At 41.7% G+C, this 63,392-nt stretch overlaps 3 protein-coding genes and 1 long non-coding RNA gene across 10 annotated transcripts in view; 1 reads left to right on the forward strand and 3 right to left on the reverse strand.

Annotated features, from left to right (window-relative positions):
- efna2a (ephrin-A2a) overlaps positions 1 to 8,988 on the reverse strand; it is an 85,298-nt gene extending 76,310 nt beyond the window's left edge. Inside the window, exon 1 of the mRNA XM_034857741.1 lies at positions 7,773 to 8,988. Within this exon, the coding sequence (XP_034713632.1) occupies positions 7,773 to 7,915 (143 nt within the window). The 5' untranslated portion in view covers positions 7,916 to 8,988. The remainder of the gene's footprint in view (positions 1 to 7,772) is intronic.
- Positions 8,989 to 12,670: 3,682 nt separating this feature from the next.
- On the reverse strand, positions 12,671 to 27,886 carry ptbp1a (polypyrimidine tract binding protein 1a). 4 transcript variants are annotated; one of them, XM_034857737.1, is made up of 16 exons: positions 27,643 to 27,886; positions 26,812 to 26,865; positions 26,523 to 26,553; positions 22,828 to 22,888; positions 22,496 to 22,668; positions 21,054 to 21,200; positions 20,626 to 20,796; positions 20,144 to 20,254; positions 19,780 to 19,954; positions 19,515 to 19,595; positions 18,952 to 19,100; positions 17,541 to 17,574; positions 16,432 to 16,524; positions 16,031 to 16,247; positions 15,682 to 15,759; positions 12,671 to 15,520 (listed from the first exon to the last, which is right to left on the reverse strand). In XM_034857737.1, the coding sequence occupies exons 1-16, from the start codon at positions 27,648 to 27,650 to the stop codon at positions 15,388 to 15,390; spliced, it is 1,716 nt and encodes a 571-aa protein (XP_034713628.1). In that variant the 5' UTR covers positions 27,651 to 27,886; the 3' UTR covers positions 12,671 to 15,387. The 4 variants fall into 4 exon arrangements, with proteins under 4 accessions (XP_034713628.1, XP_034713627.1, XP_034713631.1 ...); XM_034857736.1 differs by having other exon boundaries at positions 19,494 to 19,595; XM_034857740.1 differs by lacking the exon at positions 27,643 to 27,886 and adding an exon at positions 27,084 to 27,157 and having other exon boundaries at positions 19,494 to 19,595.
- LOC117935550 lies at positions 19,168 to 19,596 on the forward strand. Its single transcript, XR_004654785.1, has 2 exons — positions 19,168 to 19,216; positions 19,406 to 19,596. It is a non-coding gene; the product is annotated as an uncharacterized LOC117935550 (long non-coding RNA).
- A 2,303-nt stretch (positions 27,887 to 30,189) lies between the features above and the next one.
- On the reverse strand, positions 30,190 to 59,867 carry palm1b (paralemmin 1b). Of its 4 annotated transcripts, none has more exons than XM_034858158.1 (7): positions 59,367 to 59,867; positions 40,828 to 40,870; positions 39,834 to 39,914; positions 35,472 to 35,587; positions 34,246 to 34,316; positions 33,612 to 34,002; positions 30,190 to 30,208 (listed from the first exon to the last, which is right to left on the reverse strand). In XM_034858158.1, the coding sequence occupies exons 2-6, from the start codon at positions 40,867 to 40,869 to the stop codon at positions 33,623 to 33,625; spliced, it is 690 nt and encodes a 229-aa protein (XP_034714049.1). In that variant the 5' UTR covers position 40,870; positions 59,367 to 59,867; the 3' UTR covers positions 30,190 to 30,208; positions 33,612 to 33,622. The 4 variants fall into 4 exon arrangements, with proteins under 4 accessions (XP_034714049.1, XP_034714048.1, XP_034714047.1 ...); XM_034858157.1 differs by lacking the exon at positions 30,190 to 30,208 and adding an exon at positions 30,769 to 33,573 and having other exon boundaries at positions 33,610 to 34,002; XM_034858156.1 differs by lacking the exon at positions 30,190 to 30,208 and having other exon boundaries at positions 30,769 to 34,002; positions 59,367 to 59,866.
- Between the last annotated feature and the right edge of the window lie 3,525 nt (positions 59,868 to 63,392).

Raw genomic sequence — 63,392 nt, forward strand, 5'->3', positions numbered from 1 at the left:
CAGCTGTGCACCTTGTTATTTTTGAACCCGGAGAGGTTGAAATATCCGTTAATGAAAATAGCCGGCCACGTGTAAACGTTGTCATAGATACCCTAACGTCAGAACCAACCGGGCATAAAAAACTGGAGGAGGAATGTACGTTAAGTACTGTGCAGTAGTTTCTATAATTTATGACATTAGGCCTTTCAGGGAAGTGCAACATACTCCTTTTTAATGTATTCTATTTATTGATGTGTGTATGGTATGTGTTAGATAAATAGTGCTGTAGATATCTGGTTCAACGTTGGTGTTGTGGATCATGTGTCAATACGCCTGTCCTGTACAACACATTGCCTCTCTGGGACCTCTAAAGTTTTCTAAGTCTAAGTACATGCCGGTGTGCCTCCACTGTTTAAATGTGACGTGTCTTAGCTCTTTTTCAGCACATCCATGTCATTACGCGCTACATTTCCTCTTCACAGAAATGAATACAGAACTTTCTTTGTGGTCACGAATCACCGAAGTGTTTTGTCAAACAACCACGTTTTGACTTTCATGCTTTAAGTGAAGGAATTGGCAGTGCGTTTAACATCAGCAGGCAAACTGTTCCACTCTAATGCCCCTGCATATTTAGATGACCTCCACCTGTCAATCATTGTATTGAATCTGCTGATGACTAAGATCAGCAACACTAGATCTTGTTATATAACGGTCTCTCCTGCTGAGCCAGGAGAAATGATTTGCCCTGACTTTAATTACTCCGAGTATCATTTTTAGCTCGACGTGAAGAGGCTCTGTACTCCACGGATACCTCTCGAGACTTGAACCAGAGCAGTGCTGACATTTTAAACAAACACATACAATGTCCAATCATGTAGGTCATTGCAAGAACATGTGACCTGATGTACAGCTTCTTTCTTTGTGTATGTACAGAAAGAGGTTGCCTGAGGCAGTGTGTGCAGCATCCTGTAGAAGAAAAACATGCAAACCACATCCCGACGGTACGAGAGAGGGAGGGAGAGAAGTCATGAAACACGAGAGAGGGGATAAGATAAGAGCTTGATAGAAAGACACCAAGATAGAAAGGGAAAAAAATGGAAAAAGGATGGAGCGAGAAAGAGAGGTGGAGTGGGTGCTGGTAGTGGTGATGTGGCAACAGTGGAAGATGGATTTAACCCTGGGGCAGGTTTGAGTCTGACAAACTGTCAGTAACTGAACGAGGGTGACTACAAGTCTCCATGTAAATTGGATGCAAATCTGTGTGTGTGTGTGTGTGGTAGGGCTGCTAGTGACTGCTAGCACTGGGCGCCACAGGGGCCGCAGTAGAAAGACAACGTGTGTGTGAGCTTACGTGCAAGGACTTGTGGTGGGCTGATTGTGTGCATGGGCCTCGCACTTGTGTGCACGTACGTGTGCGTGCATATGAAACTTTCTGCGTGACAGTATATGTATGAGTATGTGGGTGATCCATGCATGAGACATTTCTTCCTCAAAGAATGTGTGGGTGCAAGTGTGTGTGTGTGTGTGTGTGTGTGTGTGTGTTTGAGTGTGATACAGTGCATGTGTCTCCAAGGAGATAGATTCTGTCCCATAGAATGAAAGTGTTGTCAACCATCAGCGCCTCTCACTGACACGGAGTTCCTCAAAGACAGAGATGAAGAGAGAGGAGAGCGGAGGAACAAAGAAGAAAAGGAAAAGAAAGTCTTTTGAAGGATAAACCATGGGATTAGATAAGGTGCTCCTTCTGGACTATTGAGCAGTATGTGTGTGTGTGTGTGTCTGAGGGTGTGTGTGTGTGTGTGTGTGTGTGTGTGTGTGTGTTTGTGGAGGAAAGCCCATTGCTCTGAGCACATTAGCTGCTCAGGGTGAACAAAGCCCCTCACCTGCAAGCTTTATAATACAGGCCTGGGAGCCAGAAGAGGGGGGCTCAGTGTGTGTGTGCACGTGCACACTTGTGTACCAGCCAACAAGAGGAAAAAGGATGGGCTTTTACTTTAACGGAGAGCCAGTCTGGGTGTACTGTATGTGTATATGAGTGTGTGCATGTGTCCCATATCTGGCTTTCACTGTGTGTGCAAGTGTACATGACAGCAAGTAAATAGAAAAAAGGAAGCTGCCGAACCTTGTGTTCAATGGACAGTCGTTCTGGTGGAGAGTTTGTAACCTACATCGAGCTCCCACTGGTGTGTGTGTCCTTCTTTTCTTTCCTTCCTGCATTAAGAATAAATCTCTTTATGTCAGTCTGGGAGATTTCCAGATCCTGTTCTAGGGTTGCAGTATTGTTGTGATAATAATGTGTCTTATGGTACTGTGTTTCTCATCACAACACAAGGATGGACAAAACTCTGAGTGTGTGTGTGTGTGTGTGTGTGTGTGTGTGTGTGTGTGTGTGTGTGTGTGTGTGTGTGTGTGTGTGTGAGTGAGAGTGCTGCTCCCTGCCGTGACCAAAAGTGTCCGGAGCTGTTTGAATTGGATTATCTTATACATTTTCTATTATCCAGCAAGCCCTTGAAAGAGATAGACCAGCTGAGAGCCAGGGCCCTTGATATAAAGGGTTTGGCCAATTTGTAGCATGCCTCCTCTCTCATGTACGAACATATGCTTAACTCATTTCATGTATCTTGACTTATCCAGGTTAGTCTTGTTGAGATCAAGGCACTCCACCAGACCAGGCAGCACAATTAATTAGCAAGTAAAAAACAATTAAAACAGTCAGCATTGGCGATGGTGATTAATGCCAAGCAAGTAGGAGGTTGCCAGAGAGGAAGTAGACAAATCTTATCAGGAGTAAGTGAAAAAGCATCCGTGACATTGGGAAACATGTAGCACCAGTGCCACATATACTTCCATTGTGGTGTGATTTGTCACTTCAATCTGTTTTTTCACATTTCCGTCTTTGGAAACCCAAAAAGTTTATGCTGGGGGTGCAAAACAGAGCGCCATTATCAATTCTAAAGATTTCAAGTCAGTACTTGTTGTAACCTTGCGGAGAACGTCCTTCTCAAGCTGTTTATGGGTTGGCGCAAACTTTTGATGAACACAAGAAGAGACAACACATCCTGATGGCTCAATACAAGCTGTGTGCTTGATGTTGTGTGATCAATTAGGACACACAGCTGTTCATTTCCCCAGCTGTTTGTGTCATTTCGCTGCCTCAGACAATGGCTCCAGTGGATGCTATTCATTATTCTTGCTGAGTCTCAGTCCTCTTTGCCTAAATCACAATCCAGTATATTAATAATACGTAAGAAAGAGCTTTTAGACATGTTTTTCATCCAAAGGGTACTGAGAAACACTTTCTCCTCGAAAATACTGGTCACAGCTTTTAGCAAATCCTAGTTAATGCTACAGCCAGCATTAGTATAAAGTCTGAGTTCAATAAACGGTGTTAGTCCTACCTTGAAGAACAAGCTAGATGAACACAGACATCTTTTCAGCAGCATGTACTGATCCTCCACACTTCCTTCATTCAATAATCCACTTAGGAGTTATGAACAGTAAATGTAAGGAAACCCAACACGGGTACTTTCCGTTGATTGTGACTGTTTTAAATTGGTGGTCCATTATCTAGACTTATATACTGTATATATGTTTGTTTTGTAAAAATTATACTTACTAGTGAAAATGTGCCTGTTTGGAACGGGACGATTGCTTGGCCTGTGGTATTGCTGCTTGTAGAATTCTACAAAACCAAACTGCACCCCCAAATGACTAACAGAAGGACCCCAAACCACTTGATATGCAACTCCCCTGTATACCCTACTACTGACTCACTGATTTACCTGACAGAGAACCTTGCAAATTAAGAAATTAATTGCAAAATATCACAATGAAATTGTGGCGTAGTCAGACATTAGCCTCATAGATTCATGGCAGTGCGGTAACCATTCAGCCTGTTATGAGAGTTAATCAGCAGCACATATCTGTGTTACCAACCACCGGAACCGGACTGTGTGTGTGTGTGTGTGTGTGTGCAGAGACAGAGACAGAGACAGAGACAGAGACAGAGACAGAGAGAGAGAGGATGTTGTCTCACGTCGTATGATCGTTAACTAATTTAACATTTCAGTAGAGTTTATTTCCACAGGCTCCAGATTTAGTGGCTGGACTGTTAACGGTGGAGTAGGGGATCCGAGTCGCGGGGGCATTCCGGTGACGGTAATGTTATTAGTTAGCAGTAGACTTAATTAACCCAGGGTGAGTCTGATGAAAAGTGTTGTGTCTGTCCGGTTCAGCTCTGAGATGTTCTCGCATTGCACAGCGCTGTGAAGGAATAATCTCCGAGACTGTGTTATGATCTGCCTCTGGTTAGGAGTGGTGAATGTAGTCTACAGCTCACAGCAACTTACTACTATATAGTGTCTGGCTTTTGTGAGATATTAAGTGTTTGCAAACATCTTAGTTTTCCTCTTCTTGAAACAGTGTCTGGTAGCCTGCCTGTGAGTAGGCGAGCATCGAGCTCTGTCTGCCACGTCGTCTGTAGTGTAGCTGGTTGGACTTTGCATATCTGTGGGATTTGGAATTGTCCTTAAATTCAGAAATTGTTTGTTAAAAGTCAAAGACAGTCCCACGTAGTGCTACTTTGCACATGTTTTTGGTCAAAGGTGTATTTCACATCTTAGCTGCTAATGCGCCGCTGCTTTCTTCGACTCTCTCTATCTACGTTTTTGTCAATCGAGTTATCTATTGTTTTGGTAAAAAAACTCATGCGAACAAAAATGGTGAAAGTGTGTTTCCATCCTACGGCTTTAAAATTTTAAATAAAAACCTGTTTTGCGATCAAATTGTTATATCGAATTGATTTGAGACAAGTTCTAATAGTGCTTATGTGCCAGCTGAAACCGACATATCAAGCTAAAATAAGAAAACAACGATGCTATCAACACATCGCTATGGTGATGCAGATTGTCTTTTATTTTCCCTCCGGCACCGCTGCAAGACAACTCTTTTGAGACATGTCTCGCTGTGAGTGCCTTCCATTTACTCCGGAGGACGTCCCATGGCTTGTTGTAACCTTCGTTGGCCATTTCCTTCGCGAGTTCCTGATAAATTATGGCATTTCTAAGATTTTTGCTATCTAAAACAGCCGTTATATTTTGCTCATAAATTAACTTGAAAAAGTCCCTTGTCTCCTAGTCCGTCCACTTCCATCTGTCTTTGTTGACACCCGCAATGTGTGCAAACAGAGCGGAAATACTGGGCGGAAATTAACTGAAACTTCTTCTTTGTTTTGTGGCGGGTTGCAACCATAAAATAACCTAAAACTTAATCGCGATTCATTTTTTTATTGGGAAAATAACGTTTCCATCAGCGTTTATCGTGTAAGCCGTATGTCAATCAAGATAATCCACAGGGAGACCAAACGTATTTCTTTTGAGTTGGTATTCTTGAAATTCAATCAAATTTTACTGTTTACGCACGCACACACACACTCCTGCAATTTATAGATAGATGTATATGCAGCTACATTCATTTATTTGAGCATTTGAACAATAATTCTGCTTTATTACAATTTGATCCTTAATTTGTAGCTTTTTGTTTTTGTTGGCCTTTTTGTTGTCATTTATTGGCGACATTGCAACAATAACGTCAGACAGATTTTAAACAATCTAACAGTTGCGCTTTAATTAAACACAATGCCAAAGGGAACTTGTACTTGAGTGTTTTCAAAGTTACAGAAGAAGTTAAACCAGTTGTTTCCAAACGGTTTGGCTTGTAGCCTCATTTTGGGCTCCTTGTAACGTTTCAGCTGTCCCACCAAATATGATTTCCCGTATAAAAATGTTTAAATGGTTTCATAGGCCCATTTTGAGGCCCAACTTAGGTCAAGTAATGTTTTACTTCACAACAAATATTAGACAACAGTCCAGATATTCACACAAGTCTTAGCTGCATATCTTTGCTATTTCCTGTTTTCTGCCTCATTAATCATCTCAGGACCACTCAGATTTATCTCGCGACTCTTTGAAGGACTGGACTGTAGATATAAAGTAGGTAAAACTAGCTCCACCTCGACCCGCTACAACAGTAAAATGCTGCTTACACATTGCTGTATCAGTATAGAATAATGTCACAATGAGCCCCAGTGGCCACGTTTCTGCAGCTCATGTACTTTTACTTTTGAACCTTTCAGCAGTACTAATGTGCTTTTACATTGGTAAGATTTTGAATTTAAGAGTCCAACTTGTAATGTAGCCATTTTAAATTGTTGTGTTGGTAACGGATGTCCCTGGCTCCACCAATGCAATTTGGAAAAATAACTTACTGATATAAGTTAGTAACTTATCACAGCAAATAGCTTGGGTGTATACAATCTTACCATTACGAACCAAACATTGTAAATAAAACCCAAATCTTAATAAACCAGAATTGTCCTGTGGCCTACATTTCACATGAGCTGGGTTGATTGTGGCGTCTGTCTTCTCCTTTCTTTTTGCCGGTGGGCTAGTTTCTCCCCATAAAAAAAACTTGCCGTAATCCTCAAAGTTTAGAGAGAGAAAGAGCTTTAGATGAAAGTTGAGGAATGAATGTTGTCAGTGAAAGGTCCTCACAAGTGCAGCGGCACCGACTTGAGTGTGTGCAGAAAAAGGCACAGCATGAGCAATGACAGTGCCAGGGTCTAACAGGGGGAACCAACTTCACCAGAGCTCCAGAGCCTAGATTCATTGCTTTAGTGGCAATGCATTTTTGATGTGTCCCATTTCTGCTTCAACTTCTCCCTACGACCCTGACGAAATAACAGCGCCCCCAGCCACCGTCGATATAGCTTAAATTTACCCTGTGACGTTTGCAACGTGGAGGTGTTGTGTGTACGTGGAGGGGGAATGGAGGAGCACAGGGAGACGAAAAGAAAGACAGAAAGAGAGAGGGAGACAGGGAGAAAATGTTCCCCCTTGCCTGTTAAATATTTGAGAAGCCTTCTGTAGAAAAGTGATGCAGTCAGAGACAGGCCTGTTAGCTGTGTGTGTGTGTGTGTGTGTATGTTTTAGTTGATACAGAGAGAGAGACAGGGCCGTGAGTTTGGACTAATTCAGCCGTGAGAGAGCAAGAGGGAGCCCTTTCACTGTTTATTTATCTACCTGGGAGAGAGAGAAAGGGTAAAAAAGAAAGGATAGGAGAGAGAAGAGGAAGGGGTGAGAGAGAGAGAGACAGAGAGAGAGGCTGGCTAGGTTGTCACAAACCATTAGACAGACGGACCCAGTGTGCTCTGCCCCATGTCAATGAGAGGCCCTGCAAAAGACAAACACCCGTGTGTATGTGTGTTAATGCGCGTGCATGTGTGTGTCTGCGGCCTCATGCACATGTGGGTGTCTGTGTGTTCCTTTGTGTTTATTTGTCTACGGTTGAGGATTTTGCACAAGTGCTTGCAATTGACAGAGAAATAATGTGTGCTTATGTTTACTGGCCCAAGTCAAAAAAAGGTTAAAGGCTCTGTGTGTGTGTGTGTGTGTGTGTGTGTGTGTGTGTGGAAAGAAAGAGCAGAGGGGACATCTCTAGACATTGGGGAGGCAGGCTGCCCTCATTGTCTGAGACAAAAGGAGCTCCATGTGCCACAGGACAAATATCTAGTGTACCTGCGCGCACACACACACACACACACACACACACACACACACACACACACACACACACACACACACACACACACACACTTCCACTTACGCCTCTGTATGTGTGTGTAGCTTTCTCATTTGTGAAAGACATCAATATTGTCAAATTCCGCCAAAAACACAGCTAAAACAGGAAGTGTACACACACACACAATCCCACACACAACTCGAATTAAAACTCACTTGGGGTTGGAGCTGTTCCAGTAGACAGCGTGTCTGTCAAATATGATCTTCTCCTCTGCCCACACGGACACCCAAGACAAGAGGGTCAGCACCACCACCTCCATCACACACCTCTGCCCGAGCTGGCACAACATCATAGACATCCAGGGGGAATCTCTCTCTCTCTCTCTCTCTCTCTGTCTCACTGGGTTCAGGCTTTTACTGCGCTGCTGCTGCTGCTGCTGCTGCAGAAATCCTCTTCAGATCATTAATGTCCGTCTGCGCGTCTTTGGACAAATCGATTCGGCTGTTCATGGATCGTTAACTGGCTTGATGAGAGTTCCGATAACGCCAGGGCTCTTTCAAGTCATACTGAATGGCTAAAATTCACTTTTAAACTTCGTCTCGCGCGAACGGAACAGAAGGAATTCACATGTTATTTAGAAGCGCGTCGACGGCGGGATGCTGCGAGTGCGTCTCCTCTGCAAGGTCCGAAACTTTTCTCCCATTACGCGCAGCCGGGGAGATAAATGCACCCCCTGGATTAGATCCCCTTATCTCACAAAAATAAAAAAATTAAATTCACAATGAATAACACTCCTGAATTCACTCGTTTGTAATTTTATCACCGGTATTGTTGCTCATCAGCAGACACAAAACAACGTCCAAACCGGCCGTCATTACCCAGATTTGTGTTGGGGATTGAGCCTGGTCCACGCTTTGTTCCGCTCCTCTCACACCGCAAACCCCTCCACGGCTTCAAACTGCGTCCACTTGACCTTTTTTCCCCTTTTTCTCTTATTGCAGTTCAAAACAATTACATCCCAGACAGACGCGCGCGCTCCGCTCCGTTCTTTTCAGTCCAAACTTATCGCACAAAAACAACCGCGAGACTGGAGCATCCTCCTCCTCACACACAAACACCACGAGCCCTCACAGCATTTCAACTTGGTGATCCCTCCGCTGCCACTGGCGCTAATCCAATGAGACTCCAGCCACGGTGCGCCTCCACTTTCTGTGCGTCACGCTGACCGGCGCAGCAGGGAGCCGTTGATGATCACACAGCTTTAATCCGAACACGCTCCCGTGCAACCTCCACCTATGGCGGCAAGAGCACTAACTGGCACCCTGATTCGGTGTAAGCAACCCCCCCCCCCCCAACCCGCTCTCTCCATCTCGCGCTCGCTTTTCTCTCTGCGCGGGCGGGGTCTGTAGCCGTGTTGCGCCGCGCCACGGGGCTGGCTGACTCACTGCGCCCCAGTGAAACACTGAAAACTGTTTTTTTTTCCTTTTTTCTTTCTAATTTGAGAAAGTTACCTGACCGTTTTGGTATGACATGAATTATGAATGAGTCCAAGCAGATGCATTAAGATGATATATTGCAGTTTACAGAGAGAAACTGGAAAATTGTAGTTTAGTTCGTCTCTTGTAGGCTTATTAATCACCACTACAACCATCTGTGTGACTGAAGGCGGTTTAATTGCAGCGCAGCTGGACATGGTAAAGCTGTTCACGAAGTTCATGTGTTTGAAAAGCTACGGCCTGATGGATGGGCTCAGAGAGAGAGAGGGAGAAAGAGGGCTTCGGATGGATCGCTGGAGCACCGGAGTCATTTTCCATCAGTGTCCATTAGGCCCAAAGGGCAAGCGAAGGCAGCACCGAGTCTAAAACCTGTGCGCCATAAACCTCCAGATAGCTCTGTCTGACAGCGCTACCACCCTGCTGCCTGTGTGCAAGACTCCTCTGCAACACATATCCATCTTTAGGTCTTTAGCCTCAGCGCCAATGGAGGGCGATCTGGTAACTACAGTTTCCTCAAAGAGCTCTGTCATTTTTTATTTTATTTTAAACAACATGTGTCGATAACTGGACAGAATGAGTTCCAGTAAGGACCAATCCACTCTCAGCAAGATGGGAATTGATTCAAGAAAATCATTTGCAAAAGGTTAATTGGCATTCTCTAAAAGAGCGAAGACTAAACTAAAAGAAATAGCCCACAATCTATAGACTCGAGAGAAAAGGATGTAATGCAGTCTATAAACACTTTCCCCACATTAAAGTGACCTACTTGTCCCACCCTTCCCACCCATAACAGGCCCTTGTTACATGTTTGAAAGTGAATCTCTCTGCAGCTTCATCCTTCACATCTTATTGTGCCTCTAGGTTAGATCCTTCATGCAAAGTGTCCTACTTTTGCCCTGCCTGCAAAGTAATGTCTATAATTTGGGCTGCATGAATTCAGACAGGGAGAGAACCCGTGCACCCCCATAACCCAAATACAGCTGCATGTTGTCCGCCGCTGGAGGATGAATTATTCAACATCTGTCTGAGGCGTGCATAAGTAAACAGGTGGATCGTCTCCTGATGACTTTTTTTTTTTCCTTTTTTTTTTTTTTTAAGGGAAAGTCACAGACCAAAGACATCCTACGCCTCAGCTTCAGGCTTTTACTCCTCTGCGTTGTCACCCTGAAAGTGAGTTTAAAGCTCGTGTAAGCTGTGCAGGCTACGCACTGTATTGGCTGGATTCAGATATGAAGGCCTCTTAAGTGATCCTAAATCTTAAAGGAATGTGGGTCAGTGAGTAGTGTATGGATACATGCCTCCTTAAAAGGGCGTTAAATCCTGGAATTTATAGCCGGTTAAGTCTGTGATTGCTCTGCAGTTTAACTCTGCTCAAGAGAGACATAAATTATAGAGACATGAGTTATCTCCCAGCTCCAGATCTTAAAACCATGAAAAAGAGGAATATGACTTTTCAATCTGTTGTCTGACAAGCAGCCATTCACATTCAGCCAACTTTCATGTTTCACACATCAGACATGCAGCTTTTTGTTTCTCAGAGACTCCCTGGCTTTTGTGGATATTGAACATGTCACAAATTATTCACAGGACAGTCTCTTGAACCTCTTGAACCCCCCCCCCGTCCCCACCAGGCTTGCATTTGCGTGTGGCCTTGGTCTTTGCCAGTTATGCGCTTGATTAGAGGCCGCAGGACTATTGTAAATAAATGTTGCCAGATGCGGAAGGATCCCTGCCTCACATGGCTTCATTTAGTCCCGTGCACACAGCGATGGAATGAAGCCAGGATCTGGATTCGGCAAAGAAATGGAGAGGTGGCGGGGTACGTTAACATGCGTGACCCGCTGAACTAGTTTCCGGTACAAATGGAGTAACATTTTTGGTGTAACCAAGCATGGCTTCTTTCTTTGCCATTTAGTAACATCTGGAAAATAAATGTGTGCCCTTGTTGCACATGTAGTGCTTGCCAGTTTCAGCTTTTAAACATGGGTCTCGACAGATTCAAATTAGATCAAGGACCATATTTTGTGTGCCAGAGACGCCTGCTATTTGATAAACTAAAAACATCACAAATATATGGTTGGATAGGTTAACTTTGAGTTACCCTTCCAGCCAATTATGCAATCTCTTTGCATTTTAGTATATTCCAAAGAGGGTTCTGTGTAGACTGCTCCTTGCTCTAATTTACTCTGTGCAGTGTGAAATACTAAGATGCTGCAGATAACCAAGGCTCTGAGGTAGCAAAGCTGCAAGTTGCTGCCACAGAGTTCCCCGACTAGTACGGATTTCTTATGTAACAAAATAAGAATGTGCACCCAGATAGCTCAGTTGGTAGAGCCGGTGCCTACATGTGGAGGTTTATTCCTCCGCACAGCAGGCCTGGGGTTTGACTCTGACCTGTGGCCTTTTGCTGCATGTCATTCCCCCTCTCTCTCCTTTCATGTCAGCAGCTGTCCTGTATTATCAAAAAATTATAATCTTGAAAAAAAAATATCGTAAAAAAATGAATATATGTCTGAATATATCTTGGAACAAGTGACTTCGAGTGCTTCAAGTTGGTTATGCCCAGCAAGTATGAGACAGGTCTCAGTCTTTTTTGATGACCTTCAAGCAAGCTTTATAATGCAAAGTACCAAGAGATGTGCCTTTGCTGTGGAATTTAAACTAAATTGGAGCAAACTATATTTAAGACCACACTCCACAAACTGCTGGGATTAAACAACAGAATCCAGCTCCTGGCAGCCACAAATAAAGATCTGCTGGACTCAATTCTCCTCTCATTTGTCCCTCTCTGAAAAGGCAGGGAAGATCTGAGGTTAATCCTCTCTACCGCTCCGTAAGTAAGTAGAAGAAAAGAAGGTATAATGCCAGAATGCCGAAGGAAGCACTTGAGATTAAGCCACTAACTATTGACATTGTGTGAGTGGCAGGTAAAGTCACCTCTGCTCAGCAGCCCTTGGTCCCCAGCAGAGCAAGACCGCCCCCTGGTGGTTCAGGAGGTGTAGGACTAACGGTCAGTTTCCCCCCCACAGACTTAGTGCTAAACATGGATGTCAGATATACGTGATAGCCATGCCTGTAGTTCCTCTGAATTATTCATTTTATGAGATACTTTGACTTTGTTTCCACAGCAACCGGGCTCATCTTTGAGTCAGACTAAGCCGAAAAGGAGGTGGAGTACAGGAGGATGAAGGATTATTCAGAATCATTGAGAATAGCAAGTATCCAGCGCTGCACAGCAAATTAACTCTGCACCCTGCCATCATCGTAGCAGTTTTATCAGTGGTTTGTAATGGGATTGAGCCAAGCCCAGATGAGCAGTCAGTAAAGTTGCAGATGGGATGAGTACGAAATTGGAAATATAGTACAAGATTAAATAACCCACCAGAAGTAAACACGATGGGAAATGTGGGAAATGTTACGAGATGTTAACCGATACAGAGCAGCAGTTCCACAGGAAAGAGAGGAAGAGACAGAAACCAAACGAGGCCAGATGAAAGAAGGAACAAACTAAAGATTTATTGAAGGCAGCAGAAGATGCAAGAGACAAGAACAGAACAGCAAGGGGGTGGGGGGGTGGGGGAAATGGGAGGAGAGCGGGGCACATACGGAGACACTCCTGTGTTCAGATAGATTTAATGTAATTGTGTTACAAAAGTTTTTTTTGTTTTTACAGCTCCGCAGAGCTCAACAGGTGCGTATTGTTTTTAATCAAAATATACATGTTTTGAACGTAAAGTGGATAAAATCCAAATGATTTTGTGGTACAAAAACATGAATATATACAACCAGCAATCCCGCTTCATACAATAACCCCACCCCCATATAAAAAGGAGACAAATAAAAGCTTTAAACTAAAAAATGAAAGGGATTTTACTCTTCTACAAAAACATCATAGCTAGGACTGCAGTTCAATCAAGCATCCCATCTAAAGCAATCTCTACCAAAGTAGGCTCTTTGTAAAGTCAATCCAACAAAAAGGAGATACAATATACAGTATAGGCTGAAAGATATTTTAACTTCATGTGACATTTGTCCAAGGCATCTGAGAAACGGGGGATGGAAACTGAAGCCTTGTGTACATAACGGGGGAAAAAAAACCTTTAGAAGTCACTACAAAACAGCAGGGGTAGAAGATACTTTGGTCCTTAACAGCAATAACCGCCTGTAGCTACATGAAGCTTCGTTAAACCATGCATAATAATCTTTTACAAAAATAGAGACAGAGCGCATCTGTATCTGGTCCAAAACTACAGTGGTCGAGGCTGTGGAAACTGGTGCTTGAGGCACTCAGGAATGTGACAACGTTTAAGACTTGAGCGTGATGATCAATCACTGAGGAAAAGTGCACTACAGGACCCGACTGTGGTGCAAGGGGACACAGACAGGAACAGGCGAGGGCTATCTCACCTTGTAATCCTGTTATCCTGAATTTAAGAAGAAAAAAAAATATGTTTGCTGTTTTTTTTTTTTTTTTTATACACAGTCCAGGACTGTTACTTTCAGCGGAAAATATCTCCAAGATGCCCTCTCAAAAGGTAGAAGTTCCTGAATATAATGGGATACCGGCATCTTTGCAGACTAGAAAGAAAACACCTGACCGAGAGGTAAACAAAGTCAACTGGGCCACCAGGCCAGAATTTGTCTCAGCCTCAGAATGAAAACTCAAGGAGTCAAGGCACTGTGATCAAACCCAGCCACTACATATAGGTCTCAGTAAGCTTAGAAGAGATACACATGTAAATACTAACATTAAAAAGAAGATAAATGAATATATAGTCATCCACGTATAGATGAATAAATGATTAAATGACACCCCGAACACCATTGTCCCTACTGAGAAAGGACTAAATGGAGGTGAGTGGGGACTGTAAGCCAGGAAGGCTGGACGCAGCTCTAAATCCTGCCACAGATACACCTATCAGACCTACGCCACCTAGCAGGGATATTAGGCATCTAACTGACTTACATTCATAGTTTCTACATACATATAATAGGGGATATATGCATACAAATCCAAAGATAAACATTTGGGTTTAAGAATAAACAGAAGATTGGATGAGCCACTCCCCCCACCTATTTTGACAGTGCTGGTACATACCACAAGAAATTAAAAAAGGCATTTTGCGAGCCACTGATCATCCAAATAAAGCCAGAGCAATGCTTAAGGCAATCTGGTTGGGGCAAAGTAAGGCACAAGACCGCAGATACAGAGATTGAAAGAAATATGCATCCTTATTGAAGGACTTTAGACAGTGGTATGGATCCCCCAAAGCAAATAGGCGGGTAGTTACAAGAAGATAAAATCAAAATGGATACTGGGAAATAAATTGCTTGGTGGGCTATTAGCCAAAACAAAATCCTTTGTATTAAACCGTTTCTGACTGGCCAAACAGGTACAAAGTGGCATTTCAAAAAAAGGCACACATATATCCACATGACTATCATAGTAAAAGGAATGCAGAAGTGTGTCTGGTGTGGATAGGATTCATCCACATAAGCATACATCTGTGGTGGAGGGTGTCTTTTTATTAAGCGATTTGGTCTAAAGTGACAGTTCAGCTGCCCCTACCTCACCTCCAATGCAAGAATATGTTTCATAGCAGAATGTTGCCCCTTTCCCAGGGTCCCACTTGAAACTTTAAGATGGAACAAATTAATGATTTGGTTTGAGTACCAAGAACTCTGTACTAAACTGGAACAAGAAATACACTGATTCCATTTACTGATTCTAAAATAAGTTTGTGACCATTAGCTTAGCTTGATGGTTACATTTGCGCCAATGCCCGTGAGTAGTGTCGATCATTACAGGCAGGACCTACCGCTTAAACATGTAGCTAAACTTCACAAAAAGGGAGTAGCAATACCAGAAAACTGTAACCACTAAGCAAAAATTGTATAACATACTGCACCATGGTACAAGAATGCAAGAAAAATCCTGGTCAAAATCACTATGTCCCAGTATCAACTAATGTTGGCAGGACCCATTCATACAAGTGTAAAAGACAAACAATCCATTTATGCGTGGCATATAGACATACCTTGCATTTTATGCTGAATTACTGTTTATCACAGCTTCAATCAAGAAAATAATGCTGCACGTTTAACATATTTTGGTAATTTATGACAAAACTGGAACCAGAACTCGACTGAAAAAACAATTAAAATGTGATGCCCAAACCTAATGATGACGGAATGATTAAGAACAGTGAAGGGAGCAACATTCTGCAAAGAACCACAGCCATATACATGTAATGGTGGCCTGTTCCACTGAAAGCAACCTCGACAAAAGTAGCATTCAGATGGCAATAGACTTGGAGGGAGGAAGCAAAGGCACTCAGATGGTGGACTTTGAAAAGGACACTCGAAGGTGGTGGTTCTCTCCCAGATCGTGGTTGTGGAACTCGATGAGGGACTCAATTGCCTCCTCGACTGAGCCCATCTGGATCAGGGCCATCTTACGGTCCTTTCTGTTAAGTGAAGAGGGAATAATGTGTTTTGAGTGACTTAACATGGTGCCCCTTTATTTGAAGGTTGCTTGCCTTTTGCTACATTCTGACAATTTTTTCCTCTATGCTCTTTTCAGACTCTAAACAATAAAAAGAATGTGTGGGACTGGACTGAGACTCACTGAAAGAACTTGAAGGCCTTGACTGTGGCTCCTGAGCTGGCAAAAAGCCTCCTGAGGTCATCCTCCACCACAGAAGGCCTGAAAGCAGAGGGGGAAACCAAGAAGTTGACATTCCCTTTACTTATTGGTATTTTCGTGTTTATTCAGATGGTGAAACAAAAGGCCTAAATACATCTAAAAATGAAACTCTACAGAGTAGCAAGTTTAGAAAATACTTTCACAACTACTTTGTCCCAAGCATTTGGCAAGGAACACAATGAAAATGAATAGAAATGAAAAAGTTTACAGCACAGAAGTTGCTGGAGAGAGAGAGTGGGAACGAAAAAGAGACTCTTGCAGCAGCACTTACGGTATGTTGGAGAGGTGGAGTGTTGCAGAGGGTGGGAAGATGTTGGAGTAATTTTTGGAGCCAGGCTTCTTGAAACGGTGCAGCGGTGAGTTGCTGTAGTCCTTTGTGAGGCCCTGGTCCTCGTGGCCTTCTCTGGGCAGCTGCACTGTGGTGTGTTTTGATGATGTCACACGCATAGCCCTGCCGTGGAGACGCTGGCCATTCAGGTGGCTCATAGCTGGGTTACAATGAGACAAATTAATTCCTGCCTCATTTGCTCAGTTGAGGCCCACTAGGTAAAGGCTCCAGACAATGTATTTTGAAATAATGAAAGAAGAAAGTAAGATGAAGAAAGTAAGATGAAAGACAATGATACAGCAAAAGAAAGCAAATTTTGTTTTGCAGAGAACAAGTGTAGCTACCTAGCTGAGCCTGTGTGCTATCAGACATCTGGATCAGAGCATTCTCCTTTTTATTAAACAGGATCTTCACTCTCATGACATCGCCGTACACACCTAGGGAGGAAAAAGGAGGGGTCACAACACAAGTGCAACAAAGAACGCAGCCTTAACAGGAGCTACACAACCAATCACAGCAACAAAAAACTATTTAAATCACATCAGGGACATTGATAATCATACTGCTACTAAAAGAACACTGTCTAATTAATAAGTAATTGTCAGGCTATTCTACTAATTTTAATGTTGAATTCTGCATGGGATATCTACAACTAATCCTACATAAGCCCTCTTAGATAACAATTACACAGATGCCGGCAGCTAAAATGGTTATGCTTGAGAAGGGAGAGGTAGTGATCTGAAGGCAAAAATCAAAGTGTAGTAAAATAAGGTGTTCTGATCGGTTTAATTGCTCTACAGTGAAGAAAAAGCGAATTTCTTGACCAACTTATTGGCATTATATAGAGACATGCAGGAATAAACTAAACATGCATATATCTACATTAATGCAACTGAGACAACCGCAAAGAAATATGGTGACATAATCAGAGGGATATGTCAACTCATAACCACTAACAAAGCAGCAGCATTACATCTGATTAGTTACTGTGAGACACAGAAAATCAACCTAACCAAAATTTAAATTTGCTCTGTTGAAATTAGACCAGTCAAAAGCAAAGAGTTTACTGTTACCCTTTTTCTGGGCGTGATGCTTTAGAGTTTAGATCGCCTTCCTGCCTCATTCCCAAACAAAACGATCCCCGCGTTTCTATTTAGTGAAGCAAAAGTTCCACTGAGAGGCTGTGCCCATGGACAGTAAACCACTGTTGTTACAAATGAAATGCTGCAGCTTTGTGTGGTGTTCTCACCTTACTTTGCTCACACAAAACCCACAACAACCAAAACAGGTCATACAAACCCCAAAACAAACAGACACCCCCACCCTTGATAGCCTTGTAGCCTGATGAGCCATCAGTGGTTAAAAAAACAAAGCCAACAACATGAGACAAGACATGCCCACCTTGCCAGGTAACAGTAGTAATAAAAAAGGAGATGAAAGGATGATAACGTACCGAAAAGAATAAAGAGGCAGTGTGGCGTAACGCTCTTTAGAGACAGCAGGGGGAGCAGCGGGGCAGGGGGCCAAAGGGGGATAGGGAACAGGGGACAGGGGAAAAGAGACGGAGCGGAGGACAGTGGAGTGGAGTCAGGACATGTCCGCAGGCCACAGGCAGCGAGGTCCACAGGAAGGCCACAGTACCATGGAGGAAGGAGAGGCATGAGGGACGAAGAGAATGGAGAGGACAAGAGGAGGAGGAGTAGTAGTAGTAGGAGTAGTAGGAGTTGAGGATTTAAAGAGCATGAGAGAGGAGAAAGGAAAGAAAAGAGATGAGGTAGAGGAGCGAAAGATATCAAAGGGACAAATGATGGCAATGAGGAGCCAATGTTGTGTTTTTGTTGCATTTTCAATTTGTGGGTGGTGTCCAAATTGGGGATGATGAAATGGGGAGAAAGAGGGTTGGGTAGTAGTAACAGGAGTGACACAGGGGAGAGGAGGACAGAGGGAACAATTGGTTGTGGGGCGTGCAGTCAGTTGGCAAGTGTTGAGGTGAGGGGGTTTTAAAACAAAGAGGGAGAGGGGAACAGAAGAGAAGAGAGAGAAAAAGGAAGTAAAAAAAAAAACAAGGTCAGTATACACAAAGAAATGTAGTGCTTCAGACAGTAGAACTGGCTAAATTAAAATGCACTGTCACTATGGGAACACTAGGAGAAAAAGAAGAGAAAAAAAGATTAACAATGAAATACAGAAAAAGGCAGAGACAATATGTACTTTTAATTACAGGCTTTGTTCGTTTAAATTTAAAATTACATTAGAAAAAACAGTAATTTTAATATACCTGTTCCATCTTAAAAAGCAGAACTTAATTAACATCTTAAGATAACTACAATAAATGTAATGAGCATGACAGACTACTTATGCATTCTAAACACTATATATTTAAAAAATAAATTTAAAAAAAGACCTAAATCATGTACATGGTTTGTTTCTTTAAAAACATACTAGGAAAAAAGTAATATTGTCTCTCCAACAACTTAAGAATGATTTCAACTAATGGACAAAAATGAAGATATGAAATGGTAAGTTTCAAAAAAAGAAGTTAGTGTTTTGAATAAACTTAAAATTCACAGTGAGCAAAGTGGCAGATCAGAAATGCAGCAGGTTTGGTCAAACACAAAGGTCCTGAAAGAGAAGAGGTTTTGATGACCCCTTTTAATTAAAAACCGTGGTTAGGTGGCCCCAACTCGTCTGATCACATGTTGGTGTTGAGAAATTGGGGGAAAAACACTGGAGCTCTTGCACAAATGGACCCAGGCCCATTAACCATAGTGTAAACAAATGGCAAGGTAACATTTCTATGTTTCTCAGCACTGCACTGACAGAGGCAGGATGTAGAACTGTTTAAACCTAGTAAGTGTACTGACCTCAGGGTTCAGGTTGCTGACCAACAGCACATGGTGGCCCCCAGAGGCCGTAAGCCCTGATAGGCCGAGGCGGCTAGCGGCCGCTGCAGCAGCCGCCATGCCACCATGGCCTAGGGACGCCAGGCCAGGAATACCAGGCATCGACAACCCTGAAGAGGATAAAAGTTTCATTTACTTTTATGCATTGCAAGCTACATAATGAAGCAAAATGGTGTTTAACAAAAGCAGAAAAACTGGGAAATATATGAATAGTGTTAGCATCAAGGTAGGGCTGCACAAATGGCAATTTTATTGAAACCGCAATATGGACTAAAGGGAAAAATTTGTTAAAGGCAAAATAAGTGTCAAATCATTCTCAAAGTATTGTTTGGTTATGTTGTTTGATAATCCCCCAAAAATGTATCATTCCTTCAAAATTTGTCATTTTCTCCATATCGTGCAACCCTACATCAAGGCCAATTACATACTGCAGATAGCAGGTGAATGTTTGGAGAAGAGATATAGGTCACACTCAAAATTGAATAGCTTGTAGAAGAACTGACCTTGTACTGTATAGTACTGACCTGATGCCTGCTGGATGGCAAAGGTTGGGGGAAAGGCATGAGCTCCACCATAAGGAGAGGCTGAGATTAGGCCTGGAGCAGCTAGGACAAGAGGAGAAAAAAAAATAGAAAAGAAAAATAGAACAAAAATAAGACCATAAAACCCTCCATCAAATTTGTGCTTGCGATATGATCAGCCAAACAAGCAAATTAGAAAATGTTTACACATTTGGCCAAGTAAAACGTGTTAGTGATAATTCAAAAGCAACTTGACTATGTATTTTACCAAAAGCAGCCATGGTCTGATGGTCAATGGAGGGCTGTGAATCCGCATTGGGGAGGTCAGGTCGGGTGTAATCCCTGCTCTTGTCATTGTTGTACTTGACATTGAGGCTGGTGAGCTTGGAGAAGCTGATTCTCAGGGTACAGCAGGCATTGTAGATGTTCTGTCCATCCAGAGACTGAGAGATATTGGAGAATTAGATTGCCAGCAATATAAGTGATGTTTTGCAATTATGATTTTATTATATTTAGTCAAACACTGTTTACACTGAAGCTGCAATGTGCAAACTCAACCCTACTGCTAAAGTGGTGGTAACAACGTCAGACTGAAACATCATGACTAAGAGCAACAGTTGTACCAGTCTTACCAGTTTGGAGTGCTGAGCTGTTAAGCCATCAGCATACTGGATCAGAGCCTGGAACTGGTTGTTCTTAGTGAAAGTTATGATTTTCAGCACGGTGCCAAACTTTGAGAAAATCTGGAGGGGGAGACAGCACAATTAGGGGCACATCACAACTACCATTATTAACAACATGCATATTTTGTTTATGCTAGCAGATTAGCAATATATTTAGCTGACAATGTAATACATGTGAGCTACAGAGAAACTTTCTCAGTAACAAGGAATGAAGAAACACAAGCAACAACAAACTATCAACATATATAAGTAGGTTGAGTACACATGGTACAATGCAGTTGTGGGTTACACTGCTTTTACATTTTTTATTGAGTAGAATAGTAGAAAATCAGGTAGGTCTGCTTAAACTATTGCGGTGCTTTAAAAAAAATAAAAATCATTTACAAATTTAGGTAACTAGTTGTTCAAACAAATTGCAAAACTGCGTGTACCTGGTGTAGGACATCCAGGGTGACGGGGTAGAAGAGATTTTCCACTATGACTCTGAGTACAGGGCTTTGCGACCCTGCTCCTCCCATGCTAGCTACATCTGCAGGAATGGCCATGCCTCCCATCCCACCGCCGTGCAGTGCATTGACCGCCTGCAGAGCTGCCTGTGCACGCTAGGGTGAAGAAGAAGAAAAAAAAGAAAAGAGGAATTTCTTAGCATGGTTGGAGAAACATATGCAGTAATAAGTTACAGAGCTGAATGTAGGCAATGCTTTTTTGGTTTAATCCATTTTCATTTCTGTGGTTTACCTATAAAATTCTCTCAAACAATATCTTACCAATAAATCTGAGACTTTTATAAAAGTCTCCATTCAGCACACAGTTGATGTGAATTGCAAATGTGCATGTATGTGTGAGCACAAATTCTTACCACTTGGTTGGGGGAGTTGTCCGTCTTAAGCTCCTTATGGGTTGAGTATTGCATGTAAATGGGGTGGTTTCTGATGACAGGGGTGACAGAGGAGTAGTAGCTCACCATCGTCTGTGCACACTCCTCGCTGTTCAGTTCCAAGAAAGCCTACAGGGGAGGACCAGAGAAACCGTCAATATGTTTCTCCCATCACATATGACGTGCCACTCTTAGGCAATGTTTATTAAGCATTAGAAATAATTTAGCAGGTCCGTTTTAAACCCTGCATTTTTAGTGCCCATCATCCTTTTTTACTTTTAAAACTTTCCAAATTGAATTTTCATCTTTATTGTTTTTGATAGGGAATCAAGACTTCGTTCAGACCAAAGATTCAGACAAGTTGAAACTTTCAAAGAGCTTGTCTGCATTGTTCCGCCATAAAAGTCTTCTGTTGTGTGACTGAGGAGCAGCCCCTACCCTCTCTGTGTGGGCACGTAGAAGGGGGGGAATAGGGTGCGGAGCCGGTGTTGGTACGAGAGACAGCGGGACGCGACGAGAGAAAGACGCCTCTAAGCTGGCCTGGCCTTGGTCAATATATACACCATACAATACTATTAGCACTAGCCAGTCAGGCAACAGCTTTCTGCAGTGAAAATGGCCGGGAGACGTGATAACGTTGCATTAACCAGGTAATTTAGTTCATCTTTGCAGAAAACAGAGCTGCTGTATTTTCAGTTTTATAGCCGATTGGCTTATTTTGTTTACAAGTTACAGATGGAGTCTAGAGACGACGTGGGGCACTTTTTGTTTACATCTTACACGCTTTTTGCAGCTAGCTCAATGGAGAGACTATAACACTAGGTGGTACAGGCAAAGACAAAATAAATATTGCCTTCGGCATATTTTTTTTTCACTTTTCCATCAATCATTTTGAACCACGATGTCTAAACCGAGGTATTAACTGAACCGTGATTTCTGTGTACCGTTCCATCCGTAGAAGACAGCGTGTAGTTCTTTTTAGAATCTCACATCACACTTTCAGTCACTATGATCACTACAGCCAGAAAAACTGTGCCAAAATTTTATTAATAACGTCACTGTCAACGGGCTTATCAGTTAGCTTATCTGCAGGAGTTGTGTAATTACAACCACGTCACTATTATGACTTTTCATAAACCGCTAAAGGAGCGGCAATGGACATAGCGCAAACCCTGTTGTGAATCCGCCCTGTACCATGGCGGCAGAAATTCCTCTATGCTGATGGCGACATGCCACGGTAAAATTTCTACACCCACACAAAAATAATAATAAATGTATTGATTTTAATTTAAACTTTACCGTCTCCAGAGATGTACAAGTCAGAAAACATAGTGACTGAAAGAGGATGGGATAATTGACAACTTAAAATAAAAGACACACACACACACACACACACACACACACACACACACATCTGTCCTTACCTGGTTTTTCCCTTTCAGCATCAGCAGATTAGTGACCTTCCCAAAGGGCAGTCCCAGGCCAATAACTTCAGCCTCATTTATGTCGTTGGGCAGTTTGCGTACATGGACCACTCGTGACGGAACACCAGGGCTGCGGACGTCACCTTTGAATTTTTTGCTGTCGTTGCCATTGGCTGCAGAAAAAAAAAACAAGCAGAAGCAGATACAATCAGGGGTGGAACAGAAGGCTCTGGTTCTCCTTGAATAATGGATTGATTGTCATGGCAACACAAACACAGAAACGACATGCACTTCAATAAAAAGGATTCACCCCTCCATGACAACCCCCTTACCTGCATTCATGATATAGGGCCCGTTGGATATGCAAGAAGAAAAGAGTTCGTCGGATCCCCTCTGCAAAAAGAGAGAAAACAATGGTTCACTTCAGTGTGTTCACCAATGAGGACACAGCATAGCAGGTGGAGAGCCCAGCTCTCATATTACAGAGCCATTGTGTGATAAAGCAGGAAGTAATCTGATAACCAAAGAGGCTTGAGCAAACCCGCTCGAGTAGAACTGCACCTCCCTCACCTGAAGAATTGAATGACCTAGCTTGTCATCAAGGATATCTGACTTCACGTCTTCCCGTCCCAGTTATAATATTCTCCAACAGCATTTCCTAGTTCCAAATCTTAGCCAGAGCCACCTTTATTTTCTGACTTGGGGAAATCACACTCGAGGAGGAACAGTTTCTGCTCAGCTGAAAGCACACAAGTCAGCAGTAACACCTTGGCTAGACAGCAGCGGTCAGTCAGTTCAACCCATCTTCATTATTGAGTATAAAGGAGGAAGGATAACACACAAGTGGTTTAGATTGTAGAGACAAGATGGGTATACTTCCAGCCACACTAGTTTACTGTCTGCTGAAACAGCCCTGTGTCCTCCCGCTCTCTCTCTTGTAGATATAAAGTGCCGTTTCAGGGCTGTCCTTATGGTTGTGTGTGAGTTTGTGGTTGTGCGAGATGAAGTACAGCAGTCACAAGAAGTGGCTCAGCAGCCTAAGCTCTACAATGAAAGTCCTGTTCTGGCTGAGACTAGGGGCATTGTTACACGGCAGCGCACACACATATGGAGCACCAAGGACTCTACGAGTTAAAGAGCCCCGAAGCGCTTTACCAACAACAACCAGTCATGCAGGTTACCTAGCATTTTACTACACCTTGTGAATCTTGGCCTTTACATGTGGAAGGTGGAGGGGCCTGGGGGTGGTGTCCAGTCAGGCACATTAAATGGCAGAAATATAGTGATTCTAAACGCAACATTTGGTGGTTCCTCTTAACAATTTAAAGGGGTGGTGTGTTGCCATGAGAGCACAAAACTAAGCAGTAGTATAAACTACCCTTTGACTTCCAGATGGTTTGGCTGAGTCAGTCACTCTCATTCTAAGGCCCACACAAACTGGGTCTGCTATCTCAATTCATGAATGTAGAGCAACAAGAGACATTCTTATGTCTTTTCACTGTGGCTTCATGACCAGGGGCCTCTCGGTTTGGCAAAAGTTCAAAACTTTATATAAATGGAATGCATACTTGGCAGACTAAGGTAAGATAACTAAGGTGCACAACATAATGCAAGACAAAAGTTAAGGTTTTTAAAATGGGAGGGTCCGCTTAACTATTTAAACACATGGTTAAAGATGATGTCAAAAGACATGCGGTGTAAAAAAGCTGAAAAACCAACAATCCAAAAGGAAGTTGCTCACCCCTCAGTCAATGCTTGTGGGCAGGCAGTGTCACATTATCAGTCAGCAGACCAACTCCAAACAGGAAAAGCAGCAAGATTAGGCCTGCTTCCAGTGTTTCGCTTAACTTCCTCTTGGGACTGATGGTTACCGTTCTATGACAAGACTCTCGCTCTCCCCCTACTTCCTCATTTTAAAAATAACCACAGCGCTAAGACAGTCTTGTGTAATATATGACTGAATAAAATTCCCATCCCTTTGGTAGGGAGTGTGGAAGAGAGGGCAAAGCAGCACTACGTTAAGTTACAAAGTAGGGCTGGGCGTTTAACAGAAAAGTAATCAAAGCCAGAAATTCTAAACTTTTAAGTTCTTTTTGTTTAATCGTGTTAAAAAAGCAGGCAAAAAGTGACTGCCACGTAGCAACAACAGTTATGTTAAGACTCCAAAATGGTGAGGATATTACAAATACCCATTTCCTGTGTGAAAGTCGTGTTAGTTTTTCCTGAACCCCACCCCCTCCTTTAAAGTCCTACGTCTTACTTATAATACAGCAATATTTAAAATTATTATTTACACAAAATACAAGTTGTTGTGTACCTTTAGGAAACTTGATACACATTAAAATGTATCTTTTCCCCGAGACGTCTTAATTTCAAGCAATGTGTACTGTGAAATATTCAGTAAATTACTAAAATATATTTTCCAGTCCTATTACAAGGCCAATAAAAGAAAAAGAGCTTGGGAGAAAAGAAAAAAAGTGTTGATAGACTCCAACACAAACACACTAGATGTGTATCAACTTGTTCACATCATTTGTTTGCTCGCGACGCTGACGGTATAACAGCAACCTTCAGGAGAGAATGACACATATTGGTTTGCAATGCTGAAACTGTTGCGCAGCTTCCTCTAACTTAAAATGGCCCACCTTGAACTTAATTCAATATATATATATATATTTAATTAAACTAAGGGAACATAGACTGGGGGCATTTTCCCTGCTTCTTACAGCACATCACACCTGGTTTGCATTGCACCAAAAAGGATGAGGAAAAGAACGTGTTTTTTTGCGGCAAGGGGGGGGGGGAAACAAACATAAAACTAAGGCTGAGATTATTTATCGTACTTGTATACAAACAACCTCATTTTGGACTCTGTTGGGGGGTTGGTGGGTGGTAATCACTCAGGAAAAGCACAAAGGAGAGCAGCACAGGTACAGACATGTGTGTTAACTGTGATCCGCCTCTTCCAGTGGAGGGGGCAGGGAGCTGTGCCTCACCAGGGGGCTGGAGGGGGGAGATTGGAATGCGACCGCGGAATGCTAGACGCTCTGCCCAGACAGAATAATTACAGATTCTAGCGAGGCAGCTCTCCATAACTCAGCATTTTCATTACCGCAGTACATTGAATCTTAAAAGTCGTTTAAGTTGAGGAAAGAATCACATTGAAAGTAAAACCTTGAGTACCGGTCAACACTAAAACTGTACATTGTTCACGTTAAAAAAAAAAAAAAAAAAAGCCTTACTGAATTGAATGAAGTGGGTGGGGTGTGCCCCTGTTACGGGTCTGTGTATCAGAGTGCTTGTTTAAACAGTATAAAGACCTTTGGCCGGGAGGATGAGGACAGTTACGCCAGGATGGTTACAGCTCTAAGGTTGAGTTCAATTACTCCTCCTACACATAGCTGCCTCAGGCCCTGTTAACAAGGATCACTACTTAGGCAGGCATTTTTACTGGTTATGCAAGTGAACAACCAACAGTTTGCCAAAAACCAATGTGTTCCTCCATTTAAACATAAACCTGTAACAAAGGGCTGCTATTCCAGTTACATAGATGTACAAGACATTTACAAAAAAACTGGTTTCACTGGGGATGTTAAATAGTCTTCTGCCAGAAACAAGGCTGAATAAATATTAAGTGCCGGGCAGGACACAGCTGCTTTCTTAACATTCCGGTAAGGACAACATGCCATTAAAAAGGAACACAAAAAAAAAAACAGGAAGTTTCACTTCCCTACAGCCACAGAAACAGGCCTGAAAATTCCAATATTCCCCCTCAGAATCTATCTATAGAGGAAGCTCATGCAAACCGTGTCTCAAGTCCCCAGTGTCACCACAGTTCTTTTCCATTCTTAATTGTAATAAAACTAAACATGCTACAAACCTACTGCAACCACAGTTTCACAATTTACACCACTCACAATTTCTAAAGAACTACCATTTCTTTAGTAGTCATGAAATGAAGAAAGAAAAAAGAAGAAAAAAAAAATCACAGCTGCAATATGAAGATGATTAAAAAACAATTGCCTACCTTTGTGCCAACTGATATGTCATGGACACCTCTGTGAAAGAGAAATAAAGTTGGTAAGTGTGTGGACAAAATGAAACCAAAGATAATGGTCCAGTAACAACTTCTCACAACAGCACAATAGTTTGCACTCCGCTAACTCTATTCTTTACACAAGGACCGATACTACGATTCTGATAAAAGCATACATGACTTCCTCATTCATTTACGAAGCTTGAAATTCAGAACACATTAGCTACACTTCAATAATTCGAGCTAAAGCCAGTCATGCTAAAATAAACAAAATACTTACTCAATTTCAGGGACGTAGCCGGATCCCAGAGGATACAAGTCAGCGTCTAGGCGGCTGCAAAGGGTTGGCAAAGCAAACTTCAGTGTGGAAACTTAACAGTATACTTGCCAGTAATAATGACACAAATCTCGAATAACAAATTTAGCTACGTCGAGCGAATTGCTGAGCGAGTTCGATGTAACAGTGCATTGGAAGTGCTTTAAACAGTCAAATTCTCTTTATCAAAAGGGTAAAATACGCTTGATGTAACGAGTCCTTATTGTGTAGCAAACCCTGTTAATCGAACCTGGTATGAAAGTCCCTGATTAAATCAACGGGAAATTTTAAAGCCAGACATCTTCAACATGGCACTCCGCAGACAAATGAATGCGGAAATGAGACACGTTGCTTTAGCTAGCGCCCGAGCTCCCTTAACCTAGTTATGTTACGAAGGTAACGTTAAATTAGCCAGTGTTAACTAATGTTTGCGTTCCTGTATGTTCCTGAAATAAAAAAAATGTCTGTTCCAACTCTTATTAAGAAACGTAAACGTATGATTAGCGTCGGTTCCGTTTACATAAAAAGGATAAAACATGTCCGTTCAAACGGTTCCCATAACTAACGTTTGTTAGCAGTAGCGATGGCTAGCAGCTGCTGGTTAGCTTAACGTTACGGTCCAGCTAACTGTTGCATGTTTTGATGAAAAAACGGTTTCAAAACTTCCCAGGTCTAACGGTTAAGTGAAACCGCAATCGGTATCAACTTGTAGTAATAAGCAACTGAAATTTTAAAGTGGAATACACAGCGCTCGGTTTGCCTAATAAAGTCTTAAGTGAGGTTCTTTTCACTTACCCGTCCATTGCACAAGAAAAAACTGGAGGTCTGAAGCGAAGGTAGGGCGGCAGACTTGCTTGATTTTCTTACAAAATGGCTGAACACACGGAGGCGAGCGCTGATTAGTCCAGGCACTTTCAAGAGCCAGAAACAGGCGGGGACAAGCTTCTACTTGAGTCGCGATTGGGCAAGACGGCTATCATTTTTGCGGAAAAAAGGAGGCCGCGGCAAATTTCCAGAACATCATATGGAGTGTTCAGGTTTGTTAGGTTTTTATGTGATGAAAAGCGTACTTTGAGTCATCGTACTTGGTAAATAAAAAAGCCTGTCGAGTTTTTCGGGGCAAGCTAGGTAGCGAGTGTGGGTCTCAGCAGTTAAATATGTGGGCTCTCATAATATCTTATGATTATACAGTACAGCAACATAAACAAACTTTCAAAGCTGAGTAACCTACCAAAGAAGTGTTTTAGTGACGCATTTAAACGAGCACCAGAGTCCACAATGCCGATATAATAGCAGTGGTAGAAGTATTAATTACTAGCCTACTAAAGGTAGCAATGCCCAAGTGTACATTTTGATTCACCAAATGAGTTAAAGTCCTACAGAATTAGCAACATGTAGGCCTACGTGGAGTATTAAAAAAATAAGTGTTACTCATGCAGAAAGATGAGCCTATGTAAGTGTTATGTAGCCTATTTAACGTATTTAATTATTAATGTGCATTAATGTGTAAATAGCATTTATATTTGTATTGACAAGCTGGAAACAATAATGCTACTTCATGTACTATAGGTTACTATTGTACAGATTAATCTACAATAGCTAAATAAAATGCTCACATTTTATGTGCAAAATATAAATGGTAAAGGTAAAAAATGTAGTAGAGTTGAAGTGGCATTACAAGGAAATACTCAAGTAGAGTATACCTCACAATTGTATAGCCTAGTTGAGTTAATGTATAGTTATATTGATTTCACCACTGTGAGAGAGTTCAGGATTAGGAGAGTCAAGTGACAATATTTGCATAGTGATTAACCATTGGTCATCAAGTGTTGGGAGTATCCAGTCACATTGTGACCAAAGCTTTGTGGACCTCATCAAATTTACAGATTGCAGTATTCAGATTAAGAGAACCCGTGTGTTGTAGTTTTCACCACTCAGTCTAATGTGTGAACAACACTACTGGTTTTGGTGGGGGCACAACCCAATCAAGGTGGTCAATGCCCTGATACTGTGGTTTGTCAGCACCAGTATCGACTCAGGAAAAGATCCTGAATGCAAAACATGTAGCTTGAAATTGCACAACAAAAGAGTTCTGGGGTGACAATGAAACAAAGAGACATTTATAATGCAGTGTAGGAGCCAGAAGTAGGTCACCAACATAACCAGTTTAAAAGGTAGGGCGTACAGCTCAGTTACACACTACTTAAATAGTTAAGCACCCAACAGAAGCATGTGCACAATGGTATCATGATTCATCACAGAAGGAAGCTAAACACAAGTTAGAGACAACTTTTACCCACACACTGACCTGCTATTTTTTTTAACAAATAAGAAGAAGGCCTTCATATTAAGAAACACAGACATCTGTAAATCCTACAGTTGTCGGAGTTACCGGTTTGTATCATTGTTTTGGAAAATGAGGTGAAAGAACTGAATGATGGGGTGTCTTAAATATGAATTTGAGAAGTAACAGGAACACAGATAAAGTGGCTAACAACAGCAGTACGAAGTGTCAAGATGCCGCAGTTGCTAATGTGTGTGAATAAGACGTGTGTACAGTAATTTCTTCCTGTAAAATATGAGCCACAAACAACAGCTGGTGCTGAAACACTCCCACTAACACCAAGGTACACTCTCACTAACACCCTTGACTGGTTTCTACACGTATTGAGGAAAAATAGCCTAGCGTTAGTTATTTTATAAGGTCAAATCAGTTTGGATTTTAAAGGAAAACAAGTGTTATTGTTTCTTAACACTTTGTTTATGTGCCATAGCGAAGGACTACATGTAACCAACTACTGACAGAGGAAAGGTAGTTACTGGTATGTTACCATAGCAGCAATTATATTTAGCTTTACCGTCATTAAGATGGTTTCTGTTTTGGGACTTCTTATCCTACCTTTCAAATTCATTTAAAATTTAGATAATCCATCTCATGTTTATATCCCGGACAGACATGTTTTTCTTTGTGTGTCTGTGTCTGTCTCTGTAAAAGCATTGACAAAGGTGTGACCTATGAACAGCACACTATATATTCTCTGTCAGGTGATGTGGAACCCTTCTGCTACTTCTATGAAATGGTATAATCACGGAGAATATATCTGCAAACTCACACTCATCCTGGCCTGACAATACTTAAAAAGTTATATTATTTATCAAAGCCGGAACTGCTGCAGCATATAGCAAAATAATTATCTGTTTTTGTTGTGCATTCCTGACCTCCATCTGATGAATGCCCTGTTAAAACGTCCCTCTGTTTTATTGTCTACCTACCCCCAACTTCTTTTGCTCACACACACACACACACACACACACACACAAACACGCACAAACACACACACGCACGCACACGCACACACCCCTTTGCTAATAATATGTTACAAATAACTATCTGGGGAGCCCCTGTTGAAGATCTTTGCCTTACAGTATATATAACAACATTGTAACAGGATCAACTTTCATAACAGTGGACGTATGCTCTCTAGTGGCATGTTCTAGGCAGTGCACTTTACAGAATAGCCCTGCCAACATGTAGTTTTACCAACTCAGAATCCCATTAATGTATAATAAACAGGTATTTTTGGTAACATTGCTCTCAATAACGCTCTGCTTTGAATGTTTCCATCCGTCTATAATATCTTTCCTCGAACCACAGTTTACTCTTCCATATTATCCATGCTCCATAAATGAGTGGTAGTTCAATTGTGAATTATTTTCAGTGTTATTTGTACCTTCCAATTGCGTAAGTCTCATAACAAATGGATGGTTTATCGGAGTATTATTGTGTGTACATCTCCACAGAAGGGGGTCCATCTGTGACTCCCATCAAGATGCCAAAACCAAACACATCAGTAACCAAGGCTTATGTGTACTATCTACAGCATGTGTACATTTGGGTGATTACATACACACTTTTCTGACTTGCTGTAAACAAACAGTAGTTTTATTCAAGATTAAACATTTAGACGACCACAGAATAGATGAACAGGCATTGGTCTAACACAAGGTTGCTTTTTCTGCTGCTGTCCCAGAGACCCACATTTAGACAAAGCATTAGTTCAACACATTTACATGTATAGACTACATATGTATGTATGCAGACATGTGTACTGTAAATACATACATAGGCTGTCATTTAGGCTCCTGTACAAAGTTTGTATCCCCTTAAAATGTTAAACTTTGGGTGCACGTTTTTTGTATGTGTGGAATAATAAATGTAACCAGTCAGTTACAGTGAACTCAACAGTTCTGTTGATCTGCTGTATCTATTTATAGTTAGGTGAAAATGAGAATAATATTCTTCCATAATGTGTAGTTGTGTAGTAGCCCTCTAGAGTAGAAGGCAGTGTTTCCCATTGGGTCGTCATAACCAGTAGCAGAGCAAGAAAAACCCAGTCTAAAAATGGCGGCAGACGGACAAGTCCAACCAACTAAACCGGACAAAGGCACCAACAATACACAGATGTAGTCATCTTAAAAAAAAAAAAAATACACACATCAATTACAATATACTGCCTTGCAAAGAGGCCATAGGAAAGAAAAAAACATGAGTCAATATCAGAAAGAAATTTGCAAGTTGTACAATTACAGTGGAACTGTACATATGGAAAGCATAGACTATATTTCATCTGTCCATGCCTGTTGACTTCCCTTGGGAATGTTCGAAGGGATCATTTTTTTCTGGTGGTAAATGTAGGCAGGACATGAGAGAATGCATCTGGCACTAAAGGTTGCAAAAGACTCTTATTCTGCAAGTGTATGCAGGAGGCAGATTCCCACAATCCCCCTCGTCAGCAATTTTAGTAAGACGGGGAGAGAGAGAGAGAGAGAGAGAGTTGAAAAGTTGGTGGATGGAGAGTGTTAGACAAGACTGGATTAGCACCAACTTCAGAGGTTTTCAAACTGCGTGTCTCCGAGCATGGAAGGTGGGGCTGTGTGTGTGTGTGACGGTGAATGTGGCGATGATGGGGATGATGTGTGGGTGAATCAGAAATATGGATGAGTCAGGGTGGGGGTGGGTGGGAGCAGAAGCCTTGGTGGCGTAGCATCACCCACCCAGAACGTCAATGGCCTCTTCTGTCTGTCAACCAAAGTAAACTAGGGCCAAAATGTATTTCAATAGGCTTTCAGGGCTTTGAATTGCTATAGTATACATGCACAAGGTATCTTGCTAATATCCTGTGCTGTTTAAACTGGTTAGACTGATTTTTCCTTATAGAATATGACATATTTTTAACACTAGAACTACTGAAAAACTTTTGTACCTGGGCACAACCAAAGTCTTTATATTGTGTTCTTATGGCTAAAAAGGTAGATTCTCATTATTAGTGAAAAAAGTCTATTAAAATTCCCCAAATCCTTTCTGCAAATCTATTCAAGTACTATTGGGCCCGTTCCTACAGACAAAGAGTCAGGGGTTAAAGTGGGAGCAAGCAGGACAGACACCAGCAGCCGACCAACACACAGTGAAATTACAGTATCATTAGATTTTTATTTGGTTCAAAAAGAGACAAAAAGCTTTGTTTTGTTTTAATGGTAAACTGAGCAAGCCCGCCTCTTGTCATTATGGTAGAACTAATCCCAATTTAACCCCTGGAGTTACATTCATGTGAACGTGATAGCGTATAATTAAGACCCAACAAGTGACAAGACGGTCAACACAGTTGCAAGGCTTCATGCAGTGCTACCTTATAAGATTTACATTGATTCTACTGTTGATAGAACAAAATGATTTCCGCATTTGTAATCGTTGCGCAATGGTTTGTCATGACTCTATTGATCATAAAGCGAGTGTATCCATCTTATAAAATAAAAAAATTCAAAAGCTGTGATCTTCGTGTACATGTGTCACATATATTATCTATGAGAAGCTAATGCGGTTTGCAATATGGTCACTGTTCTAATTAGCCGCTTTTTCTCCGTGCTGTTCTTTTTAAACGTAATGCACATCTCTAACACTGGCAATTATATCAACTGTTACTGATAGAAAGACTTGTGTGACTAAAGATATGAGCACATATGAGTCTAAGAAAGCAAAGACACTTGTTATGATTGTAATGCAAATCTGGTAGTGCTTACAAGTTAACATGCAAGTTAATGGTTGGAGATGATATAGAGAACCAAAAACAATAAATACATTGTATAAAACATAATTTCATATCAATATATTAAAATACTATTTAAAATAATATCTTAGACAATATTGCAATATGAAATTGACCGATAAATAGTTGGTAGGCCTACACAGAGAAATATATATATTTAAGTATCGGTATCCTTCATAATTTGCTGTTTTGACTTAAATGATTTATAGATTCCAGATTTCCCCCAGCGGGTAGCAGAACAATCCAGAGAGCTAATACATTTTCTTTTTTCCAACAATGATAACAATGAACTTACAGTACACAGTCCCATAATGAAGACATACTGAATACAATATAAATGTCAAGACAGAAAAATAGAAAAATATCAATAGAAATCAAAAGTCAAATACATATCAGAGAAAGTATACAGAGTAATGTGTACTTATGAGTCTTTGTGGTTCTTGTTGTTGTAGCTGGAGCTCGTATTGGCTCTCATTGTTGTTTTATTGGCTGTGTAACTGGACACACACACTCACACACACACACACAAATACAGACACATGCAATGGCACACATTCCTGCACAGGTGCAGGTTTGTACTTACCCACACACCAATCACACACACACACACACACACACACACGCTCACACATAGACACGCTCACACACAGACACAGACACACACACACACCTCACATGACCGTGCAGCACTTGCAGGTCTGTTTCTTCTCCTTTTCCTTGTCTCCATCCTCTCCGCCTCCGTTGGCCTTTTCTTTCTCCGCCATGCTCCCGTTGGGTGGTGCCTGCTCATCTGTGGCTGCCTCTCCTCCTGCTTTCCCCTCCCCATCCTCGATTACGACAAACTCAGCCTTGACGTTGCCATCCACCCCTTCCATTCCCAAGGCTGTGCGGGTCTCCTGCTCCTCCTCAACGGTTTTGTAGCCCATGAACACCAGGGTGACGGGGTTGTCCTCGCTGGCCTGGTCAGGACTGGGACCCAGCAGCTTGGCCTCAATCCCTGTCACCTCTCTCTTGGGGGTCTGACCAGAGCTCTGCACTACTCCATTCTCACCTATAGGGAGCACCAGAGTACCATTGAGAGGTTAGGAGAGAAAAAAGAGAAAGAAAAGAGGGTGGTCAGGGAAAGTCAGAGAGACAAAGAACGAGGGAAATATTGTTGTAATTACTTCTGGCAGAGAGGAACAACTTAATAGAGCAAATCAAGAGGCTGTTATTAGCTCGCTTTCTCTTTCCGACACAGGTGGCTGCGTTGCCATGGTTTCCTGTGTGATCATATGTTGCCATGGGTACTTACTTCCATTTTCTTTGGCCACACCCTTATTGGCTGGAACATCCGTCTCCAGTTCTTCAATCTCTTGCTCCAGCCTGGCTCAGACACACACACACGCACACACACACACACACACACACACACACACACACACACACACACACACACACACAAACACACACACACACACACACACACACACACACACACACGCACACACACACAGTAATTCATTTACATTACAAAGACTATAATACTACTGGCTGACACTGGCTATGTAAAGGCAAACTTATTACAATCATTTATCTTACTGACCATGTTAGCCACAGTGTCCTTACAATATTTGACAATAACATTTCAAGTAAAAGGCAAAATTAAAAATGTACAAAACAATGCTGACTGGTTATCCATAAGCCATTACTATCACTTGGCACTCAGACATATACAGACAGGTTTCAATGTCCCATATCTTGAGATGTGTATTAGTCTGGATACTTAGTTTGTATTACACCATCTGTAATGCAACGCATAACCCTCACATAACATCAAACGCATCATCAACTAGGGGTGGGAACCAACAGACACCCCTACCCATGATATCATCACGATGCTCACGCCACAATACGATATTGTTGCAATTTTAAACATATTGAAACATTCTGAGATACAATGCAATTTATAACCTGTTTTCCAACTTTTTCCCAATTTCAAATGATGTCCCCAAAAGGAAACTTTGTCAACATATGTTTTATCTAAAAAGGTTCATTTCTCTGTTTGTTCACATCACTTCAGTTTCATTGCTGCAAAAATGGGATTGTCAAGCAGACAAACTGACCAACACATAGAAATCAAAGACTGATACATGGATCCTGGGTATCGATACAGTATTTCCACTAAAAATATCACCATACTATGCTGTATCGATTTTTTCCCCACCCCAATCATCAACGCTGTTAGCTGACAGTGACTGCATTTCAAAACATAGTATAGCTGCACATATCAACCCCTTCTGTCTCTAATGGTGTCTACTGTGACATAAGTATTATATTGCATGATTTAATATAGCTGTGACTTGAAGAATGAGAGGATGCATCCTCATTTGTTCTGCATTAGTTTTGCTTTAGTGTTGGAAAAATTAGAAACAAAACACCACCTGAGCAACCGTTTGCATGCTTACATATTTTACCCATTCACTTTCTGCAAAGATCTGTTTTCAAAGAACGGACATGCAAGGATTTTTAGATGCTGACCTGAGAATGACCTGCTCCAGGAGTTTGGTCTTCACCTCGTCCTCATGCAGACGTTTCTGAGTCTCCTCCTCCGCTGGAGCTCCATCTAACAACCAGCGTTCCCTCAGTGCCTTTGACTGCAAGAGAACATCACAGACAATGCTTTCATTTTTCTATAAATTCTTAATTATTATTACTTCCATTTCCCCCTGTGGTGTTTAAGTGTGCATGTCAGAGAGTAAGCAGGGAAAGGGCTTTTGATCATGCTTCTTTCCTCAGGAGTAGTTGATTAATTCATCACTAGAAACGCAATCACCCAAAATATATCACATTCTCACTTAGACATTAGTGTAATTTCTTTCAGAAGGGATTAGGAGTCCTTTAGCTAATCTACAACACCAATCTAGCAGTCGAGCACTTCTCTGCTGACTGCTGCCACTTCTGTCACATACTTGTGTGTGTGCCAAGTGGACTACGGCACCCAGCTAGGGGCATCAACAGAAACATCCAAACTATGATATGGTAATTCTCCTATTGCATTCAATTGAGCATGATATTGAAAATCTAGATAAGTCACGGACAGATAAAAGCACAATAGGTTCAAATCTTACACCGCATCTAACATTTCCATAGAGGTTAACAATATTGACAAGAAAATCTTCATGGTCAAGATGAAAGCAATGACTGTGACTAAATTATAACAATAACTGTTAGTCTCATCATCGTTACTGTAGATAAAGTTAATTCGAGGACAAGACAATGAAATACTATGTATGAATTGAAATGAAGAACAATTCTGTTCACTTATTCTCTTACTTTCTACTTGTTTATCTTTTTCAGTCTATGTTGATTTCCTCCATCCGTTTCCAAACAGTGCTGTATCATTGTTGACTGGCCTCCTGTAGATAAGCTAATATCAAAGCAAATGCTTGGCATGCCTTGAGGTAAATATACCAGTGTCTTAATCGCAGCTGTCATAACCATGCAGCTATATTCAACCCCGCTTTGCCATATGGAAAAGAGCTAGAAAAAAGCTTGTTTTCACGAGTTAGACTGAAAATCTGGACCTGTGCTTGATGTGAATTCCTCTTTAGTGATGCAAGAAGAATTTCTACAGAAAAAACTCCCCCTGGTTTTTTTCTTCTCCAACTCGACCCCCACCCCTTCCTCTATCTTGTGTGCATCTCTATCCATCTTAGAGTTCACGAACTTTTCTGAATTTTGTGCATGGTATGTATAAGGTTGTAAATGTCAGAATGTATTTCCCTCAATTCCAATCTGTGTTTATCTGTTTTTATCTGTTAAAGTGCCTGTTGTTCTGTTTCAACTCTAACTTTCAATTCAGCTCCAGACATCCAGCTCAACAGAGCTTTAAAGCACACACTCTCACGGTGTAATTCAACACTATTCATACCCCAGCCCCATGGTCTCTTGGGCACTGCATCTAACTATGCTTTTCTCTCTGTCTCTCTGTCTCTCTCTCTCTCTCTCTTTCTCTACTTTCTCAATCTTGCTCACTCTCAGCCTACTACCCCAACGCCTGACATCATTTAATGTACTCACTCATGCATGTACGCGCACGAACACACACACACAAACACACACACACACACACACACACACACACACACCAGCCGGCATGTCGTAAACCTGAAGCGCTGAAGTTACGTCTCTCTCCATTGTTCTTTGGAGTAAAAGCTGCTAACGTGTCAGACAAAGGGCGGAACTGTAACACACACACACAGACACACACACGCACAAACACACACCTCCAAATGTACTGAGCAGCTGTTGTGGTAAGAGCGTTATTTAAACCTTAATTTAGTTTCTCAAAAAATAAAAGTTCAAAGTTGAAAAGTTGATTGAAAGTATAAAGGCCGAGTCTATTTTATCAAATTTTGTTTTTAAGAAACGTTTCAAAATTTTGGAGGAAAAAAGCTTTCTTGCCAGGAACTAGATGGACGATTGATATTTATACCACTTTCATGTCTGTACGGTAAATACTAAACTACAGCCAGAAGGTAGTTAGCTTAGCATAGTAAAACACTGGAAACAGTTGAAACCAGATAGCCTTGCTTTAAGTTTGTGTCCCTGATTACTTTGTAGAAGTTTGTCAATGGCAAGTATACTGGTCATTTCATTTTGGAACATTACTGCTTCCCTATAAACTCTGCATTTTATATATTTAATGGCTAGTATGTTGAATCAGAGGTTTTGATTAAAGAAACTGCTAGCTGCTACATGCCTAATCTTGTCCATGGCTGGCTAATTAAAAACAGAACTCCTAGTAATGCTTTCTGTGTCAACAACATTGTATCACGTTATCTCAGCAATTTGTCTGTGTGATCCTGAAGGCCATTCGTGTGATTTAATGGTGGGGCAGGTACACCCGTATAAAAATGTAGTGTGTAAGCGGAGACATTTATTGGGTTTTCCACATGAAAGCCGCCTCTGGAAAAGCAATACTTGCTGTGGTTTGCACAAAGAGCCTTCTAATGCTCCTGTACAGCATGATTACGCTTCCCCTTGGTGTGTTCGTGTGTGTGTGAGAGACGAAAGCGGGGTGGGGTGGGTGTAAGAGCCCTTTCCTGTTGGTGGGAGTGGGACAAAAATCTGTTTCCTCTGCCAAAGCCCTCTGCATTGTCTGAGGCTTCTGTGTTCTTTCATGACGCCACGCACACAAAGAAGATCACACGCACACACACACACACACACACACACACACACACACACACACACACAGAGGTTTGCTCTGAAAATAGAAAAAGTAGGAGCATGCAAGGGCAATAGCACAGGTCACAGGCACTTTGCCATAAACACACACACGTCCACGCCAACGCGTCCACACAACAACCTTTGCTCATATCTGAAATACCTTTGATAGTGCTGACACATATGCTCTGATATAAAGAGTGTGTGTCCACATGCGTGCACATTTGTATATTTTTTATGGAATGTGTGTGTATATGTGTGTGTGTGTGTGTGTGTGTGTGTGTAAACAGCATGTGGAGGAGCTGCGGCTGCTATCTGCGGTCCATTCTGAACATTCTGTGACAGTGAGGGAGTATCTCACTATGTGTAACAGATAGATTTAAAAGGAATTGCTAAGTTTAATTGTGTTGTGTGAGTGTCTAATTCTACAGAAAACGCAGAACTGACCGGCAGTATTTCCATCAGCTTTGTTTCAACTTCTGGTAAGAGTAAGGGAGAGACATGTAAGTGCTCATTAAAAGCTGAAATTTATTTGATCCATAAACACATTCATTTAACCGTGTGCGGACTCCAGTACATTTCAAACAAAGTGGGATTTAAGTGTTCTCAGAGGATGTCGACTACAGAGCCAGGTGCATATGTAGAAGATGGTGGAAGTTGTGAGTCTAGGTGAAGGTGAAGGGGATGATCAAGGCAAAGGCAAATGTAGCTATGGTGGCATTGAAGTTACAGCTAAGATGCTTTGAAACAAACCTAGTATTGTTTTTCACAGCAACAATGTAAAAAAAAAGAAGACAAAGGGATAGGGTATAGCATCTTAATCCCAAAAGGATTGGATGGACGTATTTTCAGATATTTAGACGGACATATTAAGATTAAATAGAGTTGGGCTATACTAGAGAAGAACAGGTTCTTACATTGTGTAGTCTGTCCATGTTGGATATCAAAACGTTTATATAGATAGACTCAAAGGCGGGTTGAAAAATGTGCCGCCATAGTGAGGGTAAAAGTACAACTGTCACAACTTGAAATGGCACACTGTGCACACTGCCGCAATCAAAGCTCAATGTAGTGCTACATTTAGGTATTACATGCACAATATTGTTATATTATATGGGGGTGGTAGTAGCTCAGTCCGTAGGGAGTCCATACGGACCAAAGTATGGTGGTGGACTGGTAACTGGAGAGGTACCAGTTCACCTCCTGGGCACTGCCAAAGTGCTCTTGAGCAAGGCACAAAACCCCCAACTGCTCGGGTGACTTTCCATGGGCAGCCCCCTCACTCTGACATCTCTCCATTTAATGCATGTACATGTGCTGTGCATGTGTGTGTAATTCAGGCCTGTGTGTAATAACAAGAGTGTAAATTTCCCCTTGCGGGATTAAAAGTATTCATTATAATTATTAATATTATGACCAGCGTGATTCTGTTTGCTCAAATGACAATGTAAAGCTGAAATAAATAAAGAGTATCACGACCCTGCTAACTGTACAGTAGGTCAATGAATTCTAAACATGAGCAAACTCCACCTGTTTGCAGTCAGACATTATTATTGTTTGTTAGTTTTATTTTGAAATAACCAAAAATCAGCAAACATTTTCTCACAAGTACAGTAGAAAAATTAGGGCGTGTGCAAAATGGGATGTATGAGGAAGGGAGGGAGTGTGTACCTTGAGATGCTGGAGTTGTCGTCGGTCATCATCCAGCTGCCTCCTCTTGTTTTCAATCTCTGTCTGCCTCTTCCTTTTCTCCTGTTACAACACACACGCGCGCACACACACACACACACACACACACACACACACACACACACACACACACACACACACACACACACACACACACACACACACACACACACACACACACACATTACAATTACTCTGCACAAAACAATACTAAGAACATTATGAAACCAAATGAACACCACACTGTGTCCTTAATAGGGCTGGGCATCAAATGCATTAAGTATTAGGAACTTAAACTCAAGGATCATATCCATATCAATATCAAAGCACACTCCTTAACGGTAGTGGAGATGATTTAATGGTAACTTTTGCTGACTGAGTACATTATGCGTCAGTCAACAGTCAGAAAAAGAGGGAGAGAGAAGGAGATGGAAGCTGGTGTGCAGGTACTGTATGTACTATACATTTTTAGGCACATATTCTCTCCATATGCCAAGTCTTTTACAGGAAAACGTTTGAAATGTTGATGAGAAACCAAATTTAAACGCACTTCAGTACCTGGGTCTGCCAAACATTCTAAATGTTTTCTGAAAATGTATCTCCCAAAATACATATTTATACTGGGTAGAAACCTAGATATTGTGTGTATGAAAAGACAAAGAGAGAAAAGAAATGAAACAGACCTAAAGGATGAGAGAGAAAAAGAGCTTGGATGGACTCTAATGCATTCTCAGGATCTAAAAATCAAGAGTCAATAGGTCGGGGGGTCAGACCCGGGTAAGTTGCAATGATTTGTTGTTTCCACAGCCATTAGTGTGCCTTGATGAGCACTGTGCGTTCGTGTGTGTGTGTGTGTTTGTGTGTGTGTGTGTGTGTGTGTGTGTGTGTGTGTGTGTGTGTGTGTGTGTGTGTGTGTGTGTTTGCGCAGAAGGAAAGGAACAGACAGACTGTGTGTTTGTGTGCACAAATAACTTACAGCGATGGCCTGGAGTTTCTCCTCTTGTGACACGTCAGCCATCCTGAAGGAAAGAAATAGAGACAGATAGAGACAGAAAGAGAGTGTTTTTTTTAAACCACATATGACCACCAGTGTCAGACACGGCACATGGTGACTAGCATTCCCTTTCAAAGCCTTCCCGGTGACTTAGGTTAAATATCTGTCTGCTCGCACTAAATCAGAGTCTCTGTCCTGTCAGGCAGAGTTGGAGAAGGCATGCTAATGCGCTAGCAGGACGCTGCTGGAGATTCCTGCTTTAATAGCTTCCAGACCAGCGCTCCGGGATGGAGGATGGACGGATGCAGAGCTGAATAAAGAGTAGGACTGCAACTCTATCTCCACTGAGTTGGTACAATATATCAAACATGTTCTCTCAAACATCAAATATATTACATAAAGTGTTTTTCTGTAGTTAATGGCTTCCAAGTAGGAAATTGTTTACGACCTCTCTATTTTTTAAACCTAAATTGAATGAACCAAAATTAAGCTAAAAGCTGAAACAATTAGTTAAGGAACTTATAAATTGAGCAACAATAAGTGTCAACTGATTTGATTATTGATCAATCGTTGAAGCACAAATGTCAAACAAATGTCCTCTTTTCAGCATTTCAATTGTAAAGACTTGGCACTTTTCATTGTTTTTTTTTATCATTGTAAAGTGAATACCTTTGGGTTTTGAATTGTTGGTCAGACATTTGTCATCTTGGACTCTGGGTAACGGTAATGGACATTTTGTATTGCAGTTTGCGGACATTTTATAGACCAAACGATCAATTGAATAGGGAGAGTGGGGACAGTTGCAATATTGCTGATTTCTCCAATCAGGAGTGAGCTTGAGTTATGACACTCACACTGCACATGCTCCGTAGGCCCCTCCTTCCTTCTGGAAATCCACTTCAATAGTTTTTTCAAATGCAATAAAATTGAATCAGACAATAAGAAAATTACTGAAAGTAGAGATTTGTACTTGCCAAAGAGCGTGTGGAATCAACCATGTTATTTTGGGTAATTACAAGTGGGTACTTAAAAAGAACATTGATATAGGAAAAGGGGTCAAATTGACCAGAGGACAACATGATGGTGAAAAGTCAAACTAGGCTGCAGTGTATCCTAAATTTTCTGTTCTGTTTATTTCAGTATACCCCATGACAGGAATAGAACAACAGATAGGGTTATCCCTCTACCTCTACCCCTTCTGTCCTTAGCTGCTGCTGTAGTGAGCAATGGAGGCAGGACAGTGAGGTCTGTGGCAAAACACACAACCCTATACTGCTTTATTAAAGAGAGAGAGAGAGGTCCAGGAGAGGAGAGGAGGACAGGTTACTGGACTCCCAGGAGGGTCTTCTCAGCCCAACAGGAAGATAGCCTGGCAGAATACCTAAAAAGAGCAGCTGATGGTCTCAGCACTAAAGAGGTAAGCATGAGGAAGGTATTTAAGCAGAGATTTAGCCTAAAGGGAGGGCTGGTAGGAAGAATTATGTAAGAATATAACACCGTGACATAATAGCATAAGAGAAATTACCTTTCTACTTCCATTTTCATTTACCATCCATTTTGCAGGTTCGTTGATTGGCCTTCCAACTGGCTGTCTACTTCAAGTGCTCCTTCTCTGAAACCTGGAGTGAGTGCTCCCTGGCTGGCCGGGATTGGTTTATGTGCTATACGGTGCCCTCAAGCTACCAGTCTCACACAGAACACGAGCTTCAACCGTCACAATGCATCCTTGTTTTACCACAATCTTGCCAACGTGCTTGACAAAAACAGAGGACATCTGGAATATGGATGAGACCGAGGCCACAATTGTCCAAGAGCCGGAAAATGTAGCCGGGCGCAGTGTCAGACAGGTGGGGGCAGTAACCTCCTCTATTCTCAAATAAACTAAAAAGAGATTATGAAAAATAATGCCCCTCAGCACTGTAGCAATATTTAAGTACAAATTACTTCCATATTATAATATGTACATATCTTGCAGCAGTATGGGCAGGTAGGTGACATATGTAGGTTTAATATGTATATATATATATATATATATATATATATATATATATATATATATATATATATATATATATATATATATATATATATATATATATATATATATATATATATATATATATATATATATATATATATACACATACATTTTTGTCTTTCTAATACAAACAGTCACTGAGAAACTGAAGAAAATGTAAAAAGTGTTGCCACCGCCCCCACTCTCCCTACTTGACAAATTGCAATGAAAACAATCCATAAGGAATATAGTTTCGTTCCTTATTACGATACCACAAATTGACTTTTAAGACAAATGAATGACGTATGTATGCTTTATCTGAATTTATGTATGGCGGCATTCATTATCTATGAAACCTTTTTATACTTTCAAGCATGACTGAGATTATCTTGGCTACTTAATAAAGCAAATTGAGGGGGACAAATGTTTCGCAAAGAAATTATAGGGAATGACGTGTCAATTTTGTGTATATATAATTATTTTGCTATATTATAAGACCTCTGGAAATGCTATAGTGTGTCTGCAATGTAATAAGCAATGTAGCCCAAAACATTAGCTTTTTACAGATTGGAGGCATGAAGCACACTAAGTGATGACAACATCTTGTGCCTTTTCCAGCCTGAAATGAAACTGTATCACAACACATATGGGATTCTAATTTCTCTCCAATGGTCCAAACTAGACTCTTACAAAACAACTTTGCCACAACAACGCTACAAAACTCCCCACCCACCCCTCTCCAGTGCCAGCAAAATGTGTTAAATCTGCTTATCATGTCACTCCTCCTGATGAGTGGCCAGGACACTCACTGTTAACTTGCTTGCATCATTTGATTCATCATTCCCAACTACATACTCACACAGCTTGAACTGTGAGCATATCAATACAGAAAGCTATTCCTATCTTGCCCTCGGGTTGGCCTAGTTTCACACACAAAGGCATGCAATGCACACTGGCTCCTTTCAAAATATAAAGAAGCACACCTCTTCTGTCAAGTCCACTATCCAATCAGAGAAGTTGCAGGTCTCATGAAAAAGCTTAGGGGTGTATTATGGAAACACACACTTTCAGAATTCCAGGATTCATGAACACACTACATATTGAAACACCACACTGCTCTCTGCTCTTTCACCAAGCCACTTCACCATCACATGGAGACTCTTTGGAGAAAAATGCAAACCATGATCATCTGATCAACCACACACACACACACACACACACACACACACACACACACACACACACACACACATACACACACACACACACACACATACACACACACACACACACACACATACACACACACACACACACACACACACACACACACACACACACACACAGTACTGTCTAGATACATTATTTCGCTTTCTTGATTCAGCACAAATAGGAAGAACACTAAAACACATCTGGGGCTGCACTGAGTGAAATGAGACTGATGAAGCCATCATTAGAAAATGCATTAATCAATATTAAAATAAGGCTTCAAAATCAAAACTACATTAAGTTGTTAAGACCTTCATTCAGGTACTGTTTATGTTGTCTCCATCCCTTCCCAGCCCTCAGGTTACAGTGTAAGCAGGGAAGTTAGCTGACTAGCCATCGTGGAGACACATCTGGATCAGTTCACCAGTGGTATAAAGGAGGCCTGGAAGCACCGGCTGACCATCCTGACCTGGGAAAGGTCACATATGAGCATCAGCAGAGACGAGGCAGAACACACCCACAGCATACTGTAGCTATGAAAGGCACAAACTGCATGGAGACCGGAGGCACTGACAGGAGGAGTGGCATGCTTTTCAATTACTGTAATGTTACTGTAATAACCTATGTTGGATACATCAGCTGTGAAAATGCAGAACACTTCTTCTTGCCAGATATATCAGCTTACAGCGTAAATCCCAATTGGCTCACGCTACTCAACTTGTTATTGGCAACAGCTTGCACACAAAACATCTCAATATAGTAACATGAGAGTTATCTACACCTGACAGAAAATTAGTGTCACACGGCTCTCAACTTTGACAGCACTTTAACCACATCATTTGTGTTTTTTTGAAAACCGAATTCTATGTAAAATTAACAGGGAATACACAGCAAATATTCACTTTTTTGGTTTGACATATTTTTAATTTTCCAGCTACTATTGTATTTTGTCAGTGTTTTTGCTGAAATATTGAAAGTTATATCGACATAATTTGAATATGCAAGTTGAAACTGTAGATTGTATGTCTTAAAGTTCAACCCTTATAGACAATGTTAAACACTTATACCAGAGCCATTTATGAGCATCTAATTAGAGCTGCGTAGTGTTTGGATGATACAAAATCTGAGATTTGGGGGTCAATACCAAACAATACTTTTTTTATTAATTAACTTTGAAGAACATTTGATTTTGGTGCTGTGGAGGTTCCATGCACTTAAAACAATCAATCCTCACCGACAGTGAAAAAATATAGTTTGGAGTTGTGATAAAAACTTTCCGGTCCATGCCAAAGTTAACAACAGATTGAGATTTAAGTGCTCACATTTTCCAAGCTTGTCCCTACATTCAAACCTAAATTGCAGTGCTAGCCCTGCCTTTCTAACCTCTAGGCTACAGCTGTAATGAATCTTTTAAGATATATCGGAGAGAAAAAGAAATGTCCATCTTGTTGGAACATTGTGGGTCGATGTCCAGCTGCCTCTCTCATGAATTATGGACAAACAAGGAGAAAGGAAAGCAGACACAAATGCAGGCATCTTTGCAGAGTGGTTAGAAGAGTAATTACATTTATAGCTGAGAAAGGAAGACATCCTTCCAGAGAGGCCGGCCATCGCTCACAGACAGGCCAGCAAAAACATATTCAGACCGATAAATATATTAGATCAACATTATCAGTCAGACAGGGCTCAGAGAAGAAGTGGTCTTAGCCGGCAGACTTGCATACAAACAGACTAAAACTAGGGATGTTTTTTGTCAATATGTCAAGGCAGGTGCATGACAGAAGAAGTTAGGGAAACGGACTAATGACCAGCTCTATTCCCTGTTGAGTGCACTACTGCTGTAGCATTTCCAGGAACACATTAACTGCCTGCAAAAAGCACCAACATCCTCTTCTAATAGCATCATGGTCCTCTGGCACCAGGAGTCTCTTTACACACTCTCCATCAACAATGAAATGGCCTAAAAGTGATTGCTTTAACGAGCATGGCGCTAAATGAACTATAATCCGGCTCAACATCTGTGTTTAGCGATATCATGGTGGTCTAAAGCCAAACCTGAAGTTAAAACGCTCCATTTTAAGGTGACAAGTTTTGTTTTCTTTCCTCTGAATTTACAGGACGCACCAAACACTCAATCACTTTTCATTTTACAAAATGATTGCCCCTGCTGTATCAGAAACATCCCTTTGGAAACGTTGTTTTTGTAAAGGAACCAAGTTTACCACAGCCAATTGCACTGATTTGTTTGGAAAACTCGGCTAAGAGTCTTTGTATTCATTATTTACGCTACACAGTCTGGGAGTAAAAAGGTCAGCAAGCACACGCTGTACTGAGCCGTACAGTTAGACGAGTCACACTGTGTGACTGTGTCTGCAACTGTGGCCATCCATCTATGTGTCTATCTTTAGGGGGGTGTAAAACAAAATTGCAAAATTTGTCTTGCAAAACATTTGCAAGACAAATACAGCACCACATTAACAAGCCTCCAATCATGTTTCATTTTATTGTTACACGTTACATTAACATGCACTCGTTTGAAATCAGGCAAAGTCCGCATTTTTACGCGGGGGGCAATTTATTTTGCTGCAAAAAATTGCAGATTTCCATGCAAAATAATGCGGGGCTTGCAGGATTTTTGTTGCTAAAAGTCACAAATATCTTAACAGTAAGTTGAAAAATGTTGTGTTTACTTTACACTATGCAGCCATGTCCCCTGTTGCCATGGTAATGTTATGAAATGACGCAATTGCACAACAAGAAAAACACATTCCATTTTTCATTAAACCGCAGTTGTTCCAAGTGCCTGCAATTTCATCGCATAGATATTCCAGATATTCTATTGAATTTTTAAAGAAAATGTGCCGCATAATCAAGGATTTTTGCAACAAATCTTGAGCATGTGCAGGACGGATCGTGCAGTGTCGTGAAGCCTTTTAAAACACAATTAGCATCTGCGCATGCGTGAACATCTTGCGCATGCGCAGAACGGATCGTGTAGGCAGGCGGATTGTGTACCGAAACCTCCCCTAAAATTGGATCATACCAATTCTGCAATGCAGGGGTGGCGCAAGTGACTACACAGTTAAAAAAACTAAAAACAGCCAAAATGAATGTAATATACTAGACATTTACACAATACACAATTCACATTAACAATGCAGAATGGCTAGGTTAACAGGTGCAAATAATATTTTGATCTTTAACATAAAAGTATGAACTTACTAAATAAATATAGGATATATACAGACATTATACCAGGTCTGTCTTTGAGGACTAAAACAGGTAGCGCAGAGCTACCGTGACGGCAGCCATGCACCCCGTCACAGGGGGAGTGACAGATTACAGCAGGTCTCATCACCACTAATCTAGGATTATCGTAAACAAACACCACGGCAACGGGGAATTGGACTGATTCTGATCCTGCCTCGAACGATCACACATAAAGCATGTTGGTGAAGCATCTGTGCTTCAATAGGTAGTAAACACTTCAAAGCACAATGTCTGACTTGAACTAACGCCTACAAAGTTACAACTATATGGGTCAAAATAGAATGAAAAATACATATTCTATATTTTACTTAGTGTCAACAAATCTCACAAAAGAACCGACATTAAAGTAATCCTACTAACAAGCCTGATTTAACTTTCTTCAATTTCTCTGCCAATGACAGTGAATGTCATGTTTGCTTATTACGATGAACCTGGGCACTGTAGTTTATTTTAAGTCAGTCTATTACACACTAGCGCATTAAATCCACCACTGAAAATAGTCCTCTTCAGATCCACACTACTACTCCTGTTTTAGTAACATTTGCAAAAAGAAAAAAAAATTGTTAAAAAAGAAATGAAAAAGTATATTCATGGCATGTTTGATGTTTTTAAATGAATGGGCTTAGGGCTGAGAAAGTATTATTCTTTTTATGGAATTGGTTGATAGAATATCCCAGGCCTTATAATCCTTTATACTAAACCATAACTGAATTTTACACTGATTTGAATACAGATGAAGAACTCTGAAATGTCCCTGCACCACATACTCTACATAAAGTACATTTGAAAGCTCGTTGGCCAATTAGGAACCTTCTCAGTAACCAATCAGAGAATAGAGAGGCACTAATTACAGTCAGAGCAACAGGTATGTTATCAAGCCATACAAGCAGAGGAGACAAGTAGCCTGAAACAAAATGAAAGACACTGAGAGAAATCATTCATTCTCACTAAGTTTACACTATTCATATACAGTAATTTTCCAAAGTACAACAAATAATTTTGAAAATAGCCTCTAATGGTTCCAGTTAGGGACTGTTTGTTTTTTATTTAAGGGGCTACTGGAGGAGTTTGGGGATTTTTAGTCAAATTAGACTCCCCACTCCATTTGCCAGCAATACATTTCTTTGACCCTCCAAAATGAATGGGAAAAGGTTTGACCCTCCCTAACAATTTATTTATACCTTCTGTTCTGGTTTGCACTTGGTGAAGATGTACAGACAGACACTGTTTCTTTACACTTACAACATACATGACTAACCTCTGCTTTCTCATCTTACACATCACACTCCGATGATACGGTGGCCATTTCAGTAGATTAAATCACTAACAAAAACATACATAAACCAAATGTACACTTCCTGTATTACTGCATTACTTCAAATAACAAGTTACTCCTATAGTAAACTAGTATTCACATGAAATAAAACAATAAATCATTGAGACCATTCCACAAAGCACACTGGGTAACAAACTCAACACATGGCTGGTTGCTATGGCCTTGTCCTAGGCTTCCTCAGTCATTGTATATTTTAGCATATAAGTAAAGCTGCTGAAGCTGAATATTATCCAAAACTCCATTTCACAGACAAGCGTCAACTTTGGGAACTTGCATGCTACCACTCCTTGTGTCTTTGTCAAAATGTCTGCTATTTCACTACTAAATTCACTTCTGAGACCATTTTTATGCAAGAAATCAACTACGTAGAGCTCAAACATGGGCCGTTTTACAAAGAATTGATTGCTGATTGCAAATTTGGTCAGACTGTGTTGGAGTTCAGAAGCGCCATAGTCTGATGTGACAGCTGTGAGATGGCTGGCTCTCTCAGGAGACTCGCAGACAGGAGGCGTTTATTTCCCAATCATTTGTTTAAATAACTCAACATATCACACATATCCAGGAATAATGTGGAAGTAATTTGACAAGCTCGCTGACTGGGACTCCAAAACTCAGGTTGCTTTCATGGGTCATTTTGTCGGGTCAGACCTATCTGCTAGCGATGGGGGGCTGAGACTGAGAGCTACATGGAAAAGATATGTACCAACCAACCCACTTTGAAATTTTGCTGTTCCTTCTCTAGACTAAAAGACATTGGGTGACCCTCCCCTTAACAAAGAATAAAAAGACATGACCCTCCCTTATGCAGATTCTAATGACCTATTTCTACAAATCCCTTCTTGCCTTAAGTTAGGTGTTCATTCATAGCAGCAAGAACCTTTTAACTGATATTACGCAGCCATTATGAAACGTCCCAGCATGAAATGGCCTCTAAAGATTTCACACACAAGCACACTCACACAAATAACTCCTGTGTAAATATCAGATGGAATTTGAGAGGCAAGAAAAAAAGAAAAGAAATTATAGGTCAAATAGAAGCACTAATTACTTCATATAACTTAAAATCTGGGAAGATCCCAGATGTGAACAAGATGGTAATATCTGGCTATTCCTGAATGAAAAAGTGTGACAGACCCAGACCCAGACACACACACACACACACACACACACACACACACACACACAAACACACACACACAGCCCAATACACACAGAATAACACTGGGACAACAATGTATTCTCCTCAAAAAGAATGATGACTGTGAAAATGACTCTTCAGCTTAATGACCCAGGCCCTGCATCAGAAAACAGAGAGTCTGTAAAAGGAAACTAATCTCCGATCCCTCTCACAGAGTTGGAGTGGCACTTCTTTCTCCTTCACTCTACTCCCCACTTCCACAGTTTCCTTCCTTCAGTCGAAAGAGCAAAGGGACTCCCATCCTTTCTGCCCTGGCCCCAACCACACACACGCACGGACGCACACACACACACACACACACACACACACACACACACACACACACACACACACACACACACACACACACACTCATCCCAGGCCGATACCCACACCATGACTTCTCCACCACCACACATGCAGCTCTACATCCTTCTCTCTGAGGCGTAATACACACACTGCCAAACGTAAACAGTGCAGTGCCAATAAAAACTTGAGGACGTCCGCTGAGGTCACATGTTAGTATTCCAGGGGTCAGAGGGGAAATCTCCTTTCACCACCAAAGGTCCGCCATAAATCACAAATTACAGCTCTGTCGGTATGGCGGAGAGTGTTTAATAAGACAAATGAGAAGCCGCATGCAGACTGAGGTACATGGGGTGGGATGAGGAGGTCAGAAAGAAATGATGAAATTAAGTTTTTCTGTCAAAGATTTTTTAAGAAATGAATACCTTGATGCAAGTTAACAAAGAGAAACTTTGAAAAAAAAAAGAAGTTATTTTGTGATTGAAAAATGTGTACTGGGTGTCGTAAATGACAGAATAAAGAAGCAGAGGCTATCTTGAGATTTACTGTAGTTCTCAGCACTGGTCACGCTTCTCAGATCCTGCAATACCCATAATTGCCGAAAGAAGCAGCCAGTGGATATGGATCAAGCGGAAAGACCCTAGTTGGGCTCAAAGTGCATCAATATGACCCCCCACCCCATAACCCCACTTGAGAGCGCAGGTCACAACCTTCAAAGAGGAGGGAGAACAAGGTGCGCCTTTTAAAACAACTTCTTTTTTTTCTTTTTCTTTTTTTTTTTTTACAATTGGGCATGGGACACAAGCTCAGGTTTGATCACCCTGTAGCTGGCCACCTTTGATGAGGGTGTCTAGTGTTGAAAGGCCGAAACACCCCCTGATTTAAAGGTACACTACTGATGATGTGTCCCGAAATTAACAACTTTCCACATCTAAAATTCAGCTCTCATGCCACTCTCAACATCAAGGCGAACCTCATGTGCATACCATCTATTGGCACAATGGACAGTTTAAATCATGTCCCGTGTTTGATAATTCCACCTACAGTAAATAGTGTAACAAGCAAGACACCCTGTCTGGTTAATGACCATGTGTTTCAAATTTTAATTCTTTTTCACAGGATGTGTAGTACTGTCCATGACTACTGAAAGGATTTGGATGTGTAAAATCGATGCAAAGACCCATGAAGGCAACACACACAGTGTGTTTCTTCAGTGTTGAGTGGACAGTTTAAAAATGGTAAACTGATCCAGTTTTGCTTTTGGCAAGGGATAGTCTGCATCCCCCGACCTGTGTAACTGTGTGACAAGCAAACAACCATGCCCGCTTTTGACAACCAATGGCCAGGGCCTTTGTGCAAGCAGCAATAGGGAAGCATTTTTTAAATTGCAGTTTCATAGCTGGAAATGTGGTTGCCTTTGTACTGCATACTGTGAATCAGCAATATTGTTTTGTATTATTTTATAGCCTGCAGAGTGCTTCAAAGGATGGTAAAACTAAAACTAGCTTGTTGGTACAGCGTGTCGTCTGAGTACATCTGAAGAAAATTGTATCTGTAGTTCTTCCAGCCACACTTTAAGATGGCATGAAAAGCCTGCCATCACAAGAGGACATTTTTAAATGTGGATCATGGTACACAGTTTTAAACACGCTTCCCTTGCAAGAATTCATAATGTTGCCGTCATTTGTGCACACAAAATGGAAATAGAAGGGTGAAGAATGAAAAAAAAAAGATCTTCAGAGAAAAAAACTAATGCAAATGGACAGTTTTTAAATAGCGCTTTTCTAGTCTTAATGACTACTCAAAGCGCTTTTACACAGTCCAGGAACCACTCAACATTCACACACATTGGCTGAGGCTGCCACCTCCTCATCAGATAAACATTCACACACATTTACACTTCGATGCGCAACATTAGGGGCAACTCAGGGTTCAGTGTCTTGCCCAAGGACACTTTGACATGGGACTGCAGGGCCACGGATCGAACCACCAACCTTCCAATTGGCAGGCAACCTACCACTGAGCCACAGCCCACTTTGTCACCTCTGCACACCTGAGAAATCAATTCATTAGTGGGCCTGATTGTCAGATTATTGGTCTCGATAAGTTAAAAACAAATTGAGTCTATACCCACAATGTCCAGGATTGCGCCGTTGCTGCTGGAAATTCCACAGGATGTCCGTCTCTGGCCGGTAACGGATTAACAGTTAGGTAACGGATGTCTGTTAACTGACACTTTCTTTGTGCTGGAATATAACCAGTGGATTTATGAGGACCTATGAGGACCACCCAGGTATGCTTTGTGGACTAACCAGACCCGCCTCAGCAGCACTGTGGAGTAAGGTCTGGCAATGCAAGACTACAAAAATTAGACCCTGTCTGAACAGTGGGGGGGGAAGGGGATTTCAGATGCTGTTCAACTATTAGATACACTTCTGCCTTAAGTTCCTAACCTGACTAAAAGTGTCTTTCCCAGTTCTTACATGCCTTGCAGAAACATATTTCTTGTTCTGCCTCTTGTAAGTCCCGAGCTGAGACGATGTCCCCACCCTGGGTTTCTTCTCCCTGGATTCTTCATCAGCCCCCGCATTTCTTCACTTGACCACACTCGGCCTTCGTTACTTCCACAACAATAAACCTTTACTCAGCACATCCGTTCAGTCATGGAGCTTGCTTGATAATTTTTTAGAAATCCAGGGAATGCACGTCAAGTCTCCAGCTGTTTTGACACTTTTTTGATTGCTCTGTTTTGATTTCAGCCACTGCATGGAGATCAGAACACAGGTCCAGCTTGTAGACTGTAGAAAGACATCTAGCGTCTTTGATGTTACATATAGGTCTTTGTTGGGTTGTTTCAAAGCCTGGAGTTTGGTTTACTAATCAGAAAATACAACTGTGGGCATAAGGTTGGAGCGACAGCCAAGATGGCAGAGAGTGATATAAAGGCCCTTTAGCTTCCCACCTGGTAAACAATCTGTTCTGATTTCCAAGCTGTGTATTTTTAGAAGGCGTAAGCAAAGTCTCGCCAAAGACAACAGATGCAGACGTTCGTGAGCTTCTGGACACAAGCGCAAGCGTCCATATAAATTGACAGATAATCAAAAAATGCATTCACTAGCCTTAGTGCTATATAGAGCAGAACCAATTGTTATTGATTATTCAAGAAGTTGATGTTCTTGTAATGTGTGATAGGATATGACAAGAGCATCAAAATATTTTTATGGTTTTAGACTGTCAGTTGACTGTCAGTGACTAAGCCACGGCCAAGGCTGTTTGAAAGGATGGTGGATGGGGATTTGTCCACTTGTTTTCAGACATTTAATAGACTAAAAGACAAATCAATTAACCAATGAAATAATTGCAAGACTAATCAATAAACTCATTGGTAGTTGCCTTACACAAAATGAGCAACAGATCACTTCAGAACAGAGGCCCCCAGAACTAGACCAGCAGCTCTACAACTTGACCAAACTTGAATATGGTTGCTCCAGAAAAAAGGGTCAACCTCCCAGTTACTGTCTGCTTCTCACGGAACACCTACACTAGAGCAACTTGGGTTTTGTACAATTTGTGTAACAGGTCAGAAATAATAGCAAACTTGAACCCACATGCATGACTCAAAGGAAGACAGATTGATATAAAAGTTCAGATTAACTTGAACCAAAAGAAGGGCACGGGCCAAAACCAAGAAGAGAATCAAAACAGGCAAACTTATTCCAAGGGGTTAGGTGGAGAATCACCAGTGTGTGCAAAAGGACAGGCTAACAAATGCAAAAAGAGACAATCTGACAAAGTGCAGGTGGCAATTGGATGGTATGTATGCTGCTAGACTAATTAGGGAAATGGGGAGCAGGTGGGTGGGGTAAATCAGATGATGGAAATGGCTGGAAAAGGGTTACTGCAGGGCAAGAGGGGGTGGCTGGATGTGGGACTCAGGTCAAGGGGACAGGTGGAAGAGTCTGAGGGCATCTGGTGGACAGGTAGAGAAATGGCGATGAACAGGCACAGAGGCAGAATGAACAGGGATGACTACAACAGACGCAGGCAATGTGACAGTGTTCCCCTCGTAGGAATGCTCTCACATGATGTTAATATGAATGCAGGCGATATAGAGTCTTGGGGGAAATCCTAATGTCCTGACCCACAGATATAGCTAGTATTCGGACTGCAACTAAGAGTTACTTTCATTACAGATTAACCTGCAGATTATTCTCTAGATTATTCTATATGTCTATAAAATGTCAGAAAATAGTGACTAATGTCCATAAAACATGGAGATCTTAATATTTGAGAGGCGGAAGACAGTATTTTCTGACATTTTTGGATGAAAAAGAATCACTTTTAACAATTAATCAATCATAAAAATGGTCACAACAGGCTATTATTTTTGTTTTGATCGACTAATCGGGTAGTCGACTAATCCTTGCAGCTCTAGGGCTTAAACGTATTTCATGAATTGGAGTGCATAAATGGATTATTGACTTTTTCCTTAGTCTGCATCTTTTTGTGGGAATAATGTACAAACATTAGCATTAACATGAACGCTGACAGAACAGTTTTTACGTGTACAGACAATTTCTATAAAGGACCGTCTCCTGTGTCCCGGTGTACCATCAGGTCAATCAGTAAACTCTATACATCCGGCTATAGGAAGCCAATGGACTTGCATTATTGTAGCCGTCTTTTAATGTTGATAGAGCAACCATTAGGCCAAATAGGTGCCTTCCCTCATGGCAAGGTCCCAATCCCCACTTAAGGCCCTCAAGAGGCTCAGGAATTGTTTATGCTAAGTATGTTTGTCCAATATCACCCTACCCAATCTCTTCTGGGATTATAAAAAACTATTCCGTCTCCAACTTGCCCTTAAACCAGATGGACGTGTGTGTGTGTGTGTGTGTGTGTGTGTGTGTGTGTGTGTGTGTGCGTGCGTGTGTGTATGTGGTGTAAGTTTCAGTTTATCTACAGTGCAGAAAGAGAGATGCATTCTCCCTGGTGCTTATCAATAGTGCTTTTGATATCATCTTTGCAACAACACTGGTGATCGTCATATGAGCATGTGGCTGAGAGCGTGTTTTGGGAGGAGTGCATAACACGCACACAAACATGCATGCACGCACGCACACACACACACCACTGAGCACATTTGCCTCTGAGATTAAACTTACTTTGTGGCTAAAAATGACAGTTTATCAGAAGACAGACGATCTGCTGGGTAGAGAGTGGAAAAAACAAATCCTCTTTCACCTTATCTGTCATGACAAAGCAGCAAGGAGGGGGGGTTTGAGATACTTAGTCAGAAAGAAATTTAAAAAAGTGACTATCCAGGAGGAAAAGAGGAGGCAGAGATTAATAGAAAGAGAAGAAAAACCCATAGCGACAGAAAGGGCCAGGTGGGTTGCATCGCATCATCAAATAATAGCTCCCATGTCTACTATCTGCCCAGATGTTACTCCACATGTGTATGCTTGCAGAGCAAACTTTCACTTCCACTTCCTCTCTCTCCCTACAATACCATCTTTTTGCACAAAACAGTAACCACAAGGTCTTCTGTAATGCATGACATTCATTTTTCTTCAATACCATGGTGATTTTATAACCACTGCATAAATGGTTTCTTAATGACAGCAAGGTCATTGAGGATAATGAGCAATATCTATCACTCTGGGGCTACTCGCTCACGGCAGGATGTGAACCCGTGAGAGGCCTGCTGTCCTCTGGTAAAAGCAAATTGCTTTCATGCATTAGCAGTTGGTAGTGCTACGTGAGAAGCAAAGAACATGAGATGTTTTCCTGTCACTTATAATGTAGAAGTTACTTTTGGCATTTACATCAAATGTATTAACTGCTTTTTTTTTTTATTGCTTGGAAAGCAGCTTTTAACACAACGTGTTGACATTGGTACTACCAACTAACTAACTAACTAACTAACTGCAAGTTTATATAATGAACGTGTAAGCAAACAGTTACTTATTTACAGATCCAGCATCATTCATTTGACACAAATGTCCAGTCTTCTTTTAAGTTCTGTTTTGATCTCCATTATCTCAACACTGCTAAATGCTGCACTATGTTAACCAGTGAGTCCCTCACTTTGTTTATCTGCCATTTGGTGCTTTTCGGATTAAAACAGCTCTCTGCTGCATGGGAAACAGTGTTAATGAGGGCTGTAAGTCTGAACCAAAACAGCAACAATTTGGGGTTGGAAACCCCCCAAAAAATGAGGCTGAAAGATGCTTAAATGCTCTGCAATGCTGAGGTGAACGGTGCTAATTCTCTGTGGTTTGTCACTACGAGTGACCCCAGCAGCAATCTGATCCATTGTTACTATAAGGACATTGATTACTTAAATGACATGTTTGTGCAACTTATCTGCACTGTAAGTGAGCATTGGTGTTTTTTTTGCATTGCTGTCAGTGACAAAACTGTAACATCACTTGGACGTACTTTCCCAATTCAAGCTGTTTATCAGGGCAGTAAGCGCGTGTTCTTTTTGGCAACACTTTTACACTTTCACTCCAAGAGGCACCTCAATGTGATCTTTTTTTCCCCCTGTCCTGCTCACTGAAAACTTGTGATATTTAGAGCTCACTAAAGGGCGTTTTGACTGTAGTTAGTTGGTAGTAAGGAGTGTAACTCATTCGCAATTCACCTCATTTTTCATTGACAGTCCAAGATTAGGATGAACGACTGCTCGGTTACCAGGCCGTTTCCGCTATCTAAATTGGTGAAAACAGATCCATCCCAGTGCCCAGCCTGTCAGGCCAGGAGACAGACATCTCTCACACACACACACACACACACACACTGGGGGGGCATACATGCAAAGACTGACTAATACACACACAAATGCTGCACAAACGCAAACACACAGATAAGCACACAAAATCTGACACACAGAAATGTGGCTGTCCAGAGTCATAATGCCACATGATGATTGGGTGGACAAGACAAGTGCTGTCAGCTCTACAGCCAGTTGCTGACACAACACAGACCGCAGTCCACCGGATATAGACCCTCAGCTTGCACACAGCCAGGATGAAGCCTACGGAGGACTTAACATGTCTCACTCATACAATAAAATGACAGAACTGACAAACAAACAGCAAACTTCCTTTGTTGTTTTCATACCAATACAAACATGCATTGATGGTCTTACAGTAATTCTCACAAATTCAGGTTTTCATTGTGGTTCTTAAATGCCCCGTAGTGTATTTAATTCCCATATTCTTAAGATAAGAAGGATTGACTTTGGTGCTTTCATATATGTGCTCGGAGATCTGAATTTAGTGTTAAGGTCTATTTTATTCGGTAATAAAGAAGGACAGATTTCCACTATGTTGGACAAAGAAGACTAATGCACATAATATAATAACATATAAATAAAAATAATCTAACACTGTGATTTCTAACTTACATTTTCTAGGTAATGTCTCCTGAAAAAGAGGGCGTTATGACTCATGATCATGAGTTTGATCCTATCATGTGCATTTTTGCAAGATTTCTAAAATGCAAGTATACTATCATTTTAGAAAATGTAACACTGTGACCCAGTACACACAAATGGCAAGGGGGGAGGGCGGAATGCCAGAAAAATCTCTAGATCCTTTGGGAAAACATAATAGTTATAACATCCTATTTTGAATCAACGTTTGTTGTGTTGTTGTTTTTTGTCAATGTTTTTTTGTCAAATATTTGTTGCCTTTTCGACGTTTTTGTTGCTTTTCCCCCTTATTTGTTGCATTTCTTTCCATCCTATTTTTTATCCGATTGTTCTCCAACCGTCTTTATCATTCAGAAACCAGAACTCAACAAATGTTGAGCAGGTCTCATTTTCACTCCTATCACATAAAGAGAGGCAAAACGGTCTATTGTTAGAAGTTCCATAACATCGGCAGGGTAGCGCCATTGAGTTCATTTTCCAGTCAGAGGGACTGACGGGAAATGACACAAATTGAACAACAATTCAATATTTGGGGGGGGGGGGTTGGAGCCCCAGAAGCCAACCTCTGGCTCCGCCCCTGCTTCACACACTCTATGCTGTCATCATGAACTTGATGGTCTAATGTCAACAAGATGTTGTCCACAACAGTGAAGTCTGTTCACAGGACAGAAACCAAGGAGAGAAACAATGGACCAAAGAGAAAAACACACACTGTCTGGTGTCACCTGCTGTGATCAAACATAATTAGAAAAAAAAGGAGTTGGTTCAATTGATATTGTTCTATTCCTAGACTGGAATAGAAACAGAAGGCGAATATACACACGCCTACGTGATACTGTGAGAGGACAGAGGAGCCTGACTGGGCTGAAATGAATTTGAGCTCAGGCAGTTAGGGATGCACAGACTAATTCTCTGCTATCACATATAAAACCCGAGTGCCTGGTCCACTGCACAGTGTGAATTCCAGACAGGAGTATGTAATGGCCAAGGGTTTTCAGCTCATGCGCGCCATGTTGGAGCAGACTGCTCACATCACAACACACCGTAGAATAGCCCGTTATACTCTCCTCTCTCCTCCACAGCCTGTAGCCAGGCACTCAGCATCTCCCAGCCACGCAGTGACGGCCACGCACGGCTGGCGCCACTGGAGATCCACTGTCGCGTCGAGGCATTAAATAAAAAAAAGCAGGCATCCTGAAAACACTGTCCTCGCAAAACAGATCGATATTAGGCTACATGATAGATCATTAAAGGCTTTCGCGTAAACATGTCGTCCCGTTACACCTGTGGGCCTGACTGTATCATGGCTTCAAAGTCCAATAAAGCGGGCCTCTGGGGATCCAATAGGCTAAAAGCTGTTGATATGACATGCTCATGCAGCTGTTTTTTTCTTCTATTTTTTTTGTTTTACCTCCAAACCCGAGCCTGACTTTATTGTGAGCTTGTTATTTTAAATGTGTATTTATGTGCCTTTAAGGATGCTGCGCCTCTTGTGATTTGTAACCTCGTATGCTATTAACGCATCGGCCGTGTTTACAGTAAAGGATTTCACTGGCACAGAAGGACACCGCAAATACATCGTCCTTATTTGCATTTTCCCCTTGTCTCCATCCCCCTGCGCCGCTCTGTCATCCTTCCTGCCAGAGTCAAAAGGATGCTGCCGGGCTGGAAGCTTAAATATTGCGCCGCTGGACAAACCACCAAAAGCAGGTCAGCTACAGGAAAACACGGGCACAAGCACCGCACACCGTAAATCACGACTTACTCTGTTGCAGATCCCTTTCGCTTCCCGCCACAGATGTGTTCCAAACAGGGTTATCTTCTTGTTTATTTTCCTATTCTGTACCCCTTCCTCTCCTCCTCCTCTTCTTCTTCTTCCTCTTCCTCCTCCTCTTCTTCTTTTTCTTCTGGCTGGCACCCCTCCTGTTAGTGCTGAGGTGATGCCGTGGGCAGCCTGAGCGCGCAGCCCGACAATAATAAAACCCCAATGGTTTCCTCTCGAGCGAAAAAGACGCACGACGGACTTGGCTCTGCCCTAAGTGGAATTCTCATGGGCGGTGGGGCGTCGTCTGAAGCAGGTTGTAGTTAGTGCATGGCTGAGAGAGAGAGAGAGAGAGAGAGAGAGAGGTATGTGAAGGGGAGTGGGAGAGGGGGAAAGGATACGCCTCTCTGCCTTTTGGAGATAAAGGGGGCCCTGGATGTGCGCGTTGACTAAGATATGGGTCCTCCTCTCCAAACGGGGGCCCTGTTGGCTCTCCTCCAGCCTTATCATATGACGTCCAAACGAACCTAGTTGTGGGCTTCAGGGCTGCAGAAGAGCGGTGGAGGCTACTACGTGCAGCCTCAAATCGGGATCAAATTAATTTCTCACTTCTCCATCTACTGGTGGAAACGCGCAATGCTAAGACTTCTAAAGATGTGTTATTTCATGCTGTTACATAAATAGCCTCAGGCTCAGAGGCTAAATGGCTTAACAGTCCAAAGTGTTTTTGAACTGGGTTTGTTCGATTAGGCTGTCTATTCGAAATGTTTTATCGAGTCGAAAATACATGTAAATGTAAAAGTACAAAAAATATATTGAAATATATATATAGAAGTATTTAAACTCTTTTGGTGTCGCCTATTATTGTCTGACCCAAATTATCCTGTCACATCTGCAAACCTCAAAACATGTTGCACCTGCACCCAGCATCCAGCAGGTGGTGGTCCTGCTGCAGACATGGTCCCTCCTCATTCCAGGTTGAGAGATAGTTTTGTGTTTTTTTTTACCTTTCAAGAGAACTTTATTTATGTGTCATGGATTATTATATCCTCATGAAGGTGGGATTCCTCGCAGGCATGTGGTATTAGACCATATTAGTTTTAGCTTGGCCTGAGTGTATATATTACAAGATACAAAACTAACATTGCCACAAAAGTTATTTCCTTGAAACGGTTTTCTGTCATTAGAGTCATTATTAATTTAATGCAGTTGATGTGGGTTTTTTTCTGCACATTTTGCAAATGTGTTCATGCAGTGTGCTGCAAATTTTATGCCTCAGTTATTCCTTTGATTCAATGATTATTCTTACTTCACAAAATAATCGCTTAGTATGGAAAGTTGAAGTTGAATGTTCATGCAGGAGCCCATTTCTCATAGTAAGAAGCTGACAGAGGAAATAGGTTTTCAGGGCCGTTATGAACTGCTGTACCATTCCATTAAGAAACATTTGGATGATTTGCAAGACAGAAGACATCTTTGTTAAAACTGTTCTAAATGTTTGTTTAGGCATCCAGGTTACTTAGAAATGTTTCAACAGCATTTAAGTGACTATAAAAGAAGACCATAAGGGCTTGATGGTGATTTTTGCCTCCAACATTGCCTTCCAGGCAGCTAACCCTTGCCTTTGGGGTCCCATGGCATGAGAATTTCACTTTATGAGGTTTTTAACATTAATATGAGTTCCTCCAGCCTGCCTGTGGTCCCCCGCTGGCTAGAAATGGTGATAGGTGTAAACCAAGCCCTGGGTATCCTGCTCTGCCTTTGACAAAATGAAAGCTGACCTGGAATCTTGTTTCTTATGAGGTCATAAGGGGCATGGTTACCTCTCCTTCTCTGCTTTGTCCCCCCAGAGAATTTGGCTGACCCATGAGAGAGAGACATCATGGCTTTCAAACGAGCAAAGTGGCAGTTGGTCAAGGACACCCCCCCAGCCTCCCCCCCCATCTCCTCCTCAATAGCTACAGACTCAGAAATGGCACATACTAAGGAAAGCTCATTGTGGGACTGGCTCTAGTGGCTTAATTCTGCACCAAGGCTGAATTTGGGGACAGAGACTTCAGATATGGCATTAGGGGATCACCAAGGTCTATATAAAAACATCTAAAGAGCACCATGTCATGGGACCTTTGACCCTAGACATACTGTAACCATTGCTGCACGGCCTGGAAGGGGACATTGAGAGCAAAAAACACCAAACACCACCATAAGGGCTGTTTTCTAAAAAAAACAAAAAAAAACATGGTTTAGTCCCCCCCATGCCAAACAAAAGCTCAAACTATGGCTTTTTTAGACAGAATTTGCAAAGATGGAAAATGTGCAGAAGAGAGGGGATCAGATTGGTGTGTATTGGCTTGGTGCTTAGAGAAAGGTGTGGAAGTAGAAAAGTGGCTGAGCAGATTTGGAAGCCGGTGATGGAGAACAAGAAGCATTTTAACCCACTCAGAGGAAAAAAAAAACAATTTTTCTCTGTGTCTCTTGCTCACTGTTTGCACATCACGTCTCTCATCTCGCTCTCGCCCTCTAGCCATTTGAACTGCAAATCCGTCTACACATTCATGCATACGCAGAATCACCAAGGAGGCAACATACAAAAGCAACTACACATAGGAGGGGGTGGGTTTGAAAAAGAAAAAATCAGCGTCCCTTGTGGTGTGTGTGTCTGTGTGTGTGTGTGTGTGTGTGTGTGTAATGACCTCATGATAAGCACTGACGACAGATGAGGGTCAGACACGTTTTGGTACTAACATCTCACAAAATAAGAAATAGAACAAACAGAAGCAGCAAAGCGAGGCAGCCGGCCGAGTTTGAATCTGATAACGATAGGAGAGTTTCACGGGCAAACACCTCAGTTTAGTACGTGATGACAAACCAAAAACAGTGTGTGTTCGTGGGAGGGTTAGCGTGTGTGTCTCTTCATACTAACGTGGATGCAAACATGTGCATGTGTGTTCCAGTGGTGTTTATGTGTATGCGTGTTTGAGTGTTAGCAGACTGACTTGGAGCCCTCGCAGCCCTCGGGGCCCTCGGGGCCAGCTCAGCATTTGGCTTCTTATCTCTCTCTCAGAACCCTGGTCATGAATAAACATCGGGCGGAATTAAAAATGACCCAAAATGAAAATAACTGAGTGGAATTTGGAGGAGGCGGTTGTAAATCCACAGGAGGGGAGGAGTGTTGAGAAAGTGAATGGATAAGGGAGAGCGAGGGAGAGACCAAAGAACTGAGGGAGGGAGCTGAAAAGCAGATTCAGGCTTGGGGAGGGGGGGGGGCGGGGGGGGGAGAGAAGGAGTATAAAGAGTTTCTTCCAATCCTGAATATCCTCGGTGTGCTGGGCCCAAAAAAATGCCAAAATGTTTCACTTCTCTTTTGCTTTCTCTATCAACCTGCCCCAGTCTCCGTCTCCCTCACTGTGTGCTTTAAAATGTCAACTGTGCCTCTGTGGGCTACTGTCGATTGTATTCTCTTCAGCTAAATGCCGTCATGCTTGTGGGTGTGTGTGTGTGGGAGTTGGAGAGTTTTTGCATGTTACTTTTGTTGCTCTGGTTAGTAATGAGCAGATTCACTGGAGTAGCCTACATCAAAACATAATGTTTGTCTTTACCCCTTTCTCCTCATCTCTGTCTAATCTGCTTCTCTTTGTCCTTCTTCCTCTCTTCTCTCCTTTCTCCTCCTTCTGTCTCATTTTTTCACTTTATGTTTTTCTCCATGGTGGCAGAATACTGCCACTAAACTAGACATGAATAATGAAAGCTGTGCATTTGGACTCCGTCTGAATCCATGATATAAATAAAATGCTGTTCTGTGAATTGGTCTGTCCCTGTGAATGTGAACACAAATGCACATCAGTCTGCTGCTGTAGATCCACAGGGGAATAATGAAGGTCCTGCAATGGAAATGTGCGAGTGTGAACCGATGTGTCGGCCTTATTACGAGGCGGCAGCTGTCACTGTCACTGGTCCCATGCATCCCACCCACACAACCACCCACACCTCAACCCCCCCCAAAACACACACAAACACACAAACACATCC

The sequence above is a fragment of the Etheostoma cragini genome, chromosome 20 (assembly GCF_013103735.1).
Source record: "Etheostoma cragini isolate CJK2018 chromosome 20, CSU_Ecrag_1.0, whole genome shotgun sequence".
NCBI classification, from domain to species: Eukaryota; Metazoa; Chordata; class Actinopteri; order Perciformes; family Percidae; genus Etheostoma; species Etheostoma cragini.

Coding starts and splice junctions, on each gene's coding strand:
- ptbp1a (XM_034857736.1), bottom strand. Junction 17,575..18,951: donor TCAGCAACCTGAACCCTGAG/GTCAGTACACTT, acceptor CTGTCTCTAAAG/AGCGTTACGCCACACTGCCT. Junction 16,525..17,540: donor CTGCCTCTTTATTCTTTTCG/GTACGTTATCAT, acceptor TTTCCTCCCTAG/GTGTGTACGGCGATGTCATG.
- palm1b (XM_034858158.1), bottom strand. CDS start 40,869: ATGGCTGACGTGTCACAAGAGGAGAAACTCCAGGCCATCGCT. Junction 39,915..40,827: donor AGAAACTCCAGGCCATCGCT/GTAAGTTATTTG, acceptor GTGTTGTAACAG/GAGAAAAGGAAGAGGCAGAC. Junction 34,003..34,245: donor TGTGGCCAAAGAAAATGGAA/GTAAGTACCCAT, acceptor TGCTCCCTATAG/GTGAGAATGGAGTAGTGCAG.